At 45.5% G+C, this 62,610-nt stretch overlaps 1 non-coding gene and 1 pseudogene across 1 annotated transcript; both read left to right on the forward strand.

Annotated features, from left to right (window-relative positions):
• Positions 1-41,671: 41,671 nt before the first annotated feature.
• LOC126110061 (5S ribosomal RNA) lies at positions 41,672-41,789 on the forward strand (annotated as a pseudogene).
• An 11,566-nt stretch (positions 41,790-53,355) lies between these two features.
• Positions 53,356-53,430, forward strand: Trnal-caa (transfer RNA leucine (anticodon CAA)). Its single transcript has one exon. It is a non-coding gene; the product is annotated as a tRNA-Leu (tRNA).
• Positions 53,431-62,610: the final 9,180 nt, after the last annotated feature.

The following is a 62,610-nucleotide window of genomic DNA, read 5'->3' on the forward strand; positions in this document are numbered from 1 at the left end:
TTACAAAAAAATTTCACAGTCAAAAGGTGACGTCGTAATTTACGAAAATTTTCACAATGTAAACTGCAGCTACGAGTAGTTAATGTGTGTTTTTGATTGAGATTTCTTTTATATATTACTTTGCAAGATCTCAAAAACCTTTATTACTGCACTATGCGGCCCACATTCAAAGATTAATTGAAAAATATTGTCATCTAATTCGCGTATTTATAAATAAACATAAGAGATTTTCCCGCCATATTTTTTCGTATTGAAGTTCACAGCCAGGCCACAAGTAGCGCTGGTGTCGTTCTGTGTTTCCGTATAATAACGTGGTCTTTGCACTTCTACTATATTGGTGTTCTGTGCTCCCGCCGGCGTGCCGGGCCAACGCACAGTCGGCGCAAACGCCACGTCGGTATGTCGTCACAGCGCTTATCGAAGAAGAAAAGAGCTATCGACCTTGCGGGTTCTTCGGTTCACAACATTCTGAGCGAACATGTCGTTCAAAACAATAACATTCACCTCAGCCAGAGAGAACTGAGATTATGCTGTGGGGTATGCTGATACAATAGCTCCATACTTAAGGCCGGTATTACACTATCGAATTTCTTTGTCCAATATCTTTGTCAAAGAAATTTAATGGTGTAATAGGGAACATTGTCATACGTCGTCAAACATTTGATCAAACCTAGGGCATCGCTGTAGATTTGATCGTAAAAGTCGTTTGTCTTCTGTTCACTGCAATGTGACATGTTACCACATGGAGCGCTAACATCGCTGCAGCGTTCTGTCATCTGTAGTGTATTTATAGACGTTGCCGGCAAATACGATTGGTGTGTACCGACAACTACAAAATTAATAGAGATGTATGAAGCTGATGAGGCGCTTTACAATGTGAGGCACCCTGAATACAAAAATAGATTAAGAAGATTTGAGACCTGACCTGACCTAACCTAACCTAACATAACATAACATAACCCTCTCCTGTAGCAAGGAATCGGAGTGTTACAGTGAGCCTGTCTTCTGAAGATGTAGCAGTTCTTAAATGAATATTGTGCTTTGTGATATGAGGACACACTTCACTGAGCACATACAGAAATGTATGCTCATCCATTCTTAAGTAATTGATGTACTACTTGACGTCTTCCACTGTAAGCTCACGTAACAAGTTTTGTTGAATGCTTTTATCGTGTCGTCGTAAAACCCACGGCTTCACTCAGATTAGATTTGTTTTTCGTTCCATAGATCCGTGCTGGAAAGATCCTCGTGGATGTGGAACATGTCAATTTTTTTTAAGCTGAAATAACAATACTAATAGTATGAATAAATACAATACATCATTTGTTTATATTAAAAATTTCGTCAATGGAGTAGAAGGAGTTGGCCACTAGTAAGTCTTTCAGGCTCCTTTTAAACTGATCTTTATTTGAAACTAAATTTTTCATGTTTGCTGGCAAATTATTGAAGATGAGTGTTCCTGAGTAGTGGACCCCTTTTTGAACTAAAGTAAGTGCTTTTAAGTCCTTGTGCAGATCATTTTTGTTCCTGGTATTGTATGTATGAACTGAGTTGTTTGTTGGAAAAAGAGATATATTATTTAGAACAAATTTCATTAAGGAGTAAATATACTGAGAGGCAGTAGTTAGTATACCCAGTTCTTTGAAGAGGTTTCTGCAGGACGTCCGTGAATTTACTCCACAAATAATACGTATTACACGCTTTTGGACTTCACAGAGGGTACACTTCACAGAGCACATACTGAAATGTATGCTCATCCATTCTTAAGTAATTGATGTACGACTTGACGTCCTCCACTATAAGCTCACGTAACAAGTTTTGTTGAATGCTTTTATCGTCGCGTCGTGAAACCCACAGCATCACCCAGGAATGTTTCCTTTTTTTCCCCCGCTTCTCTTCCCCATGAGCTCACAGTGCAACTGTGGTACATGCAACTGCTGCGGCTAAAAACAAGTTGTTGTTGTCAGCCATCATGAACTTTGACGAAAAATATGATGACAGTGTCATACCCCTTTTTAGCGCAACGTCAAAGATCTTTGTCAAATGTATAATGTATTATATTTGATCACATCTTAGGTCAAATCTTTGACAAAGAAATGTGATAGTGTAATACCGGTCTGATAATCATATACAAACGTTAGATCGACGAAAAATCCGTATACAAAGACTGGAAAGTGCACAGATCGCACCAATATTCAAAAAACGTAGTAGCAGTAATCCACGAAATTACAGGCCGGTATCATCAACGTCGATATGCAGCAAGATTTTGGAACATATTATATTGTATTCGAACGTTATGAATTACCTCGAGGAGAGCGGTCTATTGACACACAATCAACACGGATGTAGAAAACATCATTGTTGTGAAACACAACTAGCTCTTTACTCACACGAACTGTCGAGTGCTATTGAGAACGGCTGACAAATTGATTCTGTATTTCTAGATTTCCAGAAGGCTTTTGACATTGTACCACACAAGCGGCTTGTATTGAAATTGCGTGATTATGGAATATCGTCTCAGTTATGTGACTGGATTCGTGATTTCCTGTCAGAGAAGTCACAATTCGTAGTAACTGATGGAAAGCCTTCAAGTAACAGAGAAGTGATTTGAGGCGTTCCCCAAGGTAGTGTTACAGTCCCTTCGCTGTTCCTTATTCGTGTAAACGATTTAGGAGACAATCTGACAAGCCGTCTTAGGTTGTTTGCAGATGACGCTGTCGTTTATCGACAAGTAAAGTCATCAGAAGATCAAAGCAAATTGCAAAACGATTTATAAAAGATATACATATGGTGCGAAAATTGGCAATTGCCCCTAAATAACGAAAAGTGTGAGGTCATCCACATGAGTGCTAAAAGGAATCCGTTAAAGTTCGATAACACGGTAAATCAGGCAAATTTAAAGGCCATAAATCCAACTAAATACCTAGGGATTATAATTACGAACAACTTAAATTGGAAGGAACACATACAGATCTACTAAGGAGTCTGTCTGCACTACGCTTGTCCGTCCTCTTTTAGAATACTGTTGGGCGGCGTGGGATCCTGAGCAGATAGGACTGACCCAGTACATCGAGAAAGTTCAAAGAAGAGCACGTTCTGCATTATCGCGAGATAGGACAGAGAGTGTCACTGAAATGATACAGGATTTGGGGTGGACATCATTAAAACAATGGCGTTTTGTCGTTGCGACGGAATCTTTTCACGAAATTTCTCCTCGGAATGCGAAAATATGTTATTGATGTCGATCTACATAGAGAGAAACGATCATGATAATAAAATAAGGGAAATCAGAGAATGCACGGAAGATAAAAGTGTTGGTATTTTCCGCGTACCGTACGGGACTGGAATAATTGCGAACTAGTGTGAAGGTCGTTCGACGAACCCTCTGCCAGGCACTTAAATGTTATTTGCAGAGTGTCCATGTAGATGCTGATGATATGCTTTCTCTTTACTGCAGAAAACGTTAATCTCCAAGTTACGCCGTCTATAAATGTGTTAGGTTCTGCGTTCGTGTGCACTGGGCTATGTATAAGGGATTAAAGGGCTGACAAGAATAAACTCTGAGAAATACTGAACAAGTTGCACTAGCTGTTCTCCCCAGTACTCCTCGATCGACAGCAAGAAGTGCGACAACTTGCCGATTCGCAAGCAGGAAACAAGCAGAAGCGAGCCACCAATGTGGCCCAGCTGAGCCACCAGGCGGACACTGCATGCCAGGCCATTCCTCAAGACTGTACATTCGGCACCTCTACGATCGTCTTCGAGGGAGAATAGCAGCCTGCATTGCTGCAAAAGGATGGTATACAGAGTACTAGCGCCGACTGTGCGCACGCTCTGTTGACTTGACTCACGTGGATATGGCTCTTTGCGGTCGTGTGTTGTATACGTCCCCAAGGGTGTGTCAATAAAATTTTTCTCTTCTGGGTCGAGAAATTCAAGGTGTTCTTTTTTCATTTTCCGGGAACTTTTACCTCTCTCACCTACTCTCTTTTCCGACTTGTCATAAGTACCGAGTGATCAAAAAATCAGTATAAATTTGAAAACTTAATAAACCACGGAATAATGTACATAGAGAGAGGTAAAAATTGACACACATGCTTGGAATGACATGGGGTTTTATTAGAACAAAAAAAAAGTTTACAAAATGTCCGACAGATGGCGCTGGATAGCAAAATGTGACTGCGCATGACAATCGTGTATAAGAGGAGCTGTAATGAGAGAGAGAATCAGATGCGCCAGCAGTCACAGCATGTTGACGTTATCTGAAAAGGCGCTTTTAGTGAAGCTGTATTATCAGAATGGGGAATGTGCTACTTCAGCGTTACGATCCTATCGCCATAGGAAGAGGATTCGAACGGGTAAAGGTCCGTTGACAAATGCAGCTGTGGCGAGAATGATTTCGAAGTTCGAAGCCACGGGTTGTTTAGACGATAGACCCCGTAGTGGCCGACCGAGCACAAGGCGTGATGCTGCGGAGACAGTTCAGGAAGAAATGGAGACTGTAGCGGGTTCGTCTATGCACGGGGAAGTCAGCGCTCCTGCAGTCGCACGTCGCACCGGCATTCCATACACTACTGTTTGGTTGGCACTGAGGCGTACCCTCCGACGCTATCCGTACAAAATCCATCGGCATCATGAACTGTTACCTGGCGATTTAGTGAAGCGGAGGCCATTTGCGATGTGGGCGTTTCAAAAGATGGCGGAAGATGACGATTGGTTGAGTAACGTATTGTGGACCGACGAAGCTCATTTCACACTCCGAGGGTCTGTCAACGCCCACAACTGCAGAATTTGGGCTACCGAAAATCCTAGAACTGTCGTCGAAACGCCATTGCTCGACAAGAAAGTCACGGTATGGGTTGTACAGAAACCAGATGGCAGTTATAAGAGCCGAGGGACATGAAAGGGAAGCAGTGGTTGGGAAGGGAGTAAGACAGGGTTGTAGCCTCTCCCCGATGTTATTCAATCTGTATATTGAGCAAGCACTAAAAGAAACAAAAGAAAAATTCGGAGTAGGTATTAAAATCCATGGAGAAGAAATAAAAACTTTGAGGTTCGCCGATGACATTGTAATTCTGTCAGAGACAGCAAAGGAGTTGGAAGAGCAGTTGAACGGGATGGATGGTGTCTTGAAGGGAGGATATAAGATGAACAGCGACAAAAGCAAAACGAGGATAATGGAATGTAGTCGAATTAAGTCGGGTGATGTTGAGGGTATTAGATTAGGAAATGAGACACTTAAAGTAGTAAAGGAGTTTTGCTATTTGGGGAGCAAAATAACTGATGATGGTCGAAGTAGAGAGGATACAAAATGTAGACTGGCAATGGCAAGGAAAGCGTTTCTGAAGAAGAGAAATTTGTTAACATCGAGTATAGATTTAAGTGTCAGGGAGTCATTTCTGAAAGTATTTGTATGGAGTGTAGCCATGTATGGAAGTGAAACATGGACGGTAAATAGTTTGGACAAGAAGAGAATAGAAGCTTTCGAAATGTGGTGCTACAGAAGAATGCTGAAGATTAGACGGGTAGATCACGTAACTAATGAGGAAGTATTGAATAGGATCGGGGAGAAGAGAAGTTTGTGGCACAACTTGACCAGAAGAAGGGATCGGTTGGTAGGACATGTTCTGAGGCATCAAGGGATCACCAATTTAGTATTGGAGGGCAGCGTGGAGGGTAAAAATCGTAGGGGGAGACCAAGAGATGAATACACTAAGCAGATTCAGAAGGATGTAGGTTGCAGTAGGTACTGGGAGATGAAGAAGCTTGCACAGGATAGAGTAGCATGGAGAGCTGCATCAAACCAGTCTCAGGACTGAAGACCACAACAACAACAACAAAACCGTTATCGGGCCATTTTTCTTCGAGGAAATGCGTAATTCTGGTTTTGTAACTGCTACTGTGACGGGTGAGAGGTACGCCGATATGTTACAGAATTGCATCATCCCCAGCCTGGCTGATAAAGACCTGCTGTAACGTACGATGTTTATGCAGGATGGCGCTCCACCCCATCCATATTGTTACACGCGTGAAAGATCTCTTGCGCGCGTCATTTGGTGATGATCGTGTGCTCAGTCGCCAGTTTCGTCATGCTTGGCCTCTCTGGTCCCCAGACCTCAGTCCGTGCGATTATTGGCTTTGGGATTACCTGAAGTCGCAAGTGTATCGTGATCGACCGACATCGCTAGGGATGCTGAAAGACAACATCCGACGCCAGTGCCTCACCATAACACCGGACATGCTTTACAGTACTGTTCACAACATTATTCCTCGCTTACAGCTATTGTTGAGGAATGATGGTGGACATATTGAGCATTTCCTGTAAAGAACATCATCTTTCCTTTGTCTTACTTTGTTATGCTAATTATTGCTATTCTGATGGGATGAACCGCCATCTGTCGGACATATTTTGAACTTTTGTATTTTCTTGGTTTTAATAAAAACCCCATGTCATTCCAAGCATGTGTGTCAATTTGTACCTCTCTACTACATTATTCCGCGATTTATTCAGTTTTTAAATTTATACTGACTTTTTGATCACCCGGTACTCTCTCGAAATTTCGACGGTAAACCTGTCCGTGATACACAACGCCTCTCTTGTAGCGTGTGTTACTTGCATTTGTTGAGCATATCAAAAGTGCTCTCGTGCAGATTAAATGATCCCATATAGAAATGCGCCGCTCTTCGTAGCATCTTCTCTATCTTTTAAAAGCGGTGCATTGCTTCTCTTGAGCACTTTTGTATGGGAACTGGACAAAGAGTCATCAACAGATACACACATCAAAAAAAGTTTTGCATCTCCCGGGTTCCCAGAACTCCTGAAGACAGACGTTCAAATGGTTCAAATGACTCTGAGCACTATGGGACTCAACATCTGAGGGCATCAGTCCCCTAGGACTTAGAACTACTTAAACCTAACTAACCTAAGGACATCACAGACATCCATGCCCGAGGCAGGACTCGAACCTTCGACTGTAGCAGTCGCAAGGTCCCAGACTGAAGCGAAGATAGACGTTGACTGTGGATATTGTATCACAGACACAGTCGCTTTGTCTGTTCAGAGATGTCACTAAACCCGCCCGAAGATGTAAACAACTACGTATGAGCAGCGCCTATTAGATGGAGGGGGTCCGACAGCCGGTCAGTTCCATTCATTCCACCAAGAAGGAGGTATGCTGCTCGTCTGTAGTTCAACCATACCTAGACGGTTCGATCGCGTCCGCATTGTTTCTTTGTGCCAGGAAGGGCTCTCAACAAGGGAAGTGTCCAGGCACCTCCGAGGAAAACCAAAGCGATGTTGTTCGCACATGGAGGATACAGAGAGACAGGAACTGTCGATGACATACCTCGCTCAGGCCGCCCAAGGGCTACTACTGCAGTGGATGACCGCTACCTACGGATTATGACTCGGAGGAACCCTGACAGCAATGCCACCATGTTGAATAATGGTTTTCGTGCAGCCACAGGACGTCGTGTTAAACTGTGCGCAATAGGCTTCACTCCCGACGTCCATGGCGAGGTGCACCTTTGCAGCCACGACACCATTCAGCACGGTACAGATGGGCCCAACAACATGCCGAATGGACCACTCAGGATTGGCATCACGTTCTCTTCACCGATGAGTGTCGCATATGGCTTCAAGCAGACAATCGTCAGAGATGTGATTGGAGAGAACCCGATCAGGCTGAACACCTTAGACACACTGTCCAGCGAATGCAGCAAGGTGGGGGTTCCCTGCTGTTTTCGGGTGGCGTTATGTGGGGCCGACGTACGCCGCTGGTGGTCATGGAAGGCGTCGTAACGGCTGTACGATACGTGAATGCCATCCTCCGACCGATAGTGCAACCATATCGGCAGCGTATTGACGAGGAATTCGTCTTCATCTTGTGAATGACTTCCTTCAGGATAACGACATCGCTCAACTAGAGTGGCTAGCATGTTCTACAGACATGAACCCTATCGAACATGCCTGGGAGAGATTGAAAAGGGCTGTGTATGGACGACGTGACCCAATAACCACTGAGGGATCTACGCCGAATTGCCGCTGAGGAGTGGCACAATCTGGACCAGCAGTGCCTTGATGAATTTGAGGATAGTATGCCAAGACGAATTTGGGCATGCATCAATGCAAGAGAACGTGCTATTGTGTATTAGAGGTACCGATGTGTACAGCAATCTGAACCACCACCTCTGACGGTCTATGGTGGTACAACATGCTATATGTGGCTTTCACGAGCAATAAAAGTGGCGAAGATGATGTTCGTGTTGATCTCTATTCCAGTTGTCTGTAAATGCTCCGAAACTGTCGGAACCGAGGTGATGCACAACTTTTTTTGATTTGTATACATTTAGTGAATACTCAATAGTTATTTCATTCAAACTCTGTATCACCTATTTAGGATAAGGCAAGCAACTTTCACCACATCAACTGGAATTTTGTTCGTAACTCGCAGTGAGCCATGACTTCCCTTTTTCGGAAAGGAAGACTTTTGATTTAATTATCGGCGGTTTCGCAAGTGCGATGGTCTTAACGGGTCTGCAGTCTTTTACCGATTTTTGCGAGCAGGTATGGCATTTTTTGCGTGCTGAGCAGGATGCCTTGCTCGCTCCGTCTTTTGTCTCGTAATTCCTCACGACAAACGTTCAACGATATGTATCAGAAAGTAGTTAAAAAAACTTCGGCAGAAACCCACCTGCAATAAATGCGAGTGAGCAGTAAGATGTAATACACCACGTTCTGCCGGCCGGGGTGGTCGAGCGGTTTTAGGCGCTACAGTCTGGAACCGCTCGACCGCTACGGTCGCAGTTTCGAATCCTGCCCCGGGCATGGATGTGTGTGACAGGGGACTGATGACCTCAGAAGTCCCATAGTGCTCAGAGCCATATGAACACTTCTCTATGTCAACATGCTCCTAAGACAACCTGCCCCAGCAACACATTCTAGACCAGAGCGCTGACTCACTGTTACACAAAAAGTTTCACGAAGCAGTTCAGGTCTTGAATACAATTCTTCTTGACTCTTCCTCCCATCAAAGCTGCTTAACTTGCCCAGACATAATCTGGAAGTTCACGGAAAGAGAAAGAGTAAAGAAATAAACACTTACAAAACACTCCTGTCTCAAGAACAAGAAACATGGAGTCCTTCCTCTCTGTGAGTTCTCCTCTCCGGGAGTTCTCATCAGACTGAAACAACAATGGAAGAAGGTGTGTTTCACTCTTTCGATACTAGCGCTCAGTCCTCACAGCGGTAGAAGCTGTGTGCCAGCTTGCCCCTTATGCCAAGCTGCCTGGAATGTACGAACACCGTGGTGTAGCAGCACGTCCAAACAAACGTGTCCAAGGAGATTCTTAACTCTCACTCCAATAAAGACAATATACACTATGTGATCAAAACTATCTGCACAGTTGGTGGAAAATGACTTACAAGTTCGTGGCGCCCTCCATCGGTAAAGCTGGAATTCAGTATGGTGTTGCCCACCCTTAGACCTGATGAAAGCTTCCATTCTCGCAGGCATACGCTCAACCAGGTGCTGGAAGGTTTCTTGGTGAATGGCAGCCCATTCTTCACGGAGTGGGTCACTGAGGTATCGATGTCGGTCGGTGAGGCCTGCCACGATTCCAAAACATCCCAAAGGTGTTCTGTAGGATTCAAGTCAGGACTCTGTGCAGGCCCGTCTATTACAGGGATGTTATTGTCGTGTAACCACTCCGCCACAGGCCGTGCATAATAAAAAGGTGCTAGATCGTGTTAAAAGATGCAATCGCCATCCGCGAATTGCTCCTCAACATTGGCAAGCTAGAAGATGCTCAAAACATCAATGTAGACCTATGCTGTCATAGTGCCACGCGAAACAAGGGGTACAAGCGCACTCCATGAAAAACACGACCACACCGTAACACCACCGCCTCCGAAATTTACTGTTGGCACTACACACACTGGCAGATGACGTTGACCGGGCATTCACCCTACCCACACCCTGCCATCGGATCGCCACATTGTGCACCGTGATTCGTCATTCCACACAACGTTTCTCCAGTATTCAGTCGTCCAATGTTTACCCTCTTTACACCGAGCGAGGCGTCGTTTGGCATTTACCGGCGTGATGTGTGGCTTATGAGCAGCCGCTCGACCATGACATCCAAGTTTTCTCACCTCCTGCCTAAGTGTCATAGTACTTGCAGTGGATCCTGATGCAGTTTGGAATTCATTTGTGATGGTCTGGATAGGTGTCTGCCTGTTACACATTACGAGCCTCTTCAACTGTCAGCCGTCTCTGTCAGTCAACAGACGAGGTCGGCCTGTACGCTTTCGTGCTGTACGTGTCCCTTCACGTTTCTACTTCACTATCACGTCGGAAACAGTGGACCTAGTGATGTTTAGTAGTGTGGAAATCTCGCGTACAGACGTATGACACAAGTGACACCAAATCACCTGACGACGTTCGAAGTCTGTGAGTTCCGCGGAGCGCCCCAGTCTGCTCTCTCATGATGTCTAATGACTACTGAGGTCGCTGATATGGATTACCTGGCAGTAGAGGGCAGCACAATGCAACTAACATGAAAAACGTGTGTTTTTGGGGGTGTCCGGATACTTTTGATCACGTAGTGCATAAGACAGATTGAACATACACACTCAGGCACTCATTCATACAGAGGATGAAAAGAGGAAGGAAATTTGGAAGCACAAAATGTAAGTAACCCATTAGGTGCTTACTGGAAAAATGCGTACTTTAGTGTAAGTCTATACACAAAACGAGATAAAAGTTAAGGATACAGGGTACGTTAAACATTTGAAGGAGACCAAATTTTTACCAGGTATGCATCACATCATGGCTAAGGTACTAGACCTATTTAATTCCGCCTATTATATATATTACAAGGAAAAAAACATCATAGCTTACATTTCAATTTTTATAATTTTTTTCCTAATAAAAATGTTATTTTTCTATAATTTAGTTCATTCTGCAACAAAGCTTAGGTCTACTACTTAAATGCGGACTATTGCAAGTTACAGAAAAAATTAGAGTAGTGCTTTATAAACTGTAGGAAATATTTGTACCTGAATTCTGAAAAACACAACTTGCTGTAAATTGCGAATGAAGATATGAGTCCAATTAAACTGTGCCTCAGAACATTCCTGAAGCATAGTCTTCATCCTGCAGCATTTCTTCATTTTGTGTATGTGTGTGTGTGTGTGTGTGTGTGTGTGTGTGTGTGTGTGTGTGTGTGTTGTCCTTAGCATAAGTTAGTTTACGTTATTTTAACTAGTGTGTAAGTCTAGGGACCGATGACCTCAGCAGTTTGGTCCCTTAAAAAATTAAGTGAGTTTCAACATGATTTTACAGTCGGCGCACGAGCGATGGGATATAGCATCACCGAGGTAGCGGACCGAGCGAGGTGGCGCAGTGGTTAGCACACTGGACCCGCATTCGGGAGGACGACGGTTCAATCCCGTCTCCGGCCGTCCTGATTTAGGTTTTCCGTGATTTCCCTAAATCGTTTCAGGCAAATGCCGGGATGGTTCCTTTGAAAGGGCACGGCCGATTTCCTTCCCAATCCTTCCCTAACCCGAGCTTGCGCTCCGTCTCTAATGACCTCGTTGTCGACGGGACGTTAAACACTAACCACCACCACCGAGGTAGCGATGAAGTGGGCATTTTCCCGTAAAACCATTTCACATGTGTACCGGGTAAAACATCAACTCTCGGACGTCGCTGCGGCCGGAAAAAGATCCTGCAAGAACGGGACCCACGACGACTGAAGAGAATCGTTCAGGGTGACAGAAGAGCAACCCTTCCGCAAATTGCTGCACATTTCAGTGTTGGGGCATAAACAAGTGTCAGCGTGGGAACCATTCAACGAAACATCATCGATACAGGCTTTTTGTGCCGAAGGCCCTATCATGTACCCTTGATGACTGCACGACGTGAAGCTTTACACCTCGCCTGGGCCCGTCAACACTGACAATGGACTGTTGATGACTGCAAACATGTTGCCTGGTCGAACGAGTCTCGTTTCAAATTGTATCCAGCGGATGGACGTGTACGGGTATGGAGACAACATTAATTCATGTACCCTGCATATCGGCAGGGGACTGTTCAAGTTGGTGGAGGCTCTGTAATGGTGTGGGGCGTGTGAAGTTGGAGCGATATGGACCTCCGATATGTTTGGATACGGCTCTGACAGGTGACACGTACGTAAGGATCCTGCCTGATCACCTGCATCCATTCGTGTCCATTGTCCATTCCGACGGACTTGGGCAATTCCAGCAGGACAATGCGACGCCCCACATGTCCAGAATTGCTACAGAGTGACTCTAGGAACACTCTTCTGAGTTTAAGCACTTTTGGTGGTGACCAAACTCCCCAGTCATTAACATTATTGAGCATATCTGGGATGCCTTGCAACGTGTTGTTCAGAAGAGATCTCCACGCCGCCGTCCTCTTACCTCAGACGTTAGTCGAGTCCATGCCACGTTGTGTTGCGGCACTTCTGCGTGTTCGCGGAGGCCCTACACGATATTTGACAGGTGTACCAATTTCTTTGGTTCAAATGGCTCTGAGCACTATGGGACTCAACATCTGAGGTCATCAGTCCCCTAGAACTTAGAACTACTTAAACCTAACTAACCTAAGGACATCACATACATCCATGCCCGAGGCAGGATTCGAACCTGCGACCGTAGCGGTGGCGCGGTTCCAGACTGTAGCGCCTAGAACCGCTTGGCCACCCCAGCCTTCAACTAACTTTCCCTAGTTTCTGTCCACAAATCGCTTTCCAGATAACCATTCGCCCATTAATAACCATTTAACAGATAATAATCGTTGACATTCGATTATTTGTGGCTGGTTAACAACTGTGAAAACGGCGACAAAGTTTCAGAGCGTACCACGCTATTTTCGCTATGAGGAATTTCGCACTTGGGTTTGGAAGGAGAACGGCTTACCCGATGCCACATTTATGACAGTTTTCGCTCGTGCTCAACTATCTGCTTTGACCGCGAGTGTACACAATAGAGAAAACGTCGCCCGCTCCCCCTTTACGACGATGGGACAGACCTTTGTGGTAAATAAAGAAGTCTCCCAGGAACTGTTTACAGCTGTTTAAGTGACGCATTACATTAATGCAGAAATGTGAGCGCAGTCCCGTGTTTACCAGCTGGCCGGCCTTTTCCTGTGTTTACGAGCCATGTAGAAGGGCAGGAAGACATTCCCTCATGGACACCGTTCGGCGTGGCGACAGGGAAACGTGTATACTTCGTGCAACTTCAGCTAGCGTCGTGGGACATGGACAAATGACCCAAACACGCAGGGCCGGCTGGGGTGGCCGAGCGGTTCTAGGAGCTTCAGTCTGGAACCACGCGACCGCTACGGTCGCAGGTTCAAATCCTGCCTCGGGCATGGATGTGTGTGATGTCCTTAGGTTAGTTAGGTTTAAGTAGTTCTGAGTTCTAGGGGTTGATGACCTCAGAAGTTAAGTCCCATAGTGCTCAGAGCCATCTGATCCATTAAAAAAAAAAAAAAAAACCAAACGCGTAGGACGTGCGAAAATACGAGGGTAATCCTAAAAGTAAGGTCCCCTTTTTTTAATAAGTACATAGACCTGTTTATTTCTACAATGGTTTACTTCACTTTACAGCTTGAACATTTAGCTATTTTTCGACATAATCACCATTTCTGTCGATGCATTTTTGTAGACGCTGTGGCAGTTTTTGTATGCCCATGTCGTACCAGCTCGCCGCCATGCCGTTCTGAAAGTTCTGAACCACTTCTGTCACCTCGTCGTCGGAGATGAATCGCATTCCGGCCAAATGTTCTGTTAACCTAGGGAACCGGTGATAATCACTGGGCGCCAAGTCAGGACTATAGGGTGGGTGGGTGATTACGTTCCACTGAAACTGTTGCAGGAGAGCAACGGTTTGCCGAGCGATGTGTGGGCGAGCGTTGTCATGGAGAATGTGTACGCCCTTGCTCAACATTCCTCTTCTCCGGTTCTGAATCGCCCGTTTGAGTTTTTTCAGAGACTCACAGTACCTGTGAGTCATCATCCAGGGCGATCCGCCCATCTTCACGCATACTTTGCTCGACCTTCAATATTGTCTCCTCAGAAACTGACGGTCTCCCGCTCGTGAATTTCGGTCCGACTAGCTGCAAACTCATTTTTGACATCCATGTACGACTCACCATACACTTCCGTCAATTGGCGATGGATTTCAATTGGCGCAGTACCCTTTGCGTTCAAAAACCGAATAACTGCGCGCTATTCGCACTTGGCGGTAACATCCAACGGGAGCTCCATTCTCAACGGCTGCCAAGCTAAGACTGAGCGCCTCAGCGCGGCTTTTTTTTCTTTTTTTTTTTGCTTTATTGAGTTTCGATTCCCCCCCCCCCCCTACCCCCCGAAGGGGACAGGCTGGCAGCAGCTTAGTACGCCGCTCTTCAGCCTACAGAATTTCTTTTAAAAATATGAAGATAATAAATAATAAAAGCTGGCGATAAAGTCAGTGACTTAAATTGTAAAATGGCGGACAATTGTGGAACCTAAAACATAAAAAAAAGGGTTGATTATGCTAATAAAATACACAGTAAACAGAAAAATAACAGACACACAATTTAAGAACATGGCGACAGTCTGGTTTCTGTTCACAACACTTTCACAAGACGCACAACACTGAACACTCACTTCAACACTGCACTAAAAAGTTGGCACAGATATGACAGACGGAGGGGGGGGGGGACCTGGACAGATGATGGGAAAGAAAAGGGGGAAGGAGAGGAAAAACGAAGGGGGGGATGGGGGAAGGAGCCGATGGAGGACAAGTTCCCATAAGAGGGGGGGGGGGCTGGGGAGATGCGAGAGGGAGTGGGGAAAGGCAGAGGAGGGGAATGCAAAACGACTCAGGGGGGGGGGGGGAGAAGGGAGGCAGAGAGAGGTTAGGTGGGGAGAAAACAGGATGGAAGGGGGGGAAGAGGGAGCCTGGGGAAAGGACAAAGGAGGAGAAGGTGAGGAAGTTGATAGGAGGGATAAATGGAGGGAGAGAGGGCATCATCCGGGAGGGGGAGTTGATGGGAGCCACCTTGGGAAAGGAGATGAAGGGTGTAGAGATGGAGGGTAGGGAGGGACACAACAGTGAAGGCAGGGCAGAGGGCGGCGGTTGGAGAGGAGCGACCAGGGGATGAGGGGAATCAAGGCAGTGGGAGGTGTAGAGTATGCGGGTATGTTAGAGGAATAGGAGCAGATGGGGGAAAGGAATCAGATTCTAGAGAAGTATATTATCTCTGGAAAAGTCCCGTAACCATTTAATTACTTACAAAATTACTATTCCATATATCCTCGTGTTATGACCAGTTTGTATTAAGACTTTTCCTCCAATATCAATAAGAATTAAAATAGTTTATGCTGCCACTAAATCTCTTTCCGCTTAGACCAGCGTTGCTATGTAAATAAGACAACGTCATGTACTTCACAGATGTACCATTCTCTGTTATCAGTGTAATCGTTGACTTTTCCATATAAATTTCGACAACTCCCATTCAAACTAAAGTTACTTAGGACACTCTTTCCATCAATGAAATCGTTTTAACTGTTTAACATACCTCACACACACCAGCTACTAATTGAATACACGAAAGGTTTCTCTTAACCCAAGAAAAGTTGAATTTAGTGTCTCTAGTTATTTTAATACACTTTTATTCATGTAAGTGCGCGAGGGCCATCAAAGACTACCACACCCCACAAAACGGAAATTCAGTAATCCAAAAAATAGAAACAAAAACCCTAGGTGCCACCGCCACTTTAAATCTAACCTTAAACAACAATTTTACACAAATCTGTACCTTTCTAGGCGTGACAATATGCGACCCACTAAGTTCCCTAACTTTAATTCGGCCACTCGTCACTTTGGCTAATCAAGTTTTTGTTTAGCTGTGTGCTGCTTGTAAAATGGTTCCTTTATTTTCGCCGCTTATCAGCTCCACTAGTGGTGCGATCTATTATACTTTTTTTTTTTTTTGGTCATCACTCTACTGACTGGTCTGATGCGGCCCGCCACGAATTCCTTTCCTGTGCTAACCTTTTCATCTCAGAGTAGCACTTACAACCTACGTCCTCAATTATTTGCTTGACGTATTACAATCTCTGTCTTCCTCTACAGTTTTTGCCCACTATCGCTCCCTCTAGTACCATGGAAGTCATTCCCTCATGTCTTAGCAGATGTCCTATCATCCTGTCCCTTCTCCTTATCAGTGTTTTCCACATATTCCTTTCCTCTCCGATTCTGCGTAGAACCTCCTCATTCCTTACCTTATCACTCCACCTAATTTTCAACATTCGTCTATAGCACCACATCTCAAATGCTTCGATTCTCTTCTGTTCCGGTTTTCCCACAGTCCATGTTTCACTACCATACAATTCTGTACTCCAGACGTACATCCTCAGAAATTTCTTCCTCAAATTAAGGCCGGTATTTGATATTAGAAGACTTCTCTTGGCTAGAAATGCCTTTTTTGCCATAGCGAGTCTCCTTTTGATGTCCTCCTTGTTCCGTCCGTCATTGGTTATTTTACTGCCTAGGTAGCAGAATTCCTTAACTTCATTGACTTCGTGACCATCAATCCTGAAGTTAAGTTTCTCGCTGTTCACATTTCTACTACTTCTCATTACCTTCGTCTTTCTCCAATTTACTCTCAAACCATACTGTGTACTCATTAGACTGTTCATTCCGTTCAGCAGATCATTTAATTCTTCTTCACTTTCACTCAGGATAGCAATGTCATCAGCGAATCGTATCATTGATATACTGTCACCTTGTATTTTAATTCCACTCCTGAACCTTTCTTTTATTTCCATCATTACTTCCTCCATGTACAGATTGAGGAGTAGATGCGAAAGGCTACAGCCTTGTCTTACACTCTTCTTAATACGAGCACCTCGTTCTTGATCGTCCACTCTTATTATTCCCTCTTGGTTGTTGTACATATTGTATATGACCCGTCTATCCCTATAGCTTACCCCTACTTTTTTCAGAATCTCGAACAGCTTACACCATTTTATATTGTCGAATGCTTTTTCCAGGTCGACAAATCCTATGAAAGTGTCTTGATTTTTCTTTAGCCTTGCTTCCATTATTAGCCGTAACGTCAGAATTGCCTCTCTCGTCCCTTTACTTTTCCTAAAGCCAAACTGATCGTCACCTAGCGTATTCTCAATTTTCTTTTCCATTCTTCTGTATATTATTCTTGTAAGCAGCTTCGATGCATGCGCTGTTAAGCTGATTGTGCGTTAATTGCCGTCTTCGGAATTGTGTGGATGATGCTTTTTCGAAAGTCAGATGGTATATCGCCAGACTCATATATTCTACACACCAACGTGAATAGTCGCTTTGTTGCCACTTCCCCCAATGATTTTAGAAATTCTGGTGGAATGTTATCTATCCCTTCTGCCTTATTTGACCGTAAGTCCTCCAAAGCTCTTTTAAATTCCGATTCTAATACTGGATCCCCTATCTCTTCTAAATCGACTCCTCTTTCTTCTTCTATCACATCAGACAAATCTTCACCCTCATAGAGGCTTTCAATGTATTCTTTTCACCTATCTGCTCTCTCCTCTGCATTTAACAGTGGAATTCCCGTTGCACTCTTAATGTTACCACCGTTGCTTTTAATGTCACCAAAGGTTGTTTGGCTTTCCTGTATGCTGAGTCATTACTACGGAGAAATATTTCCAGTCTGTATGAGACCATGCCAGGTCCGCTGTAGGATTATGGTACTTAAACAACAACAAAAATGTGTTCGAGGTTTCAACTTCTCGACACACACACATAAACACACACATATACACACACACACTCTAACTAGACAGCTATCAACCCAATTACCTCTGGGTGAGCTGCGACCACTAATCATACACCATGGACCTGATACTGGTTTCACCGGTTCCCAAAAACTCAGCACCTACAAATTTACTTCTCTCTCTAACCAGGCTCACGGTGGATTTACCAAAGCAAACTATTTCTTACGACCGAAACTGTCCACAAGACGACAATAAATTGATAGCCCGAGCACCTAAATTCGCCAAAACCATTGTATCACCAGCGACTATTCATAAAATCACACAGAATCTCTGTACATTCCGTTGCTTAGCGTTGGGAGGAAACAACCGTCACAGCCACATACATGAACAGGGGCCTAACAGACTAAATAGCCACGCTGCCTCCATCAGCTACAACAAATTAAAATACTGGTTCTACAAACCAAAACTTCTTTCCCTCTCCCAAGCCTAACCGCCAGCTGCGGTGCCTCAATACACCACGCAGTGGGTCGCTCTACTATCAGACCTAGACGCACACCGATATATCCACTTAGTCGTCTTAGTCAGTGTGAGGTCTACTTGGGAACAACTCTTGTCATAAAATAGGAATCATTTTACGAACAAACAAGCAGCGCCACGCTAACTTTTAACAATTAATTAATTATTCATTGATGCTATCGGTCATCTAAGACAGCGGCTGGCTGCTGCGCGTCGCTCAGGCACCACCTATGGACCCCGAGATGGCGAGTTGGTGCATCGCTAGCGTCGCACGCGCTCACAACCTGTAGTTTTTCTTTCTTTCTTTCGTTGACACTCTCGGATCATCTACAACATATGATTTTTCTTAACACATCATACACGTATATTTACTGTAACCACCAGGTGTTATACGAGAGTTGTTTTTTAAGTAAGGGCCGTTTTTTATTTTTTTAAAAAGATACAAATACTTTTGTAAAAAACTTTTATTTTCTGATTCTACACACTGTTACCTATTTTTCCACATAGTTGCCTTGTTTATGTAAGCACTTGTCATACCATACAACTAAGTTTTTAATTCCCTCTTCAAAGAATTCGGCCGCCTGCTCCGACAGTCAAGGGTTCACGGCCGCTTTCACTTCATCGTCGTCATTGAAGCGCTGCCCGCCGAGATGGTGTTTCAGGTAGCGGAAAAGGTGAAAATCGCTAGGAGCAAGGTCGGGGTTGTATGGTGCATGGTCCAAAACTTCCGAGCCAAAAGAATCAATCAAATCCTGAGTCTTTTGAGAGGTGTGAGGCCTAGCGTTATCGTCCAGGAGCAAAACTCCTTTTGTCAGCATGCCGCGCCTTTTGTTTTGAATTGCTCTGCAGAGCTTCTTTAGAGTTGCACAGTAGGCATCTGAGTTGATTGTCGTTCCTCGTGGCATAAAGTCCACTAGCAAAACATCGCGCCGGTCCCAGAACACAGTTGCCACAATCTTGCGCTTTGACAGAGTCTGTTTGGCTTTGACCTTGACGGGTGAGGTTGTGTGTCGCCATTCCATCGATTATCTCTTGCTTTCGGGAGTGATATGGGATACCCATGTTTCATCTCCAGTGACAATTTGACTCAACATGTCATCCCCTTCTTCCTCGTAACGAATCAAAAAGTCCAATGAAGTGGCAATCCTCTTCCCTTTGTGGTCCTCTGTGAGGAGTCCGGGTACCCACCGAGAACACAGTTTCTTAAAGTTTAGGTTTTCAGACACAATTTTGTACAAAACCGATCTTGAAACTTGTGGAAATTCCAAAGAAAGAGTGGAAATTGTGAATCTTCTGTCCTCACAAATCTTTGTTTCGACTGCAGCCACCAAATCATCAGTGATCACAGAGGGCCGGCCTGAGCGTTCTTCGTCATGGACGTTTTGACGGCCATTTTTAAACTCTCTAACCCATTGACGCACTTTACCTTCACTCATTGCATTCGAGCCATAAACTTCTGTTAACTGACGATGAATTTCTGCAGCTGATAGGCTTCTCGCGGTCAAAAAACGTATCACTGACCGTATCTCACACGCGGCGGGCGATTCAATAATCATAAACATTATAAAATAGCACAGCGATGCGTACACGTCAGCTACAGAGCTGCAACTTGCATCAGTGTGAACGGGAAGGATGCCGGCAAGTGGCGCGGTAGCTTGTTGCGGCGTCCGCGCGAACTACGGGACTATTCGCACGAACGGCCCTAACTTAAAAAACAACCCTCCTAATTAAGTTATCAGGTAGGATGCTCAGCACTAGTAAAGGCGAACGTAACCCGTGCGTTTTGACACGGCACACCAGGATTCTCCTACGTGCGCCCAAAAATTTGAAGGCTGCTCCTTCCTTTATTATACAAGGTAATACAATATGAACATCGATTCTGCAGTCGCGATTTTATACAAATGATATACATAAAACATAGTTCTTTTCATTTATTTATTTTTTGAAAGGGGATGTTAAAGAACAAAGGCTCTTTGGTAGCCTCTTGTATCAGCGCGATATTTTCCAGCTTCAAGATCGTGATGTAAGTGCTGTGTGTTTCCTCTGTGTCTTGCAAGGTTACAGTCGGTAGGGTTTAATGGAACTATGGTACATGAATTGCATTTAGTCTCCTGTTCTGTCTTAATTTTCTCTGTGTTCATGCCACTGCAATTTTTACCCACACCTTTCACTGCTGTCTGATATATGCTATCCAAATCTCAACCTTTTATTGTGGTTCTTGGTACAGTTTTTTATTTTCTTTTTATTTATTTTAATGGTGGCCCAACTTCAACTACACATTTACTGGTTCTATGTGGAACCTGAAACTCTAATCAATTTAACAATGCAACGCATAACGCTAACTATACATCGATAGATCGAATCAAGACATTCTATACAGAGGGTGGTAAGCTTTTGTTTTTTCATGACCATAATTGAGCTACTGTTGACTTGTTCCATTAACGCTTTACCTATTCCTCCTGCAATCTCTTCCTGCATCTTTCAGATTATTCTTTTCAGTGGGGCTGAACACAATCTGCATTTAATGTGGCAAGATAGGGGCAATTTGGTTACATCGATCGCAAAACGTGATTCTTTACTTTGTTCTAAAAACAGCATCCACACACAAGTTGTAGGATCTAAACAGGCACATGTGTAATCTGTATCATTAAGACACTATTTCTCACACATTTAACAAAAATATAGTTCAAATGGCTCTGAGCACTATGGGACTTAACTGCTGAGGTCATCAGTCCCTTAGAACTTAGAACTACTTAAACCTAACTAACCTAAGGACATCACACACATCCGTGCCCGAGTCAGGATTCGAACCTGCGACCGTAGCGGTCGCACGGTTCCAGACTGTAGCGCCTAGAACCGCTCGGACACTCTGGCCGGCGCACATTTAACAAACAATATTTTTGTATGATGCTTTAGCAACTTGTTTTTTTCGTAACAAACTCAATTTTTCCAGCTGCAACACATCTCGGAGTATTCCTCCAGGTATGGTGCTTAGCAGAAGGAACTTAAAATGTGCTTAGATTCGACACAGAAGAGTTCTGTGATAACATTATGGTGTGCAAACGTTTTTCCACCCATTTGCATGACTCTTGAAAATTAACTGCAAATGGACGTGCTCTTGTGTACTGCACTTGCAATGATGTCTTCATTGAGGAATTTCCTGGCAGATTAAAACTGTGTGCTGGACCGAGTTGCCTTTCGCGGGCAAGTGCTGTACCGACTAAGCTACCCAAGCAGGACTAGCAAGCCGCTGTCACAGCTTCAATTCTGCCAGTCCCGAATTCGAGTCTCGGTCCAGCACACATTTTTAACCTGCCAGGAAGTTTCATATCAGCGCACACTCTGCTGCAGAGTGAAAATCACAGGCTGCTACGGTCGCAGGTTTAAATCGTGCCTCGGGCCTGGATGTGTGTGATGTCCTTAGGTTAGTTAGCGGACTGATAACCTCAGAAGTTAAGTCCCATAGTGCTCAGAGGCATTTGAACCATTTGAAAATCTCATTCTGGTTGCATGATCTGGGTTACATCTACAACAGTTATGCATGTAAACATGACATAAGGCTCAAATGCACTAGCACAAATTCCAAACTCCAACAGTAACACAGTATTCTGAGGAGGGATGAAAAACTCTGCCTTCATGTTTGGAGACATTGGTTCATGCACAAACAGAAGGTAGTAAAAATGTGATAAATATGTAATGTTTATAACTGAATTGTTTACGAGTTCCTAGCAAATACCACAAGGTAGGAGCTTACTTTGATTCTTTCACTGACTGCTGTGTACATGATATCTGTCACCATTTAGAAATCCTACAGAGGCGGTTGATGTAAGCGTTTTGATGCGGTATGTCTTTGAAAACATTATTACTAGAAACAATTGGCAGTTCTATGGTTTGCGATTCGTCAGTCTCATAAACAGAATTGCTTTGATATACTGGAAGAGACGTGGTAAAATCTTAATGTGTAGCAGTCTGTGTTGTCATATGTGCATTGAAAATGTCATGGATGGGAGGGTGATTTGCTCGTAAGGATGGTATAGATTCTTTGACCTTACATGGCGAATAAAAATGTGATTCCAATGCATCAATGTGCATGTTCAGTCGTGAGGGCATTAAAGATTTTAGATGGAAAATTATGTCCAGTCATAGGGGTGATATAGATATTCATATTTCAATGTGACATTCGTCCTAGAAACGAAGGTGTTGTGAGGAAGAAGTATTTCCTATACTTAACTCACTATTGAATGTCAGCAGATTGTCGCTGCAATTGTAATATTTAAGGCGGTATAGGACGTCAAACAGGGCGACTTGGAGCAGGAGAGGCACCACAGGACATTTCAATTTCCAATGTCTACACTTTAACAAATAAATTCATAAAACTTCGTCAGCAGGACCAGGAATGATTCAGGATTCACACTCATAGCAGTGGAAGGTCAGATATTTAACAAAATAAAATCTTTTTACATGTGAAATTTCATCATTTTTTCACTTCCTGTTGCCTGCATTTGCTTACAGGTGTATGAAAATCAAGAATTTATTTAATTTATAAAAGGATGAATGAGCTGTTACATTCAAAACTTCATGTTTAGAAAAAAATCAAAATTTACAGTAAATTATCTCAGCCGGCCCTTGTGGACAAGCGGTTCTAGCCGCTTCAGTCTGGAACCACACGACCGCTACGGTCGCAGGTTCGAATCCTGCCTCGGACATGGATGTGTGTGATGTCCTTAGGTTAGTTAGGTTTAAGTAGTTCTAAGTTCTAGGGGACTAAAGACCTCAGATAAAGTCCCATAGTGCTCAGATCCATTTGAACCATTTTTTAATTATCTCAAATTTTACCACAGTTGTTAATAGATTTGCAAAATTCTAGAGTTTCATACACCTGTGGTTTGTATGCTGTGCAAAATTCATCGAAGAATGTGTCTTACTTATGAAGAAAAGTGTATTTATAAAAACAAATGCAGCCAACAATAAGCGAAAAAATGATGAAATTTCACTTGTAAGAAACATTATTTTGTTATGTATCTAAACTTCCATTGCTATGAGTGTGAATACTGAATCCTACCAGGTCCTGCTGCCAAAGTTTTACGAATATATTTGTAAAAGTATAGAGAGTGGAAATTAAAATATCCTGTGGTGCCTCTCCTGCTCCAAGTCTGCCCGTTTGACGTCCTACCCCACCTTAAGTGAATAGGAGCGCAGTATTCTGGGGCAACTTGGTCTGCTGGTTTGAGTTGCAGAGGCTACAACCGGAAGCAGCCACTTGAGGTGGGAGTTCCCCAGCAAAGGACGCCACCGTGAAGGACAAAGGGACCGCACCTGTGGAACCTGGCTTCCAGACGGTCACAAAAAACATACACTGCTGGCCATTAAACTGCTACACCAAGAAGATGACGTGCTACAGACGCGAAATTTAACCCACAGGAAGAAGATGCTCTGATATGCAAATGATTAGCTTTTCGGAGCATTCACACAAGGTTGGCGCCGGTGGCGACACCTACAACGTGCCCACATAAGGAAAGTTTCCAACCGATTTCTCACACACAAACAGCAGTTGACCGGCGTTGCCTGGTGAAACGTTGTTGTGATGCCTTGTGTAAGGAGGAGAAATGCGTACCATCACGTTTCCGACTTTGATAAATGTCAGATTGTAGCCTACCGCGATTGCGATTTATCGTATCGCGACATTGCTGCTCGCGTTGGTCGAGATCCAATGACTGTTAGCAGAATATGGAATCGGTGGGTTCTGGAGGGTAATACGGAACGCCGTGCTGGATCCCAACGGCCCCGTGTCACTAGCTGTCGAGATGACAGGCATCTTATCCGCATGGCTGTAATGAATCGTGCAGCCACGTCTCCACCCCTGAGTCAACAGATGGGGTCGTTTGCAAGACAGCCATCTGCACGAACAGTTCGACGACGTTTGCAGCAGCACGGACTATCAGCTCGGAGACCGTGGCTGTGGTTACCCTTGACGCCGCATCACAGACAGCAGCGCCTGCGATGGTGTACTCAATGACGAACGTGAGTGCACGAATGGCAAAACGTCATTTTTTCGGATGAATCCAGGTTCTGTTTACAGCATCATGATGGTCGCATCGTGTTTGGCGACATCGCAGTGAATGCACATTGGAAGCGTGTATTCGTCATCGCCATACTGGCGTATCACCCAGCGTGATGGTATGGGGTGCCATCGGTTACACGCCTCGGACACCTGTTGTTCGCATTGACGGGACTTTGAACAGTCAACGTTACATTTCAGATGTGTTCCGACCCGTGGCTCTACCCTTCATTCGATGGCACCCCATGCCATCACGACGAATGATACGCCAGTATGGCGATGACGAATACACGCTTCCGAAGTGCGTTCACCGCGATGTCGCCAAACACGGATGCGTCCAGCATGATGCTGTAAACAGAAACTAGATTCATTCAAAAAAATGACGTTTTGCCATTCGTGCAGGCAGGTTCGTTATTGAGTACACCATCGCAGGCGCTCCTGTCTGTGATGCAGCGTCAAGGGTAACCGCAGCCGTGGTCTCCGAGCTGATAGTATGTGCTGCTGCAAACGTCGTCGAACTGTTCGTGCAGATGGTTGTTGTCTGGCAAACGTCCCCATCTGTTGACTCAGGGATCGAGATGTGGCCGCAGGATCCGTTATAGCCGTGCAGATAAGATGCCTGTCATCTCGACTGCTAGTGATACGAGGCCGTTCGGATCCAGCACGGCGTTCTGTATTACCCTCCTGAAACAACCGATTCCATGTTCTGCTAACAGTCGTTGGATCTCGACCAACGCGAGCAGCAATGTCGCGATACGATAAACCGCAATCGCGATAGACTACAATCCAATCTTTATCAAAGTCGGAAACGTGATGGTAATCATTTCTCCTCCTTACACGAGGCATCACAACAACGTTTCACCAGGTAACGCCGGTCAACTGCTGCTTGTGTATGAGAAATCGGTTGGAAACTTTCCTCATGTCATCACGTTATAGGTGTCGCCACCGGCGCCAACCTTGTGTGAATGCTCCGAAAAGCTAATCATTTGCATATCACAGCATCGTCTTAGTGTCGGTTAAATTTCGCGTCTTGTAGCACGTCATTTTCGTGGTGCAGAAATTTTAATGGCCAGTAGTGTATGTAATGATTTGCTATAATGTTTTTCAGTCATAGTAGATTCTTCACCAGATATATCCTATAATGAACAGATGCTGTCTGAAGCTCTTTTGAGTTCTTTAGAACTACATGGACTGAAATTTGACAACTGTAGAGGTCCGTCATATAATAACGCAGCCAACATGTCAGGTCCGTATTCCGGTTAGCAAACAAGACTCAAAGAACGAAACTCTGAAATTTTCTTCATTCCATATTCGCTCACTCGCTGAAAATAGCTTGCTGACGAGCTGTGCATTGCTGTACAGCTGCAGCACGGGTTTTTTTAGTTAATACACGGTTTATAAAACGTCCATACAGATTCTACAGGCAGATGGTCCATCTAGGAACCATGTTTTGATTCTCCTGGTATGACAAGGAAATCATTGTCTACAACACGATGCTGTGCACCTGAGAATGCTTGTAGAGAGAATGCAGATTTGAAAGCAGTGTTTTCTGCGTTAAGAACAATTTCAGAGGATGAGAGTAGTAGAGTTGGAAGTGAAGCTGAATGCCTTCTTAGCAAGTTCAGTAATATCGAAGTAGCTCTCATGTCATCAGGGTGCGGTTTTATTCTGCAACAGTTTCACAAAGATGCTGAGGGTCTTGGCATGACATGTATTTGCATTCCACATACTCTTTGCCTTCCTATAATGTTATTAGGAAGGCAAAGAGTATGTGGTATGAAAATAGAATAGCTAATTCACAGGATAAACTTAAAACCATATAGTCAGTTGTGAAGTGTCTGGTCAGCAGCACAAGGTCGACGATATAAAGTCAGATCACAGTAAAAATATTTCTGTTACTGATAAATCATATATATTTAACAATGATTTTCTGGCCATTGCTGGTAAATTAATAAAAAAAATAGTTTCTACAGCGAATCATAACTTTGAAACTTCTTGGCAGATTAAAACTGTGTGCCCGACCGAGACTCGAACTCGGGACCTTTGCCTTTCGCGGGCAAGTGCTCTACCATCTGAGCTACCGAAGCACGACTCACGCCCGGTACTCACAGCTGTACTTCTGCCAGTATCTCGTCTCCTACCTTCCAAACTTTACAGAAGCTCTCCTGCGAACCTTACAGAACTAGCACTCCTCAAAGAAAGGATACTGCGGAGACATACCTTAGCCACAGCCTGGGGGATGTTTCCAGAATGAGATTTTCACTCTGCAGCGGAGTGTGCGCTGATATGAAACTTCATGGCAGATTAAAACAGTGTGCCCGACCGAGACTCGAACTCGGAACCTTTGCCTTTCGCAGGCAAGTGCTCTACCATCTGAGCTACCGAAGCACGACTCGCGCCCCGTCCTCACATTCTGGAAACATCACCCAGGCTGTGGCTAAGCTATGCTGGATCGAGTTGCCTTTCGCGGGCAAGTGCTGTACCGACTAAGCTACCCAAGCAGGACTAGCAAGCCGCTGTCACAGCTTCAGTTCTGCCAGTCCCGAATTCGAGTCTCGGTCGGGCACACAGTTTTAATCTGCCAGGAAGTTTCACATCAGCGCACACTCCGCTGCAGAGTGAAAATCTCATTCTGGAATCACAACTTTGTTCGCAAATGCCTTTACATGTTTGATGTCTGCAATACTCCTCTGTGATACATACAAGAGGGAGATTGAGTCAATAAGTAAATCGCTGAAGACTAAGGACTCTCATTGTTATGATGGAGTGCCTAGCAAAATATTAAAGTACTGTGCTGCACATGTTAGCCCTGTATTTAGCCATATTTGTAACTTTTCTTTTAGGAATAGTCAGTTTTGTGAACGATTAAAGTACTCAGTAGAACAGCCACTTTATAAGAAGGGAGAAAGGGGTAATGCAGATAATTTTAGACCTATTTCTCTGTATGTAAGGATAATTGATCATTTTATAGCACACGATTTGCTATCAAATATACAGTTCGGCTTTAGAAGTCATGTAACAACTGAAAATGCTATATTCCCTTTGCTGTGGGAGGTACTTGATGAGTTAAACAAAAGGTTTCGAACGCTAGGCGTATTTTTTAATTTAACTAAGGCGTTTGATTGTGTCGATCACAAAATATTGTTACAGAAGTTAGACCATTACGGAAGTAGCTCACAACTGGTTCACCTCTTACTTTAGCAACAGACAGCAAAAGGTCATTATTCATAGTGTTGATAACGGCTGTGATGTGGGATCTGAGTGGGGTACTGTCAAGTGGGGGGTGCCCCAGGGATCAGTGTTGGGGCCGCTCCTGTTACTTATTTATACACTCCTGGAAATTGAAATAAGAACACCGTGAATTCATTGTCCCAGGAAGGGGAAACTTTATTGACACATTCCTGGGATCAGATACATCACATGATCACACTGACAGAACCACAGGCACATAGACACAGGCAACAGAGCATGCACAATGTCGGCACTAGTATAGTGTATATCCACCTTTCGCAGCAATGCAGGCTGCTATTCTCCCATGGAGACGATCGTAGAGATGCTGGATGTAGTCCTGTGGAACGGCTTGCCATGCCATTTCCACCTGGCGCCTCAGTTGGACCAGCGTTCGTGCTGGACGTGCAGACCGCGTGAGACGACGCTTCATCCAGTCCCAAACATGCTCAATGGGGGACAGATCCGGTGATCTTGCTGGCCATGGTAGTTGACTTACACCTTCTAGAGCACGTTGGGTGGCACGGGATACATGCGGACGTGCATTGTCCTGTTGGAACAGCAAGTTCCCTTGCCGGTCTAAGAATGGTAGAACGATGGGTTCGATGACGGTTTGGATGTACCGTGCACTATTCAGTGTCCCCTCGACGATCACCAGTGGTGTACGGCCAGTGTAGGAGATCGCTCCCCACACCATGAAGCCGGGTGTTGGCCCTGTGTGCCTCGGTCGTATGCAGTCCTGATTGTGGCGCTCACCTGCACGGCGCCAAACACGCATACGACCATCATTGGCACCAAGGCAGAAGCGACTCTCATCGCTGAAGACGACACGTCTCCATTCGTCCCTCCATTCACGCCTGTCGCGACACCACTGGAGACGGGCTGCACGATGTTGGGGCGTGAGCGGAAGACGGCCTAACGGTGTGCGGGACCGTAGCCCAGCTTCATGGAGACGGTTGCGAATGGTCCTCGCCGATACCCCAGGAGCAACAGTGTCTCTAATTTGCTGGGAAGTGGCGGTGCTGTCCCCTACGGCACTGCGTAGGATCCTACGGTCTCGGCGTGCATCCGTGCGTCGCTGCGGTCCGGCCCCAGGTCGACGGGCACGTGCACCTTCCGCCGACCACTGGCGACAACATCGATGTACTGTGGAGACCTCACGCCCCACGTGTTGAGCAATTCGGCGGTACGTCCACCCGGCCTCCCGCATGCCCACTATACGCCCTCGCTCAAAGTCCGTCAACTGCACATACGGTTCACGTCCATGCTGTCGCGGCATGCTACCAGTGTTAAAGACTGCGATGGAGCTCCGTATGCCACGGCAAACTGGCTGACACTGACGGTGGCGGTGCACAAATGCTGCGCAGCTAGCGCCATTCGACGGCCAACACCGCGGTTCCTGGTGTGTCCGCTGTGCCGTGCGTGTGATCATTGCTTGTACAGCCCTCTCGCAGTGTCCGGAGCAAGTATGGTGGGTCTGACACACCGGTGTCAATGTGTTCTTTTTTCCATTTCCAGGAGTGTATAAATGATATGCCCCCCAGTACTACAGGTAACTCTAAAAATTTCTGTTTGCTGATGACACTAGCTTGGTAGTAAAGGACGATGTGTGCAACATTGGCTCAGTTTCAAGTAATGCAGTTCATGACCGAAGTTCATGGCTTGTAGAAAATAAACTAACCCTAAATCACAGTAGGACTCAGTTTCTACATTTACTAACACACAATTTAACAAAACCTGACGTTTTAATTTCAAGGAATGGGCATATGATTAGTGAAACTGAACAGTTCAATGTTGTAGGTGTTCAGCTGTCGTGGAAAGCCCACGTTCAGGATCTTGTTCAAAGACTTAATGCTGCCATTTTTACTATTCGAACGGTATCAGAAGTGAGTGATCGTTCGACACGAAAATTAGTCTACTTTGCTGATTTTCATTCGCATATGTCGCATAGTGTTATATTTTGCAGTAACTCTATCCATTCTGAAAGGATATTTTTGGCTCAGAAACGGGCGGTGCGGGCAGTAAGAGGTGTAAGTTCACGAACTTCTTGTTCACCCCTGTTCGCTAGTCTGGGTATTCTGACATTGGCCTCTCAATATATATATTCCTTACTGTCATTTCTTGTGAACAATTTTAGCTTATTCCCAAGAACAAGCAGTTTTCACCCAGTTAATACTCGGTAGAAATCGAGCCTGCATTTGGATCGGACTTCCTTAACTCTTGTGCACAAAGGTGTGCAGTAGACTTGGCCACTGTTTCCATGTTTCGATACAGCGTATCGATACGTGGAACTGTTTCAGTGTTTCGGAACGGTTGTGGTTCACTGTTTCGAAACAGTGGTGTTTCATTCCGCCACTGTCTCGGACCAGATTCGATCTCGAGCCAGACACAGAAACTGTATCGTTGTTTCAAAATAACGCTGTTTCAGACCACCTGTGCCTGGAACGGACTAATTGTATCGAAACAGTGATGTTTCATTCCACTCTGTGTCGGACGAGATTCGGGCTCGGCACAGGTACTGAAACACATTTAACATACCACTTCGTGAAACTCTTTCAAGAGTGTCGAAATCTTTTTGACAAGCAATAGCAAGAAGCTTAAGATATCCGAAAATAAAGCTTCTTTTCTAGCTGACTGTCATATTCCGAAATGGCGTAACATCTGCTTTATAAACACTAACCCAGCAATAAAACAACGCATACTATTCACATTCAAAATAATAAATATGTGAAAATCATTCAGTTAAATTACACTTTTTGATAACATACGATTCTCTGTTCATGTACAGTAATCATTTTAAGAAACGTAAGTAAGCCTACAACATTTTGAATAAAAAAAGGCGTAGAGTGACAGTTATTAGACATATACATAAATTTGATGTAGGTATAATTGCAAGCAATCTGTTTGACAAATCACTGATAGTGTAATGGTGTACGGGAAGGGCTGGGAAGCATGGTGAATTTATAGTAACGGTTCGAAACACCTTGAAATACAAAAAAAAATTTTGTTATATTTTGTTATTTATTCGAAATATTTGACGTTAGTTGTGAGTCTATAGTCACTGTGCCTATTATCCACAATGATTCCCTTTGTGTAGATAAAAATTAGCAGGATGGGTATATTACCCATACTAACGAAATGTGTGTTTCTGCAGTTTGCTCCCACCTCCAGTTCCGTTCGTGGTGGTTCTTCTGTCTTCAGCTATGGCTGTCCTCAGCCAATTGAAAAGTATGAAAGTCACGCTACACGAAAGCAGTGCATTTGCTGCAGGAAATACGAAACTGCCAAGACGCCTAAGTGATAGTTTCATACTTTCTGCGACATGATTAGCGCTCTCGCACCTCATTTGTGTTTATATGGACATACTTATACAGTAGACATTCAAGCTGATAAAATGAGTAGGTTTATTAGAATACAAAACACAAACTGTTTCACTGATTCGAAACAACGTATCGGAACATTACATTGTACTGTTTCATTTGTTTCGAAACAATTACGTGTTTCAGTTTGCCCATCTCTAGTGTGCAGTATACTGCTGCATCCATTTTCAATAAGCTGCCACTCGAATTCGAAAATCTTTGCAGTGATCCGCGCGCTTTCAAACCGAAACTGTAGAGCGCCCGCATGGGTCACTCCTTCTATTCTGTCGACGAGTTCCTAGAAAAATTAAGCTGGTTCTTGTTGTGTTGTTGATTGCGTTTACTTATACTTACGGACTGACTTTTTTCTGCTTCATAAGCATGTATTTTTATCTGTTATTACTTTTATGTTGTAATTTTATGTGCTGACACGTTCCATGACCTTGGAGATTTGCTCCTCAATTTGGTCCTACGGAGTGTAAATAAAAAAATAAATAATATGTATCACTCTCTTGTAATGTTTTTAGCTGAGCTTCAGCTATCTTTTTTCTATTCACAAAGATTCAACAGAAAAGAAACTTCTAGAGATCAGGAGTTCGGAATCTGTTCCAGCCGGCCGGTGTGGCCGTGCGATTCTAGGCGCTTCAGTCTGGAACCGCGTGACCGCTATGGTGGCAGGTTCGAATCCTGCCTCGAGGATGGATGTGTGTGATGTCCTTAGGTTAGTTAGGTTTAAGTAGTTCTAAGTTCTAGGGGACTGATGACCACAGATGTTAAGTCCCGTGGTGCTCAGAGCCATTTGACCCAATCTGTTGCACCTCCTTCAGCTGCTGAGATACGAAAACGGAAACGTGAAATTAAAGGCAAGAGATTCTTTGATAAATTATGTGCCCCAGAAGACTAACACAAATGTCCTAAAGAAGAAACGGGATCAGATTGCGTTGAAATCTGGAGAAGAATAAAATTTGATGGTGAGTTCCAGAACAGAGCTAATATCTCCAGATAATATAACTTAAGATTTTCATTTCTGTCACGTATCACCATACTACAATCTGTTCAAATTTATGATGCTGCAGAGAAATTTAAAGCCATTTATAATGCTCACACAGAGAACAACCTTGGTGAAGAATGTATACGTTTCAAAGTTGTCTGTTGTCTGTGGTTGTGACAAGATGTCCTCTCCTACATTTGTCTGTAGAATGTTGGTTTCAAAAAAATTGGTGATGCCCATGCAAATGTTAACGCAGCAGTCAAGATTTACAACTGTGCTCCAGCAACAAACTGTTCAGCTGGAAGGTCCTTTTCTGCCTTAAAACAGATTAAGGACTGCCTACGGACGACAGAAAATCAACAACGAGTGATCAATCTTGGATTACTAGCCGTAGAATCAGGCAAGACAGTCAGTCTGGATTTTCAGCAACTGATAAATGAAGTCGCAAATACAAAACTGATTTCTCTAAGCTCGGTATATTTTGCAAAAGATCAGTCAAATCGTATTGTATGATGCATTGCGAATGAGTAAATTTCACATCTAAATGAAGTAATTTTGGTATAGGTTATTAAACTGTAATGATTTCTTTATATTTTTACCATATATTGCGTCCAAATTTTATGTTTCTGTGGAAACTGTTGAAGGAAAGGGTGCTTTTGAACTGTAGTAATTGTTTTATTATCTTTGAATATTTCATCTGCGCTTGTGTTTTGCGTTGTATGTCATGTAAGTACTTCAGTAATGTTTGGGATTGAAGTTAATGATTACACAGCTTCATTTTTGGTAGTCCGTAAACGAATAGCAGTGCTGAAGTGTAGGAACGGTGTGGAACAAAAATTGCTGCACACGGGCGTCATAGACCCTAAATGCGGCTCTTGCCGCGACATTCGGTACGTGGCAGGGTAGAGAGAGGGCGGGAGGGAGCAGGGAGGAAGAGCGCTTCGACGGATAAACAGCTCAGAGCCCGAGCGTGGCTGGAACTTTCCACGAGAGGCGCCACGTGTCCTAGTGCCCTTGAATGGCGGTCGATGTGACCTTGGCCACGTGGCCGTTGCGTGAGGCGCCCGCCCCACGCACGCACCAATGCGGCGCGGCTACGCACGACGCGTTGTGGCAGGTGATGGGCCACTAGGGATCGCGGTTATCACTCAGACAACCGATTTCGCCTATATGGTTTTTTTTTCCACCCCAGTTGGATCTGACTATTAAAACCGCTCAAATTAACGGGTTTCTGAAATAACCGATTTTCATTCCTAGCTATTATTCGCTGCAATAAACGTAGAAATCGAACAATGATAAATTTCAAGATACACAGAAAATGTCTACCGTTCACTACTTTTCTCGAAAAGTGATAAGTTGCTGAATGCTGCTAAAAATCGTCCGTATTCTCCTACTGATACTAATTTATTTATAGCCAACTCAGAAATCAAGTTGTAGTCGTGGGTCGTATCACTACGTGGGCATTACAAATAGTGAGTGCTAAAGTGTGAAAACTGAGGCTGCAAAACCTCTGTTTTTGGTGTGAATTTGTCCTTTTTGAAGGGCTTCAAACAGATAAAGGCGTATTCTGTACACCCAGGTAGCAGGTCAGCAACTTTCTCTGTTGATTGCGTACTATGAATGAGTTCTTGTTAAGTTTTTAATTTATTACTGTTACCACAATTTGCTGCCTCGATTATTAATCCGTAGGAATGACAGACAAATCTCTGACCTTTCAAAGCAAATGAAGCATTGTACTTAATTTCCATTGCTATGTTACTTCGTAAATAAATATATTTTCGGATTAGGGTTGGCAAGGGGGGGGGAGGAGGCCATGAGAGCTATAGCCCCCCCCCCCCCATGGAGCATGGAGTATTGTATTAAAACAGCATTCCGTCGTCAGGCCACAATGGCCCATCGGGACCATCCGACCGCCGTGTCATCCTCACTGAGGATGCGGATAGGAGGGGCGTGTGGTCAGCACACCGCTCTCCAGGTCGTTATGGTGGTTTTCCGTGACCGGAGCCGCTATTATTCTGTCGAGTAGCTCCTCAATTGGCATCACGAGGCTGAGTGCACCCCGAAAAATGGCTACAGCGCGTGGCGGCCAGGACGGTCACCCATCCAGGTGTCGGCCACACCCCAACAGCGCTTAACTTCGGTGATCTTACGGGAACCGGTGTATCCACGGTGGCAATGCCGTTGCCAGCATCATATTACACTGGATAAAATTACTTCAGAAATCAGCGAATATGTTACTCCAACAGATTCAATCTTTTTTTTTAATAACTACATAGCGATACATGTTACAATGTATTTCAAACACATTTTAACAAAACAATAAGAGAGTAAAATATCTTACTATCTAAATCAATGAATATCCTTTATCTTAAAATAGACATGTTATTATTTATTAAAACACATTTTTTACCTTGAACTCCAAAACAATTTCCAATTTGTCGGTAGAGGACCCAAGCTCTCCTTTTGTTAAGCGATATTCCAGTCCCGCAAACCGCCTCCCCCCCTCCATTAGCCCCCTCCCCCTTTACCGACTTCTAGTATCACCCCTGGCTGTACCTGTTCTAGTGCCACGAGTTTGTAGCTCGTTTCTGTCGGCACTGATATTGAAATAGCACTGATCGCTTTTCGAATTCTGTACAGTAACGCAACGTTTCAAACTAATGCAAATTTTACAAATAAAAATTACTCCTTTCTTTAAAAGGTTTAGCCGCGCGGGATTAGCCGAGCGGTCTCAGGCGCTGCAGTCATGGACTGTGCGGCTGGTCCCGGCGTAGGTTCGAGTCCTCCCTCGGGCATGGGTGTGTGTGTTTGTCCTTAGGATAATTTCGGTTAAGTAGTGTGTAAGCTTAGGGACTGATGACCTTAGCAGTTAAGTCTCACAAGATTACACATTTGAACATTTTTTAAAAGGTTTATTTAGATCGAAAACTTATGTTGCTGCTGCTACTTGATATTTCAGTTGCTAGTAGCAATCTGTCTTCAGGCCACGAGTGGCCTACCGGGACCATCCGACCGCCGTGTCATCCTTAGTGGAGGATGTGGATAGGAGGGGCGTGGGGTCAGCACACTGCTCTCCCAGCCGTTATGACGGTATTCTTGACCGAAGCCGCTACTATTCGGTCGAGAAGCTCCTCAATTGGCATCACGAGGTTGAGTGCACCCCGAAAAATGGCAACAGCGTATGGCTGCCTGGATGGTCACCCATCCAAGTGCCGACCACGCCCGACAGCGCTTAACTTCGGTGATCTCACGGGAACCAGTGTAGCCACTGCGGCAAGGCCGTTGCCCAGTGGCTACTAAAACATTTTAAAGAAAGCACCTTTTGTACTGGAGACCAAACAAATGGCGAAGGATAGCGGTTATTGTGAAGTAAATACCGGTATCGGCTGTAGCCGGTCGGTTTTTTTCCACCCCTCGGCTGTAGCCACACGCAGCTGTGCCGCGCTCCTGGGTGGGGGGCGCGTCACGCCGTACAGGAAGTGCCGCGCCTTCGACACTGCGTGTTGCCGCTGCAGCGCGGCTGACCTATTCATTTCTGCTTCTGAACTCCGTTCATCATAACAATATACCTGATCCAAACAAACGCAAACGCGATGATTGGTCAAAAGCCGTACCACACGTAACTGGTGCTGTTACGCCCTTGCAAGTACGTCCTACTCTGTATCAGACATATTATGAGTTTGACAGAGCACTGAAAGACCTAACTCGAAACAAGGCCCCGGGAGTAGACAACATTCGATTAGAACTACTGACAGCCTTGGGAGAGCCAGTCCTAACGAAACTCTACCATCTGGAGAGCAAGATGTATGAGACAGGCGAAATACCCTCAGACTTCAAGAAGAATATAATAATTCCAATCCCAAAGCAAGCAGATGTTGACAGATGTGAAAATTACCGAACTATCAGTTTAATAAGTCACAGCTGCAAAATATTTACGCGAATTCTTTACAGACGAATGGAAAACTGATAGAAGCGAACCTCGGGAATGGTCAGTTTGGTCTCTGTAGAAATGTTGGAACACGTGAGGCAATACTCACCCTACGGCTTATCTTAGAAGCTAGATTAAGAATAGGCAAACCTACGTTCCTAGCATTTGTGGACTTAGAGGAAGCTTTTGACAATGTTGACTGAAATACTCTCTTTCAAATTCTAAACGTGGTAGGGGTAAAATACAGGCAGCGAAAGGCTATTTACAATTTGTACAGAAACCACATGGCAGTTATAAGAGTCGAGGGACATGAAAGGGAAGCAGTGGTTGGGAAGGGAGTGAGACAGGGTTGTAGCCTCTCCCCGATACTATTCAATCTGTGTATTGAGCAACCAGTAAAGGACACGAAAGAAAAGTTCGTTTTTACGGCATGTAGACGAAGTTGTGTCATGGATTTTCCATTAGCGACCAGATACCAGGTCGGACGAGCGCTCGTCTCGAGGAGGTCATGGTGCACCGAACGCCAAACCATGGACCATGCGATCGTAGGATGTCGGCTTTCCACAACATTCCTAGTATGATTTCTCATCATTAGGTGGTAAACATCACGTGCGGTAGCGTTTCTGCTACTAGGAAAGTTGGCATGGACGTAACTGTATTCGATGAAAAAGGTCCTGACATAGGAGAGAGAGGAACAAATATGGGCTACTGCAACAGGTGCCACTGGAGAGGGAGGGGCCAGTTCGTCAATCAGGCTTTCCGATAATCCGGTTCGGCGGCGGGTCCACGACTTAACCATCCTACTTACATAAAGGGCAGCTGCTCTCGCTTGGACAAGGCCGAGGCTGCCGTCTCGAGGAGGAAGTGCCAGCATGTCGTAGCAGACTTTGAAGATTCGCGCTTACAAAATAGCTGATCGCCGCCTCCAGTCTGTGTGCCATTGCCTTTGGCATCGGTAAAATCTGTGCCAAATGGTGTAGTGGCGGAGCCAGGAGACTGTTAAGAAAATCCAACCTTTGTAACATGTCTAATGCCCGCAAGAGGTCGCCACGAACGTTCCTGCAGATAGCTCGAAGCAGGCGTTTATAGTTAAATGAGATCGTGCGCTGTGTATCACGCGTCAAGGTGATCCCCAGACATTTGAGCTTGTCCACTAATGGCAATGGACCACACTTTTTGCTGGAAGATCTCTACCGACGGACATAGCACCAGATTTCGTCAGGTTCACACGGCTTCCCGCAGCAGTCCCGTACTGGTTGATCCACGCCAGTGCCCCTCGCACTCCATCCTCCGATAGAACCGAAAACACCGCGTCATCTGCATATGGACAGCAGAAAGCATTCCCCCTCATTGTTATCCCTGTGAGCCGGCTCCTCAAACTATGTAGCAGCGTCTCAACGGCGATGGCGTGAAGAAGCACCGACATTCGTCATCCCTGATGGACTGATCGCATGATATTAATCTGGCCCGCCATATGGCCATGCTTGTACCCGTGGTCTAGGGGACGCCGGCACGGTAGCTCAGCGTGTTCGGTCAGAGGGTTAGCTGCCCTCTGTAATAAAAAAACTGAGTTAATCGATCAACAACGAACTTCAACGGATGTCTTACGACGTCCGCCCCGAGCAGATGCAACGAACAAAGGCGAACAAAATGAGATAAAAAAAAGGGGGGTAGCGTCTTTGATTCACAATCAAAACATCTTCGGTCCCGGGTTCGATCCCCGCCACTGCCTAAATTTTGATAAACAATCAGCATTGGCGGCCGAAGACTTACGGCATAAGAAGTCAGCCTCATTCTGCCAACGGCCTTGTCAAAGAGGGCGGAGGAGCGGATAGAGGTTCAGGGCACTCTCTTGTACTAGGGGTGGGAAATTGCCCCTAAAGGCGGAAGACTCAGCAATGATCAACGACATGAGGATGCAGAAGGCAATGGAAACCACTGCATTAAAGACACGTAATGTGTACCCACAGGTCATGTGGCCTGTAATTCAAGAAGTGTCATGATGATCTCTCCATTGGCAAAAGATACCGTAATAGTCCCCCATTCGGATCTCCGGGGGGGGGGGGGGGGGGACTGCCAAGGGGGAGGTTACCATGAGAAAAAGATTAAATAATCAGCGAAAGGATAACGTTCTACGAGTCGCGGCGTGGAATGTCAGAAGCTTGAACGTGGTAGGGAAACTAGAAAATCTGAAAAGTGAAATGCAAAGGCTCAATCTAGATATAGTAGGGGTCAGTGAAGTGAAGTGGAAGGAAGACAAGGATTTCTGGTCAGAAGAGTATCGGGTAATATTCACAGCAGCAGAAAATGGTATAACAGGAGTAGGATTCGTTATGAATAGGAAGGTAGGGCAGAGGGTGTGTTACTGTGAACAGTTAAGTGACTGGGTTGTTCTAATCAGAATCGACAGCAGACCAACACCGACAACGATAGTTCAGGTATACATGCCGACGTCGCAAGCTGAAGATGAACAGATATAGAAAGTGTATGAGGATATTGAAAGGGTAATGCAGTATGAGAAGGGGGCAAAAATCTAATAGTCATGGGCGACTGGAATGCAATTGTAGGGAAAGGAGTAGAAGAAAAGATTACAGGAGAATATGAGCTTGGGACAAGGAATGAAAGAGGAGAAAGACTAATTGAGTTCTGTAACAAGTTTCAGCTAGTAATAGCGAATACCCTGTTCAAGAATCACAAGAGGAGGAGGTATACTTGGAAAATGCCGGGAGATACGGGAAGATTTCAATTAGATTACATCATGGTCAGACAGAGATTCCGAAATCAGATACTAGATTGTAAGGCGTACCCAGGAGCAGATATAGACTCAGATCACAATATAGTAGTGATGAAGAGTAGGCTGAAGTTCAAGACATTAGTCAGGAAGAATCAATACGCAAAGAAGTGGGATACGGAAGTACTAAGGAATGACGAGATACGTTTGAAGTTCTCTAACGCTATAGATACAGCAATAAGGAATAGCGCAGTAGGCAGTACAGTTAATCAGGAACGGACACCTCTAAAAAGAGCCATCACAGAAGTTCGGAAGGAAAACATAGGTACAAAGAAGGTAGCTGCGAAGAAACCATGGGTAACAGAAGAAATACTTCAGTTGATTGATGAAAGGAGGAAGTACAAACATGTTCCGGGAAAATCAGGAATACAGAAATACAAGTCGCTGAGGAATGAAATAAATAGAAAATGCAGGGAAGCTAAGACGAAATGGATGCAGGAAAAATGTGAAGACATCAAAAAAGATATGATTGTCGGAAGGACAGACTCAGCATACAGGAAAGTCAAAACAACCTTTGGTGACATTAAAAGCAACGGTGGTAACATTAAGAGTGCAACGGGAATTCCACTGTAAATGCAGAGGAGAGAGCAGATAGGTGAAAAGAATACATTGAAAGCCTCTATGAGGGTGGAGATTTGTCTGATGTGATAGAAGAAGAAACAGGAGTCGATTTAGAAGAGATAGGGGATCCAGTATTAGAATCGGAATTTAAAAGAGCTTTGGAGGACTTACGGTCAAATAAGGCAGAAGGGATAGATAACATTCCATCAGAATTTCTAAAATCATTGGGGGAAGTGGCAACAAAATGACTATTCACGTTGGTGTGTAGAATATATGAGTCTGGCGATATACCATCTGACTTTCGGAAAAGCATCATCCACACAATTCCGAAGACGGCAAGAACTGACAAGCGCGAGAATTATCGCACAATCAGCTTAACAGCTCATGCATCGAAGCTGCTTACAACAATAATATACAGAAGAATGGAAAAGAAAATTGAGAATGCGCTAGGTGACGATCAGTTTGGCTTTAGGAAAAGTAAAGGGACGAGAGAGGCAATTCTGACGTTACGGCTAATAATGGAAGCAAGGCTAAAGAAAAAGGATTCATAGGATTTGTCGACCTGGAAAAAGCGTTCGACAATATAAAATGGTGCAAACTGTTCTAGATTCTGAAAAAATAGGGGTAAGCTATAGGGAGAGACGGGTCATATACAATATGTACAACAACCAAGAGGGAATAATAAGAGTGGACGATCAAGAACGAAGTGCTCGTATTAAGAAGGGTGTAAGACAAGACTGTAGCCCTTCGGCCCTACTCTTCAATCTGTACATCGAGGAAGCAATGACGGAAATAAAAGAAAGGTTCAGGAGTGGAATTAAAATACAAGGTCAAAGGATATCAATGATACGATTCGCTGATGACGTTGCTATCCTGAGGGAAAGTGAAGAAGAATTAAATGATCTGCTGGGCGGAATGAACAGTCTAATGAGTACACAGTATGGTTTGAGAGTAAATCGGAGAAAGACGAAGGTAATGAGATGTAGTAGAAATGAGAACAGCGAGAAACTTAACATCAGGATTGATGGTCACGAAATCAATGAAGTTAAGGAATTCTGCTACCTAGGCAGTAAAATAACCAATGACGGACGAAGCAAGGAGGACATCAAAAGCAGACTCGCTATGGCAAAAAAGGCATTTCTGGCCAACAGAAGTCTACTAATATCAAATACCGGCCTTAATTTGAGGAAGAAATTTCTGAGGATGTACATCTGGAGTACAGCATTGTATGGTAGTGAAACATGGACTGTGGGAAAACCGGAACAGAAGAGAATTGAAGCATTTGAGATGTGGTGCTATAGACGAATGTTGAAAATTAGGTGGACTGATAAGGTAAGGAATGAGGAGGTTCTACGCAGAATCGGAGAGGAAAGGAATATGTGGGAAACACTGATAAGGAGAAGGGACAGGATAATAGGACATCTGCTAAGACATGAGGGAATGACTTCCATGGTACTAGAGGGAGCTGTAGAGGGCAAAAACTGTAGAGGAAGGCAGAGATTGGAATACGTCAAGCAAATAGTTGAGGACGTAGGTTGCAAGTGCTACTCTGAGATGAAGAGGTTATCACAGGAAAGGAATTTTTGGCGGGCCGCATCAAACCAGTCAGTAGAGTGATGACCATAAAAAAAAAAAAAAAAAAAAAATCCATTGACCAGCACTCGCGATGTGGCATCTCAGGTGAGTCGTAAGACGACGTGTGTAAATCTGTGCGGCAGGCCATCTGCCGGATTACATTTTCTAGAAAGTCATGACTCTATCAAACGCATGATCGCTGTCGCTAAAGCACCGTGACTGCGTCAGGTTGCAGCCAGAGCTATGAAGTCACGGTAGTCGCTAAGCGCTGTCTCAATGTTACTCTCAACACCGAAGTGCATTTGATCCACAGAGGTGGTCCGAGGGACGTGGCGCCGAAGGCGAGCTGCAAGAATCCGGGTAAAAATCCCAAAATGTCGCAATGTAACATGGTTAGCGGCTGATAATGTCCAACTCCCCGACGTCCCGATGGTTTGGGGACCGGGCCGAGTTTCATCAGTTCTTCATACATCGCAGTCCAGCCTGAAGCCATGATGTCGTGGAATGTGCAGTAAAACTTCAGCGGAAAGTCGTCAGGATCTGGGACTTCGTTTGCCTCGCTCATATATGAGCATCAGCGACGTCATCAGCCGTAATTGGGGCAGTGAGAATCCCCGCGGCAGCCTCATCAGGGGTTCCTGTCAACGAATGCCTCTGGTATTCTGGTCCTCTGCTGCATAGAACGGTTCGTAGTAATCCACACAGGCGTCTGCAATATCATTCTGGGCGATCACCTGGCATGGCGAGACCGCTGCTTCTCTCGTATAATATGATGCATGGACAAAGGTCCTCGCAGTACCCAATCGTGACATCTTGCCCATACTATTGTGCCCTCAAGGCGGTGATGCATAAGCGAAATTATCTTCCCCAAATGGGCAACGGCCTTGCCGCAGTGGCTACACTGGTTCCCGTGAGATCACCAAAGTTAAGCGCTGTCGGGCGTGGTCGGCACTTGGATGGGTGACCATCCGAGCCGCCACGCGCTGTTGCCATTTTTCGAGGTGCGCTCGGCCTCGTGATGCCAATTGAGGAGCTACTCGACCGAACAGTAGCGGCGTCGGTCAAGAATACCATCATAACGACCAGGAGGGCGGTGTGCTGACCCCACGCCCCTCCTATCCGCATCCACTGAGGATGACACGGTGGTCGGATGGTCCCGATTGGCCACTTGTGGCCTGTAGATGGAGTGTTTTAATCTGTTAAAGTCTAACCAGTAGTATTCCACAATATGTCGTTGTCTGTCACGACCATAATTCATCTCAAATTACTTAAACCAGGCTTGGTGCAATTGAGCCACCACCAGTTGTTGAAGGATACGCTGGAAGGCGTCTCACCAATTGTTCCACGTCGTCTACGAGACGCTCCTATCAATTATGGAAGGTGCCACTTCTCACTTTCAGCTTGAGGAACCGCGTGACCGCTACGGTCACAGGTTTGAATCCTGCCTCAGGCATGGGTGTGTGTGATGTCCTTAGGTTAGTTAGGTTTAAGTAGTTCTAAGTTCTGGGGGACTGATGACTTCAGATGTTAAGTCCCATAGTGCTCAGAGCCATTTCAACCATCAGCTTGACGAAGAAAACAGTGGAGAGCATAGTGAACACGTCTCGCGCCAGTGTCGAGACATTTAGCAAGCGATGTCAAGTTGCTTTTTATGGGTTTTTGGCCCCAGGACAATTAAAAACCTATGTTACCCAGCCTCAGTCGTACGTCCTTGCTGTGGTGGATAGGCTTACGCTGGTATTACACTATCAAATTGCTTTGTCCAATATCTTTGTCCAAAATCTTTGTCAAAGAAATTTGATGGTAAAATAGAGAACTTTTTTGACAAATGTCAAATATTTGATCAAATCTAGGGCCTCGCTGTGGATTTGATCAAAGGAGTCGTTTGTCTTCTGTTCATTGCAGTGTGACATGTTACCACGTGCAGCGCTAGCATCGCTGCAGCGTTCTGTCGTCTGTAGTGTTTTTATAAACATTACCGATAAATACAACTAGTGTGTACCGACAACTACAAAATTAGTAGAGATGTATGAAGCTGATGAGACGCTTTACAACGTGAGGCACCCTGAATACAAAGATAGATTAAGAAGATTGGAGACCTAACCTCACCTCTCTCTCTCTCCTGTAGCAAGGAATCGGAGCCTGTCTTCTGCAGATGTAGCAGTTATTAAGTGAGTAGTGTGCTTTGTGATATGAGGATACACTTCACTGAGCACATACTGAAATGTATGCTCATCCATTCTTAAGTTATTGATGTACGACTTGACGTCCTCCACTAGAAGCTCACGTAACACGGGTTTTGTTGAATACTTTTATCGTGTCGTCGTAAAACACACGGCTTCACTCAGGTGCAAAAAAAAAAAAAAAAAAAAAATTGAAAATGTTCAAATGTGTGTGAAATCATATGGGAGTTAACTGCTAAGGTCATCAGTCCCTAAGCTTACACACTACTTAACCTAAATTATCGTAAGGACAAACACACACACCCATGCCCGAGGGAGGACTCGAACCTCTGCCGGGACCAGCCACACAGTCCATGACTGCAGCGCCTGAGACCGCTCGGCTAATCCCGCGCGGCCCACCCAGGTACGTCTCCTTTCCCCCCCCCCCCCCCCCCCCGCTTCCCTACGGCACGTGCACACAGTACAATTGTGGTACATGCAGCTGCTGTTGACAACAAGTTGTTGTTGTCAGCCATCTTGAACTTTGACGAAAAATATTATGACAGTGTAATACCTCTTTTTAACGCCACGTCAAAGATCAAAAAATGTCTCTGAGAACTATGGGACTTATATTCTGAGGTTCATCAGTTCCCTAGAACTTCGAACTACTTAAACGTAACTAACCTAAGGACATCACACACATCCATGGCCGAGGCAGGATTCGAACCTGCAACCGTAGCGGTCGCGCGGTTCCAGACTGTAGCGCCTAGAACCGCTCGGCCACTTAAGCCGGCCGTCAACGGTCTTTGTGAAATATATTTGACGAATATTTGATCACATCTTTGATCAAATGTTGGACAAAGACATCTGTTAGTGTGATACCGGCCTTAATTAGCTAACAGTGCCAGAATTGTTGACTCCGAACTTGTACAGTCATGCATACTGAATGGTACGGATGGAATAGTATGCAACTCAAACCTCAGGCGTCGTATTGCGCTTTATTTGTGATTTGTAGCCGACCCTGTGTACATTAAGAGGATTACACCGCCATCTGTTGGTAACATTTTAGTTAATATTTCATGACATTTCCCCTTGTATCAGTAATATGCTGTTCAGATGTGACGTCATTCTGAGGAACGGTTCTCTTTTTACAGCGTTTTGAAACTGCGACTTAAATTATGTACACCCTGATCATTTGATTAGAAAACGAAGAGTGAAATGAATATCTGGCTGTTTATTTCAGAATACTTGCAGTATTCGCTGTTACAGACATTTAGCTGTTTGAGAAGAGGAGTGGAGGGCACGTGCTCACTACGCCCATTCCGTTTGCTGTTGACGCGTGACGCAGCTGCACACGACGCAGCAGCCAATCAGAGCGCCGTGACGTAGCGCGGCGTGACGTGGCGCAGCGCGGAGGGTGCGCGCATGCGCAGTGGAGCGGCGTCCGCCCGCCAACACGCAGGCAGGCAGCCAGGCGGTATCGACTATCGACGCGGCGCGGCCCCTCCCTGCGCCCTCGCCGTGACCTTGACCCTGACCTTGGCCGTGAGCGCGTCTCCGCTCGCCTATAAATACCCAGCAGTTCCGGGCGCGCTCACATTCAGTGCCAGTCAAAGATAACGCCCCAACGAAAATCATCAAGCCACACACCGAAAGAATCCCACAAAGGATACTAAATACCATCAAAGACAAGAGGCAGATGTACAAATTATTCAAGAGAACAGGCTGTAGCCAATACAAACAAGAATGGAATCAACTGAACGCCCTAATCAAACGTCAGCTCCAAGAATACAGATCGGAAAGATGGACAGAAGCTTGCCGACACCTCACTTACACACAAGGCACTAAGTTCTGGCAAACTTTCAAACGGATTGGCGGCCTTACACACACGGCCGAGCCCCCTCTACTTTACAAAGACACCATCACCACAAATGACAAGGAAAAGGCAGATATTTTCAAATCAGTCCTAGAAGAGACATATCAGCACCCAACAAATGCATACTTCGACGCAGACCACGAGGAACACGTAAACAAAAACATGGCCGCAACGCTCATGACACCAAAAGTCCCAACAGTAGAAGAGGCCAAACTTACGAATGTCATCACACCAGAAGAGATAGAAAATCCTTACAAAAAGGTCCCAACAACGCATCTACATCTACATCCATACTCCGCAAGCCACCTGACGGTGTGTGGCGGAGGCTACCCTATCGGTTCTCCCTTCTATTCCAGTCTCGTATTGTTCGTGGAAAGAAGGATTGGCGGTATGCCTCTCTGTGTGCTCTAATCTCTCTGATTTTATCCTCATGGTCTCTTCGCGAGATATACGTAGGAAGGAGCAATATACTGCTTGACTCCTCGGTGAAGGTATGTTCTCGAAACTTCAACAAAAGCCCGTACCGAGCTACTGAACGTCTCTCCTGCAGAGTCTTCCACTGGAGTTTATCTATCATCTCCGTAACGCTTTCGCGATTACTAAATGATCCTGTAACGAAGCACTGTACACTAAAGCCCATTAAAATTGCTACACCACGAAAATGGCTCGCTACAGACGCGTAATTTAACCGACAGGAAGAAGATGCTGTGATATGCAAATGATTAGCTTTTCAGAGCATTCACACAAGGTTGGCGCCGGTGGCGACACCTACAACGTGCTGACATGAGGAAAGTTTCCAACCGATTTCTCATACACAAAAAGCAGTTGACCGGCGTTGCCTGGTGAAACGTTGTTGTGATGCCTCGTGTGAGGAGGAGAAATGCGTACCAACACGTTTCCGACTTCGATAAACGTCGGATTGTAGCCTATCGCGATTGCGGTTTGTCGTATCGCGGCATTGCTGCTCGCGTTGGTCGAGATACAATGACTGTTAGCAGAATATGGAATCGGTGGGTCCAGGAGCGAATACGCAAAGCCGTGCTGGATCCCAACGACCTGGTATCACTAGCAGTCGAGATGACAGGCATCTTATCCGCATGGCTTTAACGGATCGTGCAGCCACGTCTCGATACCTGAGTCAACAGATGGGGACGTTTGCAAGACAACAACCATCTGCACGAACAGTTCGACGAAGTTTGCAGCAGTACGGACTATCAGCTCGGAGACTGTGGCTACAGTTACCCTTGACGCTGCATCACAGACAGGAGCGCCCGCGATGGTGTACTCGACGACGAACCTGGGTGCACGAATGGCAAAACGTCATTTTTCCGGATGAATCTAGGTTCTGTTTACAGCATCATGATGGTCGCATCCGTGTTTGGCGACATCGCGGTGAACGCACATTGGAAGCATGTATTCGTCATTGCCATACTCGCGTATCACCCGGCGTGATGGTATGGGGTGCCATTGGTTGCACATCTCGGTCACCTCTTGTTCGCATTGACGGCACTTTGAACAGTGGACGTTACGTTTGAGATGTGTTACGCCCGGTGGCTCTACCCTTCATTCGATCCCTGCGAAACCCTACATTTCAGCAGGATAACGCACGACCGCATGTTGCAGGTCCTGTATGGGCCTTTCTGGATACAGAAAATGTTCGAATGCTGCCCTGGCTAGCACATTCTCCAGATTTCTCACCAACTGAAAACGTCTGGTCAATGGTGGCCGAGCAACTGGCTCGTCACAATACGCCAGTCCCTACTTTTGATGAACTGTGGTATCATGTTGAAGCTGAATGGGCAGCTGTACCTGTACACGGCATCCAAGCTCTGTTTGACTCAATGCCCAGGCGTGTCAAGGCCGTTATTACGGCCAGAGGTGGTTGTTCTGGGTACTGATTCCTCAGGATCTAAGCACCCAAATTCCGTGTAATGTAAACACATGTCTGTTCTAGTATAATACATTTGTCGAATGAATACCCGTTTATCATCTGCATTTCTTCTTGGTGTAGCAATTTTAATGACCAGTAGTGTAATAGCCTGCCACTGTAGCAGCAGTAACCGATCTAATACCTGCGCCAGACACTTGTTTTATATAGGTGTTGCCGACTGCATTGACACCTTCTACCTGTTTCCGTATCTCTGTATTTGAATACGCTTGACTGTACCAGTTTCTTTGGCGCTTCATTGTAATATTATGCATATAATCACGCATAATGACGGGCGATTTCTTGGAAAAATTCAACCACTCCAGAACTTATTTGGCGATAATTCTGTAATGTTCTACGCATTTTATTTTCGGAAGATCGTAAGACGCCAAAAATCTTGTCTCCCCACGTGACACGCATTCGCAACACGGCGGTTAGGACCACGGGCTAGCGCTGAGATCTCTCAGGCGTTAACATCATCGTGACACGTTTTCAGGTAGACTCACTTAAATAGTTTCCTCTGACCTCGCACACGTCGTTCGCCCACTAGATAAGTCGGAGCAACACTCGTTTGACCTTACGACTACTATAGTGGTCATAAGGACTGCGGTTTCTGCCCGTCAAATCTGGCGCCTCAGTACTGCCTGCCGGAGCGCGCTCACGTTTGCGCGTCTATCTCGTCGTGTTATACGCAGAATCCTCCTCGGACATCGATGGCGACATCGTACCAGCGTTTTAAGTTGCCGCCTTTAAAGTGCCCAGCATTCAGATCCGTAAAGCAGCACGGGAATCACAACCGAATTCCATACTAGCATTCTCGTTGCAGCACTGAAATTGTGGTTGTCAGCCAGCCGGGGTGGCCGAGCGGCTCTAGACGCTACAGTCTGGAACTGCGCGGCCGCTACGGTCGCAGGTTCGAATCCTGCCTCGGGCATGGATGTGTGTGGTGTCCTTAGGTTAGTTAGGTTTAAGTAGGTCTAAGTTCTAGGGGACTGATGACCTCAGATGTTGAGTCCCATTGTGCTCAGAGCCATTTGAACCATTTTTTTGTGGTTGTCACGCACTCGAGGTATTAGCCTGCCGAACGTTGCTCCACTACTCAGTCTCCAGATCTATAGTATTAACTGAAAGAGGAAAAAGAGATGAAAATTCTACATCAACGAAACGAGTTATTCTCCATAACAATTCCACCAGAATGATAGTTCTTCACTTGACGCCGATACAACCTGAGACACTCTAAGTGATCAAAAGTATGCGGACGCCTCCAGAAACATACGTTTTTCATATTAGGTGCATTCTGCTGCCACCTACTGCCAGGTACTCAGTAGTCATTAGACATCGTGAGAGAGCAGAATGGGGCGCTCCGCGGAACTCACGGACTTCGAACGTGGTCAGGTGATTTGGTGTCACTTGTCTCATTCGGATTGAGAGATGTGCACTGTAAGCACACTTCAGGTTCTAAGCGCCTTACGTCACGCGCTTCCGTTACTTTCGTTCTACACCCATCACTGATAACTAGAGGCATCTGTTTTTCGCAAAGCGCGAAATCGCGAAATTTTCACGAAATTTTACACATTTTTCTGAAAACGCGAAACTATTTACTTTTAAGCCAAATCGGGAAATAATTGAAGAAACTTTGCAAAATCTCGTCATTTGAACTTAACTGCGGAAATTCGATTGGAGTTATGGTAATACAGTCTGGATATCGACTGTACACCATTTCGATATGTATAATATATCGAGTATTCGAAAGACATTCTACAATGTTCTGGATGTTCTGGCGGTGTATTCAGTATTGCGTGTTGGAAATCGTTGTGGATCGCCGGTGCATTGAGTGTGGTATTTTGTGTTGTGTTGTACTGTTACAGATGATTAATATGGTAGTGACAGTTTTCGACCGAGAAAAGGAATTTTCGTCCGAAGGATTTTATGTTTTCGACAAAAGTAGGAAGATACTGGCTGTCTCTGAGCACTATGGGACTTAACATCTGAGGTCATCAGTCCCCTAGAACTTAGAACTACTTAAACCTAACTAACCTAACGACATCACACACATCCATGCCCGAGGCCATTCATTTTATCGACTACTCGAGCTTTCATTGAGGCTAACATTCCGATGGAAAAAGTTGATCATCCGAAGCTGAGAAAATGGATGAACAAATACATACCAGGTTTGTGCAAAGCTGTAGTGGAGGCTTTGTGTATCCCAGTCAGTAATGTTGATAGTGAGAGATCAATTTCTAGATACTGCAACATAATGTCTGACAGGAGAACAGCTCTGACTCCCAGTAATATGGAAGTCATTGTATCCTTGGCTTTCTCGGGCTGACTTGTGTGTTGTGTCCATAGACTAGGACAGGATAAATGTTTTCCAAACTTTCATGATTTATAAGTTTTATGCTTTTTCAATTTACGTAAAATAAAAGATTTTTCACTGCAAATGTGCCATAAATGTATTTCCTGTACCTTTTACTACTGAAAAGTGGAAATAAAATTTAACGAAATTATTGACGAAATGGAAAAAAACTAGCGAAAAATATACCGAAATAACTTTTTAAAAATGACGAAATCGGGCAAAAATTTTCTCCACAAACAGGTGCCTCTACTGATAAGTGTCGACACGAAACAAACGAGGCGCGTAGCGCTCGCGTTAGTATCACGGCGTATTACGGCTCGTTCACGGTGAATGGAAGCGAACAGGTGGGAACAGGCATTCGCAAACAATTAGCCTGCGGTCTGTGCCATTCCCTGTACCTGTCAAAGAGCGTTTACACCGCAGGAAGAGTAGACGAGAGAACGAGTACAGCCTGCCGAACCCACGAACGCCACGTAAACATTACGCTGACGCAACGGCGAGAGCGATGAGTCAGTGAGAACACGTCTGCACTCTACAGCGCTGACAAGAATACGACAAAATCAGAGCCGCGATACGAAACGCTCGTTTTCAGAGAAAATCGTTTTGGACACGTAGCGAAAGAAGTACACAGGTGTTTGAAGTTGTACGTGAACGTGTACTTGAGACTCGTGCAGGTAGTGCATCCGATGCCGAGCTGTGGATTGAGCTTTCCTTCACACTTCTAGTGCGTAACTTCGGATATAGTCGGCTGCCGCTTCTCTATAGGTTCTCATTACAGTATATACACTCATGCTCATAAATCAAGGATAATTGCAGAATGTGGTGGCACACTACGTGGCACTACACAAAACTGGCGCTAATAGCATAGCCACACAGGGAACACACACGACACGGGTCTGTAAGTCCACGGTATTGGTGATAAGTTGAGAAAACCGTCCGGAAACACAAGTGCTACAAAACGCAACTGTTCTTGTGCATGTACCCCGACATCAATATGGGATACGATCACCATGCACACGTACACAGGCTGTGTTGTGGGTTGGCATACTCTGGATCTGGTGGTCGAGCAGCTGCTGGGGTATAGCCTCCCATTCTTACACCAGTGGCTCCTGAGGTGTACTAGGGGTTTGAAGACTTGCAGCGATACGTCGACCGAGAGCATCCCAGACGTGCTCGATGGGGTTTAGGTCTGGAGAATAGGCAGGCCACTCCATTCACCTGGTATCTTCTGTTTCAAGGTACACCTCCACGATGGCAGCTCCATGGGGCCGTGCGTTATCATCCATCAGGAGGAAGGTGGGACCCACTGCACCCCTGAAAAGGCGGACATACTGGTGCAAAATGACGTCCCGATACACCTGACGTGTTACAGTTCAAAAAATGGCTCTGAGCACTATGGGAATTAACATCTATGGTTGTTACAGTTCCTCTGTCAAAGACATGCAGGGGTGTACGTACACCAATCATAATCCCACCCCACACCATCAAACCACGACCTCCATACAGGTCCCTTTCAAGGACATTAAGTTGGTAGCTGGTTCCTGGTTCACGCCAGACGAAAACCCGACGAAAATCACTGTTCAGACTATACCTGGACTCGTCCGTGAACATAACCTGGGACCACTGTTCCAATGACCATGTTCTGTGTTCTTGACACCAGGCTTTACGAGCTCTCCTGTGACCAGGGGTCAGTGGAATACACCTTGCACGGCTCTGGGCGAATAAACCATGTCTGTTCAGTCGTCTGTAGACTGTATGTCTGGAGACAACTGTTCCAGTGTTTGCAGTAAGGTCCAGAGCAAGGCTACCTGCAGTACTCCGTGGCCGTTTACGGGCACTAATGGTGAGATATCGGTCTTCTTGTGGTGTTGTACACTGTGGACGTCTCGTACCGCAGCGCCTGGACACATTTCCTGTGTGCTGGAATCGTTGCCATAATCTTGAGACCACACTTTGTGGCACACGGACGGCCTGTGCTACGACCTGCTGTGTTTGACCAGCCTCCAGTCGCCCTAGTATTCTACCCCTCATAACGTCGCCAACATGTGTTCTTTGAGCCGTTTTCAACACACAGTCACCATTAGCACGTCTGAAAATGTCTGCACACTTACCCATTGCGCCGTACTCTGACATCCACCAGAATGCGTATATGGGCTGCTACCAGTGCCACCGTGCGACGACCGCAGGTCAAATGCACCGCTTGGTCATCCCCCGAGGTGATCTAAACCCACAAACCGCCCACCAGAGCGTTGTTTCACCATGTATCAGCATTATCCTTAACTTATGAGCATGAGTGTATTTCGACTGGCTTGAAGGTACAGAGTGTTCTGAACAACATGTTGGCCAGCAGAGCTATTGAAGTGCACTTAAATGACAACGTAAGCAGACCTTACAAACTGAATTATAGATTACCACAAGGATCGATTCTTGCCCCATTGCTGTTGAACATATAGGGTGTTCCACTCAAACCACCCTGATTTCAAAGACCCAGGAAAAAAACACACAGTAGATACGACAATGAAAAATGCACCACATTGTAGAGCATCTCAAAGACTTTATTTATTTATCGTCAATACACCTCCACATGTGAACCATTCGTAACACGAAGAATATCGAGTCTATATTAAGTTTCTTGCCAAGTTCTTTGTAACATTTCCTCTGTTATTGTTGCAATCGCATTAGTGATACAATGTTGCAATGTAGGAATATCATCCACTTTGGTCAAATACACAAGGTCCTTCATGAATCGCCACATAAAGAAACCAAGCGGCGTAATATCAGGTGAACGTGGTGGCCAGGCAATGGGTCCTCCGCGTCCAATCCAATGATTGGGAAATTTCCTATCCAGGAACTTGCGAACAGCCGTTCACCAATGCGGTGGAGTTCCATCTTGTTGAAAAATGATGTTGGGTTGCAAGTCATGTATCTGAGGGTAGACAAACTGCTCCAACATGTCCAGATACCCTGAGCCATTTACTGTTTGTTCTGCAAGGAAGAATTGTCCAATAGTCCTGTCGTGCATTAGCCCACACCAGACGTTTAGTTTAGGGCTATCACGAACATGTTCAATGACAACATGCGGATTTTGCGATCCCCAAATCCGAACATTATGCCTATTAACCCTTCATGATAGATGAAAGGTTGCCTCATCTGAGAAGAAACATCTTTCTAGGAAGCTGGCATCCATATCAATACCCTTCAGCATATCCGCAGCAAATTGTTGTCAGCGTGGTTTGTCGTTCGGCGTAGATGTTGCAGATTTTGCACTTTGTAAGCATGCATACGAAGACGCTGGTGAGCTACACGATGCAATGTTGATCGAGGTACATTAAGTTGCCTAGATGCTTGACGAATTGACTTATGTGGGCTTCTGAGAAATCATTGATGTCCTCCATGGTCTCTGAAACTCTGTAATGTGCACTGCCAGAATGTTTCAGAACACTTTCTGTTGCCAGAAACTTCTTTTACCATTCACATCAGATGGATCACATTCATACACACGACGATAATTTCTTTGCACAGTAATCGGCGATTTTGTTTCTGCAGACCACACTACTGCTTGCGCATACTGCAGTGGAGTCGCCATTTTCAAATGTGTGTGAGTTCTTAAGGGACCAAACTGCGGAGTTCATCGGTCCCTAGACTTACACACTACATAAACCAACCTTTGCTAACAACAACACACACACACATGCCCTAGGGAGAATTCGAATCTCCTGCAGGAAGGGCCACACAGTGACATGGCGCCTCTAACCGTGCAACCACTCCACACGTCGTCGCCATTTTCACTTCATGCGACCATGCTGCACTCTGGAGACGATACTTGGCACTTCTGACGCGGGAATATAAATTCCAGAATGAGAGCTTCTGTAAAGTTTGGAAGGTAGGAGACGAGGTACTGGCAGAAGTAAAGCTGTGAGTACCGGACGTGAGTCGTGCTTCAGTAGCTCAGTTGGTAGAGCACTTGCCCGCGAAAGGCAAAGGTCCCGAGTTCGAGTCTCGGTCGGGCACACAGTTTTAATCTGCCAGGAAGTTTCATATCAGCGCACACTCCGCTGCAGAGTGAAAATCTCATTCTGGAAACATCCCCCAGGCTGTGGTTAAGCCATGTCTCCGCAATATCCTTTCTTTCAGGAGTGCTAGTTCTGCAAGGTTCGCAGGAGAGCTTCTGTAAAGTTTGGAAGGTAGGAGATTAGGTACTGGCAGAAGTAAAGCTGTGAGTACCGGACGTGAGTCGTGCTTCGGTAGCTCAGTTGGTAGAGCACTTGCCCGCAAAAGGCAAAGGTCCCGAGTTCGAGTCTCGGTCGGGCACACAGTTTTAATCTGCCAGGAAGTTTCGGAATATAAATTGTTTAATATGCTCTACAATGTGGTACATTTTTCGTTGTCGTATCTACTGTGGCTTTTCTCTCGTGGGTCCGCGAAATCAGGGAGGTTTGAGTGGGACACCCTGTTCACTGCGGATTTACTAGCTACTACTGCTAGAAAGTTTATATGCGCTGGCGACCTTGCACTGACAGCCGAGTCCAATGATTTCGCAGCAGCAGAAACCGCACTCACAGAAGACCTTCAGAGACTCAACAAGTTCTTCAAAACCTGGAGACTGACCCCAAACATAACGAAAACAGATATCAGCAGCTTCCATCTGAGCAACAGACAAGTCAACTATATTCTTCAGGTTCAATATCGTGGCCACCTGCTGACGTCCAGTCCTCACCCTAAATATCTAGGAGTTATTCTGGATCGATCCTTGACCTACAGCGCACATGTAAACAAAACGTCTGCTAAAATCAAAAGCCATAACAACATTGTACACGAACTCGCAGGAATAGGTTGGGGTCTCACTGCATCGACTCTCAGAACTACAGCACTTGCCCTAGTATACCCATTAGCTGAATACTACAGCCCAGTATGGCTTAACAGTGCCTAGACAAAGAAGGTAGAAGGTAGACGACCAGCTGAGTGACACAGTGAGGATTATACCAGGCACCATCCAGTCCTCAGAAGTGGCTACCGCTGCTCTCTAACATCCCACCTCCTCATCTCCGAAGATCATTAGCACTGAAGAAAGAATGGCATAAGTGCTGTGACAACCCTCTCTTACGAATACGTAAAGACTGTCTACATGAAGATCTCAGGCTGAAATCTCGGAACCCTTCTTGGATTCTAGAAACGAAGCTGGCCCAAGATCAGTGTAGAGTAAGTCAAGCATGGCACAGCGACTGGCTGTCTTCAAACCCAGACTGATCTGGATCAGATCCAACCAAGCAAACTCCTGGTTTCAACCAACCCAGGAAAATCTGGACAATCGCAGGGATCGAATGAACGGTAGAACCACGGCTCGTAACACATCTGAAATGTAACATCCACTGTTGAAAGGGTCGTCAATGCGAACAAGAGGTGACCGAGACGTGTAACCAATAGCATCCCAGACCACCACGCCGGGTGATACGCCAGTATGGTGATGACGAATACACGCTTCCAATGTGCGTTCACCGTGATGTCACCAAACACGGATGCGACCGTCATGATGCTGTAAACAGAAACTGGATTCATCCGAAAAAATGACGTTTTGCCATTCGTGCACCCAGGTTCGTCGTCGAGTACACCATCGCAGGCGCTCCTGTCTGTGATGCAGCGTCAAGGGTAACCGCAGCCATGGTCTCCGAGCTGATTGTCGATGCTGCTGCAAACGTCGTCGAACTGTTCGTGCAGATGGTTGTTGTCTTGCAAACGTCCCCATCTGTTGAGTCAAGGATCGACACGCGGCTGCACGATCCGTTACAGCCATGCGGGTAAGATGCCTGTCATCTCGACTGCTAGTGACACGAGGCCGTTGGGATCCAGCACGGCGTTCCGAATTACCCTCCTGAACCCACCGTTTCCATATTCTGCTAACAGTCATTGGATCTCGACCAACGCGAGCAGCAATGTCGCGATACGGTAAACCGCAGTCGCGATAGGCTACAATCCGACCTTTATCAAAGTCGGAAACGTGATGGTACGCATTTCTCCTCCTTACACGAGGCATCACAACAACGTTTCACCAGGAACGCCGGTCAACTGCTGTTTGTGTATGAGAAATCGGTTGGAAACTTCCCTCATGTCAGCACGTTGTAGGTGTCGCCACCGGCGTCAACCTTGTGTGAATGCTCTGAAAAGCTAATTATTTGCATATCACAGCGTCTTCTTCCTGTCGGTTAAATTTCGCGTCTGTAGCGCGCCATCTTCGTGGTGTAGCAATTTTAATGGCCAGTAGTGTATTTTCGTGCCGTAGCACTTGGGGGCTCGAACCAAACCATTCAAACTTCAAATGCCCAGTACAGTCATACCACAAACATTTGCAAAACATTTAAGGGAAAATAATCATAAACCTACTATTAGTAGGAGAGGTATGAAAATAGAATTAATAAAAACGACATGTATTAACACTACCAGGAAATTACGACCTATACAAAACAAAAGCTGAAAGGACAATACCACTAAAGGACCAAGTGAATATGACAAACTGCTCACTGTTTACATTGATTGGCTGATCACAAAATCTAACTTTCGTCCCAACAACATAAACAAATAAAAAGAAGAAAAGAAAAGCACACACACACAAAACTTACACTAGCACGCATATACACTCCTGGAAATGGAAAAAAGAACACATTGACACCGGTGTGTCAGACCCACCATACTTGCTCCGGACACTGCGAGAGGGGTGTACAAGCAATGATCACACGCACGGCACAGCGGACACACCAGGAACCGCGGTGTTGGCCGTCGAATGGCGCTAGCTGCGCAGCATTTGTGCACCGCCGCCGTCAGTGTCAGCCAGTTTGCCGTGGCATACGGAGCTCCATCGCAGTCTTTAACACTGGTAGCATGCCGCGACAGCGTGGACGTGAACCGTATGTGCAGTTGACGGACTTTGAGCGAGGGCGTATAGTGGGCATGCGGGAGGCCGGGTGGACGTACCGCCGAATTGCTCAACACGTGGGGCGTGAGGTCTCCACAGTACATCGATGTTGTCGCCAGTGGTCGGCGGAAGGTGCACGTGCCCGTCGACCTGGGACCGGACCTCGTATGCACGCCAAGACCGTAGGATCCTACGCAGTGCCGTAGGGGACCGCACCGCCACTTCCCAGCAAATTAGGGACACTGTTGCTCCTGGGGTATCGGCGAGGACCATTCGCAACCGTCTCCATGAAGCTGGGCTACGGTCCCGCACACCGTTAGGCCGTCTTCCGCTCACGCCCCAACATCGTGCAGCCCGCCTCCAGTGGTGTCGCGACAGGCGTGAATGGAGGGACGAATGGAGACGTGTCGTCTTCAGCGATGAGAGTCGCTTCTGCCTTGGTGCCAATGATGGTCGTATGCGTGTTTGGCGCCGTGCAGGTGAGCGCCACAATCAGGACTGCATACGACCGAGGCACACAGGGCCAACACCCGGCATCATGGTGTGGGGAGCGATCTCCTACACTGGCCGTACACCACTGGTGATCGTCGAGGGGACACTGAATAGTGCACGGTACATCCAAACCGTCATCGAACCCATCGTTCTACCATTCCTAGATCGGCAAGGGAACTTGCTGTTCCAACAGGACAATGCACGTCCGCATGTATCCCGTGCCACCCAACGTGCTCTAGAAGGTGTAAGTCAACTACCCTGGCCAGCAAGATCTCCGGATCTGTCCCCCATTGAGCATGTTTGGGACTGGATGAAGCGTCGTCTCACGCGGTCTGCACGTCCAGCACGAACGCTGGTCCAACTGAGGCGCCAGGTGGAAATGGCGTGGCAAGCCGTTCCACAGGACTACATCCAGCATCTCTACGATCGTCTCCATGGGAGAATAGCAGCCTGCATTGCTGCGAAAGGTGGATATACACTGTACTAGTGCCGACATTGTGCATGCTCTGTTGCCTGTGTCTATGTGCCTGTGGTTCTGTCAGTGTGATCATGTGATGTATCTGACCCCAGGAATGTGTCAATAAAGTTTCCCCTTCCTGGGACAATGAATTCACGGTGTTCTTATTTCAATTTCCAGGAGTGTAGTTACAGGAAAAACAGTGGAAAGCAAACTTGAGAAATTTGGCAACACTTACAGAAACAAATGACACTGTACACACAATGTCTTTACGGTAAGCAGCCATCCATCTTCTCATACAGTGTTGAAGTTTTTTCGTATATGCAAGTTCCATGCTTAATTTGTAAATTGTTGACAAAGACAACTCACTCCTGAAAGAGAGAGATAGCACTCTTTTACGTATGTAACACCGAGTATTAGAGATAATAGCACTCCGTCTTCAGGCCACAAGTGGCCCATCGGGACCACCTGATCGCCGTGTCATCCTCATGTGAGGATGCGGATAGGAGGGGCGTGTGGTCAGCACACCGCTCTCCCGGTCGTTATGATGGTTTTCTTTGACCGGAGCCGCTACTATTCGGTCGAGTAGCTCCTCAGTTGACATCACGAGGCTGAGTGCACCCCGAAAAATGGCAGCAGCGCATGGCGGCCTGGATGGTCATCCATCCAAGCGCCGGCCACGCCCGACAGCGCTTAACTTCGGTGATCTCTCGGGAACCAGTGTATCCACCGCGGCAAGGCCGTTGCCTAATAGAGATAATACTTCCACTAAATTAATAAGCAAGTCGCAGAAGGCGAAAAAAGAAAATTCGGACATGGCAAGACGCGAACGTGTTACTTACTGCACGCTTATAGTCGCGGTACGACGATAAACTTAACGGAAGCTTTGGCCTTCTGATGTACAAGGAACTTTGACCTCATGAACGTTTTAACCGCCAATACGCCATTACCTGACTTTCGATTACAGCAAATCGTACCAAGATGACTGGAATACTCTCTTTCAAATACTGAAGGTGGCAGGGGTCAAATACAGGGAGCGAAAGGCTATTTACAATTTGTACTGAAACCAGGTGGCAGTTACAAGAGTCGAGGGGCATGAAAGGTGTTGTGTCTAGACAAGACAGTCTAGACACAAAGCGAGGAAACCGAAAGGGCACGCGTCAACTCACGCCGACTGGCGTGAAGTCTGGAACAGGATACGTAATGAATGCTATAAAGAAAAGTACGTGGCTGCTGTGATACTTAACTTTTAATCCATCATTTTTATACAGCGTTCTTGATGATACAAGTGAGACTCTCTATAGAAATGGTTAATGGCGCCTTGCTAGGTCGTAGCCATGGACTTAGCTGAAGGCTATTCTAACTATCTCTCGGCAAATGAGAGAAAGGCTTCGTCAGTGTAGTCGCTAGCAATGTCGTCGTACAACTGGGGCCGAGTGCTCGTACGTCTCTCTAGACCTGCCGTGTGGTGGCGCTCGGTCTGCAATTACTGGCAGTGGCGACACGCGGGTCCGACATGTACTAATGGACCGCGGCCGATTTAAAGCTACCAACTAGCAAGTGTGGTGTCTGGCGGTGACACCACAAAAGGGAAGCAGTGGTTGGGAAGGGAGTGAGACAGAGTTGTAGCCTCTCCCCTATGTTATTCAATCTGTATATTGAGCAAGCAGTAAAGGAAACAAGAGAAAAATTTGGAGTAGAAATTAAGATCCATAGGGAAGAAATAAAAATTTTGAGGTTTGTCGACGACAAGGACCTGGAAGAGCAGTTGAATGGAATGGACAGTCTCTTGAAAGGAGGATATAAGATGAACATCAACAAAAGCAAAATGAGGAAAATGCAATGTAGTGGAGGAGAAGATTAGTATTTAACGTCCCGTCGACAACGAGGTCATTAGAGACGGAGAGCAAGCTCGGGTGAGGGAAGAACGGGGAAGGAATTCGGCCGTGCCCTTTCAAAGAAACCATCCTGGAATGTAGTGGAATTAAATGAGGTGATGGTGAGGGAATTAGATTAGGAAATGAGACACTTAGAGTAGTAGATGAGTTTTGCTATTTGGGAAACAAAATAACTGATGAATGTTGAAGTAGGGAGGACATAAAATGCAGACTGACTAGGGAAGGAAAACCGTTTCTGAAGAAAAGAAATTTGTTAACTTCGAGTATAGATTTAAGTGCCAGAAAGTCTTTTTCTGAAAGTGGAGTGTAGCCATGTATGGAAGTGAAACATGGAGGATAAATAGTTTAGGCAAGAAGAGAATAGAAGCTTTCGAAATGTGGTACCACAGAAGAATGCTGAAGAGTAGGTGGGTAGATCAGGTAGTTAATGAGGAGGCACTGAACAGAAGTGGGGAGAGGAGGAATTTGTAGCACAACTTGACTAGAAGAATCGATCGGTTGTTAGACACGTTCTGAGGCATCAAGGGACCCCCAATTTAGTATTGGAGGGCAGCGTGAAGGGTAAAAATCGTAGAGGAAGACAGAGGCATGAATACACTAAACAGATTCAGGAGGATGTAGGTTGCAATAGTTACTCGGAGAGGAAGTGGCTTGCATAGGATAGAGTAGCGTGGAGAGCTGCATCTCTGGACTGAAGACGACGACAACAACAACAACAACAACCAAGATGACATGCTTTTACAAGTAATCAATTTATAATTGCCTTAAAATAGGCAAGTTACGATACGAAAACCAGCAGTTACGGAATTCAGTATTGTGTCCACATCATGATATCTCCCCACGTCTAACGCTAACGAAAGCAAAGGGAACTTCACAGCAGACATAAACATAGCCAAAGCCTTGCAGACAAACAAAAATTACGCGAAGCGAAATGTAGTGTGAGGAGGGCTATGCGAGAGGTGTTCAATGAATTCGAAAGTAAAATTCTATGTACTGACTTGGCAGAAAATCCTAAGATATTTTGGTCTTATGTCAACATCAGATAAGGAGCACCAACAACGACGTTTGTCTATATACACTAATGGGTTAAAAATAAAAGGGGGTGGGCATTACTTGTTGAACGATCCTCGTATTTCGCTCGAAGCAGTGGTTTACCAGCTATTTAACATCAACATCATCTTGGACAGTTTCCAGCCACTGGCTGGGTCTGTCGGGAACACAAGCCTCTCCATCGTGTTCAGTCTTTCCACCATTCCCCCTCTTCCACCTTCGTCCAGTTCTCTCCTCTTCTCATCACACATTCCTTCACTCCCTTCACCCATCTATCCCTTGGTCTTCCTCTGGGCCTCTTCCCCTCCAGTTGCAGATCAAACATCCTCTTTGGAATTCTTCCCTCATCCATTCTCTTCATGTGTCCATACCACTGCAGTCTTGATTTTTCTATCCTGTCCTGTACTGGTTCCTCCTTTAGTCTTTCCCTCACATACACATTTCGCAATCTGTCTCGTCTTGTTACTTTTGAATGTGCCCCCCCCACACACACACACCCTCAAGAGGGTGGGTATTTAGGACGTCGTTCATGACGCTGCCGCACTACCACTGCACAAAGATCTGCAGCTACACGGATATTTTCGCCAGTTTTCCTTCGTTGACTGAACTACTGGGAAAGGAATCGGTTGCGCAAGGTTACGTCGGCTGCGCTACAACTGGGGGCGTCCCTCTCTGTCTCTCTCTGTGCGTGCGCGTGCTACGGCCGGTATCGATCAGAGCGTCCATTCAGAGCAGAGGGTGTGCCCGCCACCCCCTGGCTGCCTTGCGTTCGCAGCAGACGCGTGTCGCAGGTCTGGTGTCTTCGCAAGACTCGGTGCGCACGTGACGTCATCCTGGCGTGCCACGCAGCTATCAAAGACCGGAGCAACTGCGATCGTCTTCCAATCTCAGCTGATCCATTGTGGGTATGGGACAGCAACCGGTTAAATAGTTACCAAGTAAAATCGCCAAACGGCCGTATACGGCTTTTTGGCGATTTTCCTTAGTAAAAAGCTATCGACATCTACATCCATACTCCGCAAGCCACCTGACGGTGTGTGGCGGAAGGTACTTTAATTACCTCTATCGGTTCTCCTTTCTATTCCAGTCTCATATTGTTCGTGGAAAGAAAGATTGTCGGTATGCCTCTGTGTGGGCTCTAATCTCTCTGATTTTATCCTCATGGTCTCTTCGCGAGATATACGTAGGAGGGAGCAATATACTTCTTGATTCCTCGGTGAAGTTATGTTCTCGAAACTTCAACAAACGACCGTACCGAGCTACTGAGCGTCTCTCCTGCAGAGTCTTCCACTGGAGTTTATCTATCATCTCCGTAATGCTTTCGCGATTACTAAATAATCCTGTAACGTAGCGCGCTGCTCTCCGTTGGATCTTCTCTATCTCTTCTATCAACCGTATCTGGTACGGATCCCACACTGCCGAGCAGTATTCAAGCAGTGGGCGAACAAGCGTACTGCAACCTACTTCCTTTGTTTTCGGATTGCATTTCCTTAGGATTCTTCAAATGAATCTCAGTCTGGCATCTGCTTTACCGACGATCTACTTTATATGGTCATTCCATTTTAAATCACTCCTAATGCCTACTCCCAGATAATTTATGGAATTAACTGCTTCCAGCTGCTGACCTGCTATATTGTAGCTAAATGATAAGGGATCTATCTTTCTGTGTATTCGCTGCATGTTACACTTGTCTACATTGAGATTCAATTGCCATTCCCTGCACCATGCGTCAATCCGTTGCAGATGCTCCTGCATTTCAGTACAATTTTCGATTGTTTCAACCTCTCGATATACTACAGCATCATCCACAAAAGCCTCAGTGAACTTCAGATGTTATCCACAAGATCATTTATGTATATTCTGAACAGCAACGGTCCTACGACACTCCCCTGCGGCACACCTGAAATCACTCTTACTTCGGAAGACTTCTCTCCATTGAGAATGGCATGCTGCGTTCTATTATCTAGGAAGTCTTCAGCCAATCACACAATTGGTCTGGTAGTCCATGTGCTCTTACTTTGTTCGTTAATCGACTGTGGGGAACTGTATCAAACTCCTTGCGGAATCAGGAAACATGCCATCTACCTGCGAACCCGTGTCTATGGCCCTCTGAGTCTCGTGGACGAATAGCGCGAGCTGGGTTTCACACGACCGTCTTTTTCGAAACCCATACTGATTCCTACAAAGTAGATTTCTAGTCTCCAGAAAAGTCATTATACACGAACATAATACGTGTTCCAAAATCGACGTTAGAAATATAGGTGTATACTTCTGCACATCTGTTCGACATCCCTTCTTGAAAACGGGGATGAGCTGTGCCCTTTTCCAATCTTTTGGAACGCTACACTCTTCTAGAGACCTACGGTACACCGCTGCAAGAAGGGGCGCAAGTTCCTTCCCGTACTCTGTGTAAAATCGAACTGGTATCCCATCAGGTCCAGTAGCCTTTCCTCTTTTGAGCGATTTTGTTTTTCTATCCCTCTGTCATCTATTTCGATATCTACCATTTTGTCATGTGTGCGACAATCTAGAGAAGGGACTGCAGTGCAGTCTTCCTTTCTGAAACAGCTTTGGAAAAAGACATTTAGTATTTCAGCCTTTAGTCTGTCATCCTCTGTTTCAGTACCAGTTTGGTCACAGAGTGTCTGGACATTTTGTTCTGATCCACATAAGACCAAAATATCACAG

Source organism: Schistocerca cancellata, chromosome 12 (assembly GCF_023864275.1).
Source record: "Schistocerca cancellata isolate TAMUIC-IGC-003103 chromosome 12, iqSchCanc2.1, whole genome shotgun sequence".
Lineage (NCBI taxonomy): Eukaryota > Metazoa > Arthropoda > Insecta > Orthoptera > Acrididae > Schistocerca > Schistocerca cancellata.